This window comes from Arachis ipaensis, chromosome B9 (genome assembly GCF_059453495.1).
Source record: "Arachis ipaensis isolate K30076 ecotype BB chromosome B9, ASM5945349v1, whole genome shotgun sequence".
Lineage (NCBI taxonomy): Eukaryota > Viridiplantae > Streptophyta > Magnoliopsida > Fabales > Fabaceae > Arachis > Arachis ipaensis.
In genome coordinates this window covers 17663569-17734505 of record NC_142444.1, presented here as the reverse complement: position 1 = coordinate 17734505, position 70937 = coordinate 17663569, and the positions used below count along the sequence as shown (strand labels likewise).

The 70937-nt window shown below is 34.0% G+C and overlaps 6 protein-coding genes and 1 pseudogene across 10 annotated transcripts; 6 read left to right on the top strand and 1 right to left on the bottom strand.

The window, feature by feature from the left end:
* Window positions 1-1800: 1800 nt before the first annotated feature.
* Window positions 1801-13369, top strand: LOC107619288 (disease resistance protein RML1A). Of its 2 annotated transcripts, XM_016321544.3 has the most exons (5): window positions 1801-2157; window positions 2778-3345; window positions 7034-8138; window positions 9302-9622; window positions 11907-13369. In XM_016321544.3, exons 2-5 carry the CDS (start codon window positions 2789-2791, stop codon window positions 13218-13220), a joined length of 3297 nt encoding a protein of 1098 aa, XP_016177030.1. In that variant the 5' UTR covers window positions 1801-2157; window positions 2778-2788; the 3' UTR covers window positions 13221-13369. The 2 variants fall into 2 exon arrangements, with proteins under 2 accessions (XP_016177030.1, XP_088354274.1); XM_088498148.1 differs by lacking the exon at window positions 2778-3345 and having other exon boundaries at window positions 1870-2157.
* Window positions 13370-23093: 9724 nt separating this feature from the next.
* Window positions 23094-28739, bottom strand: LOC107619118 (uncharacterized). Of its 4 annotated transcripts, none has more exons than XM_088499979.1 (7): window positions 28575-28732; window positions 27039-27144; window positions 25933-26438; window positions 25373-25478; window positions 23921-24790; window positions 23583-23656; window positions 23094-23508 (listed from the first exon to the last, which is right to left on the bottom strand). In XM_088499979.1, exons 2-6 carry the CDS (start codon window positions 27135-27137, stop codon window positions 23612-23614), a joined length of 1626 nt encoding a protein of 541 aa, XP_088356105.1. In that variant the 5' UTR covers window positions 27138-27144; window positions 28575-28732; the 3' UTR covers window positions 23094-23508; window positions 23583-23611. The 4 variants fall into 4 exon arrangements, with proteins under 4 accessions (XP_088356105.1, XP_088356106.1, XP_020966395.1 ...); XM_088499980.1 differs by having other exon boundaries at window positions 28524-28671; XM_021110736.2 differs by lacking the exon at window positions 23583-23656 and having other exon boundaries at window positions 28575-28739.
* Window positions 28740-32520: 3781 nt separating this feature from the next.
* On the top strand, window positions 32521-48426 carry LOC148543899 (replication protein A 70 kDa DNA-binding subunit C-like). The gene is made up of 7 exons (XM_088498763.1): window positions 32521-32666; window positions 42458-42461; window positions 47341-47608; window positions 47695-47791; window positions 47889-48010; window positions 48100-48184; window positions 48279-48426. The coding sequence occupies exons 1-7, from the start codon at window positions 32521-32523 to the stop codon at window positions 48424-48426; spliced, it is 870 nt and encodes a 289-aa protein (XP_088354889.1).
* A 768-nt stretch (window positions 48427-49194) lies between these two features.
* LOC148543898 (uncharacterized) lies at window positions 49195-49953 on the top strand. Its single transcript, XM_088498356.1, has 4 exons — window positions 49195-49245; window positions 49373-49469; window positions 49581-49678; window positions 49783-49953. The coding sequence occupies exons 1-4, from the start codon at window positions 49195-49197 to the stop codon at window positions 49951-49953; spliced, it is 417 nt and encodes a 138-aa protein (XP_088354482.1).
* Window positions 49954-52474: 2521 nt separating this feature from the next.
* LOC148543897 (uncharacterized) lies at window positions 52475-55118 on the top strand. Its single transcript, XM_088498762.1, has 6 exons — window positions 52475-52580; window positions 52881-52990; window positions 53150-53319; window positions 53557-53806; window positions 53912-54476; window positions 54571-55118. The coding sequence occupies exons 1-6, from the start codon at window positions 52475-52477 to the stop codon at window positions 55116-55118; spliced, it is 1749 nt and encodes a 582-aa protein (XP_088354888.1).
* A 35-nt stretch (window positions 55119-55153) lies between these two features.
* On the top strand, window positions 55154-59753 carry LOC110266773 (uncharacterized). The gene is made up of 10 exons (XM_021111779.2): window positions 55154-55269; window positions 55401-55786; window positions 55900-56612; window positions 56718-56852; window positions 56910-57375; window positions 58228-58283; window positions 58610-58756; window positions 58838-58933; window positions 59050-59105; window positions 59636-59753. Exons 1-10 carry the CDS (start codon window positions 55154-55156, stop codon window positions 59751-59753), a joined length of 2289 nt encoding a protein of 762 aa, XP_020967438.2.
* Window positions 59754-64243: 4490 nt separating this feature from the next.
* On the top strand, window positions 64244-67077 carry LOC107615091 (uncharacterized; annotated as a pseudogene).
* The last annotated feature ends 3860 nt before the right edge of the window (window positions 67078-70937 follow it).

Here is a 70937-nt window from a genome sequence, read left to right as displayed (position 1 = left end):
CTCTCTCTTTCTTTCTCTCTTATTTTCTGAGTCCGTCGCCGCCGTGAAGGTCCGTCAACTCAATCGCGCTTGTTATCGTCACTAAAGACTGCAGCCTTTGATGGTACAGTTTCAATAACGTCTCGAAGAAAGCCGAAACTCAGATCCAAGCATCCCTTCAAACTTGGCCCCTCTCTCTCTCGTCGTTCCCTTCTTCTCAGGTCGACAACGATAACGATGGTCTTGCTCGTCGCCAACATCGTCTTGCTCAACCTCTTCTCCTTCTTCAATTCCTCTCTTTCTCTCTCGCTCTCTCCCCTTCTGTGTTTTGATTCTCTCTATTCTACTTCTTCGAAGGCACATGCATTAGGCATCAAATCCGGTTGTTTCTAGGAGGACTTCAACAAGAGTAAAGTCATTAGCTTTAGTGCTTCATGGGTGAGGGAAAGTGGTTGTTGGGTATTCTGAAGAAGTTTTTTTTAAGGGGAAGTGCTCCATCGGCTTCTAGTGACTTCTATGTTTTGTTGTTGTAGAAAAAAATATTATGTTTTTAGTTTGTCTTGTTATAAAGTACAGAAAAAAATATTGTATTTTGTGGTTTGTTGTTGTTGCAGGCTCTGTATTTTGTTATTTCCTGGATTTCAGCAAAATCTTTGCTCTATTTTTTTCATTTTACTTAATTTTCTGGATTTTAATTTGTTCTTTATTCTTTTATTTTTTCTAGTTTTCTTTTTTATTTTTTGTATCATTTTCCTTTTAATTTACTTTCTTTGTCTCTGTTGTTGTTGTTGATTTTGGATAGAATAAAGGTTAGACTTGTGATAATTTTGTTGCAGTAAGAGAATTAAGGACAAAGACAGCGGTGTGATGGAAGTGAGAGGAGTGTTGAGGGTGGGGAGTAAATGGCAGAGGTAGAAAATGGAAGGTGGGAGGAGTGTTATGGTTAGAGGTTAGTGATGAGGAAGAGTAGGAGTCTGGGAGAAAGAGATATAGAAAGAGGTTCATGATGAAAAAGGGGGGTTGGGGGTTAGTGATGAGGAAAAGGATTTTTTTTAAGGAAAAAATCGTCTAAAAAATATTGTTTATGGATAAAATGATGATTTTATAACATTTTGTAACGTTGAGGATGATTTTAATAAGAAAAAAAAAAGTCGAGAACGATTTTGATTTTGACTCAAGACCTTAAGAACGAAAAAAGTACTTAACTCTATAAATAACAATGATACGAAGTGTATATCAAAATTAGTTATTAATATCAAACATATATTAAAATATAAAATATATATTAAAAATAAATTAAATTATATATAAATATATAATAATTAATTTTAAAAGTTAATTCTAATATATAAATAATATTTAATAATTATAATATTGGTTAATAATAATAATAATAATAATAATAATAATAATAATAATAATAATAATAATAATAATAATAATAAAAGAATTGCTTTTATGCTAGAAATGTTTGTATAGCAGTCTAGCCATGACTACCCTTTTAAACCTAAAAAATGAAAAAGAAGTTTTCCATCAGAGAAAATTAAAAACAGAATATCAAAACTAAAATTAAATATCTTAAGTTGTTGATATAGTTATATTAAAATTTTGCTTAAATGTTATGAACTTTTATTGCTACATGCTAGAAGCATCAAATGACACTTTTATAGTTCTTTTATGTAATATCAAATAAAGAAATATTTATATATTTAATTAAGATAAAATTATTAATATTGTTATTCATCTTTTTTGTCCAATATTGAAGGAGAAAAAATTAAGTGAGTCCCATCCATCTTTTTTCCACCATTTATTTATTCTTTTACAAGCTTTCACCTCAACCAAATAATAAAAAAATAGCCATTTTCCTCTCAAGTCTCAAGTTCCTTCTATTCCCACTCTTTCCTTGCATTTTCTTCTCAAAGGAACAGACCCTTTCTTAAGTTTGGGATGAGAGGCCTACATTAAAAAAAGAAGCGTAGTCGTTAGCATAAATCAAAAAATAAAAATATAAGAAAAGAAGAGGAAGAAGAAGTGTAGTTTGGCGTCTTCCCCATGTGTGAATATATAGAATAACTTCAATTCGGTTGACTTATTTCTTGCAACACTATTTGCAGAGTTCAATCAAGCTTCTATCGTCCACTACAAACCCATCATCAAAAGGGTAAAAGACGATTCCGGGTAAGTAGTAATACTATTGTTCCAAAGTCTTTCAGTTTCATCATTATTCATCTTTGGGTTAAAACTTAAAAGTTAACTACAAGAAGATTTAAATTAAAGAGTGTAGGAAAACGATGGTTATATGAGCAAAAGTTTAATCTGATCTCTATCATCATCAGTCCCTAAGTATCGATGGAATTTGATATATTTCAATGTTTTTTCTAGTGCAGTGATTTCTTCATTACACAATTATTTCAAACCAAAAGCAGTATTTATTTGCCTTAATTTGGATTCGTAGGATATATGATCTATGTTATCTAAGAAATTAAAATTGTTAAAAATAGTATTAAAAAAAAATTGGTGCAAAAGAATTGATCTTGAGAGAAAGATAGACAGTTGATAAAATAGTCAAAGTAGGATATTGCAATTTATAGATGTTTTGAATTTACTCATAAATGAATTATTTTGTCAAGATATTATTTTTTGTTGTTTTTTATGATGTCTAAAAATTAATAATTAATTGCTAAAAATGTTAAATCATATGGCACATGCATAAAATTCAAAATAAAATTAATACTTAATTCACCATAAAATTGATCTTTCTTCTTTTTTTTTTTTTTTTTTTGATACATATACTTCAGAGTTCAATCCTATGGCACATGCATCTTTTTCCCGAGTATCTCAGATGGCATATGTTATATTTGTGTGTCTCTTGCTTATTCTGAAACCGAAGGGTGTGGCTTCTTCTTCCGAAAATGCCCTTAAGATAAAGTATGATGTCTTTGTTAGCTTCAGAGGCCCGGACATCCGACGAGGTTTCCTTAGTCATTTGGTTGACGCGCTTTCTAGAAAGAAAATTAACGGCTTTGTAGATGATAAAATTGAGGTAGGAGATGAAATACCAAAATCACTGATTAGAGCAATCAAGGCATCATTAATTTCACTAGTTATATTTTCACCAAACTATTCTTCTTCACGCTGGTGTTTGGAGGAACTTGCAAAAATAGTTGAGTGCAGAGAAAAAGAAGGCCAGTTTGTGCTACCAGTTTTTCTTGACGTAGATCCCTCAGATGTGCGGCATCAAAGAGGATCCTACGGAGACGCATTTATTAAACATGAGAAGAAATATGACTTGGTCAAGGTTCAACGTTGGAGAACTGCTTTACAAAGAGCTGCTAATTTATCTGGATTACATTCAACAAAATACAGGTATGTCATTTTTTATTTTTCTTGAGGGAAAGATTTCAAATACATTCATTTTTCATTTTTTTTAAATCAAACAAAATAAAAAAAATTCATTTCTAAAGTAAACTACCATTTCTACCCACAAAAGTTGAAAACGCTGACATATTTATCCATAGAAAAAGGAAATTATCATTTGTACCCATGAAATATAGATTTCGCATAACAAAATTATCCAAACACTAAAAAATTACCTAAAATCTTTAAATTACCATTATCTTCACCACCACAACACCTCCTTCACCCAATCACATTTCTAACCCTAACCCTCTTCACCCAGCCACCACCCCTCTTTTCCTTTCTAATCTCAAATCCCACCACTACCCTCTTCATCCAGCCACCGCCCGAAGAGGAGATGCGAGCCAGAACCAAGGAAGGGGGAGCTGTCGCCGCCATCGCCCCTTGCTGTTGTCGGCTCCGTCACATCTGTCGCCGCCATTGATTGAGTCTGTCGCTGGTCTGGAAGGAAGAGAGCGCGCAAGAGATCGGAGAAGGAGGAGAGGGCGACGGCGCCGGTGGGTGTCACTGCCACCATCGTCGTCGACGCTGTTCAGTGAGGGAGGAAGAACCGTTTTTTCTCTTTGTTGTTGTTGCTGCTGCTTTATATGAAGAAGATGATGATGGAGGTTGTTGTCATTGTTGTTGCTGCTGCTTTATGTGAAAAAGATGATCATGGAGGTATAGTGGTGGTGGTGGTGATGGTAGTGATGAAGGAAATGAGATGGTGGTAGAATTTGAGATTAGAAAGGAAAAGAAGGGTGGTGGCTGGATGAAGAGGATTAGGGTTAGAAAGGTGATTGGGTGAAGGAGGTAGTGTGGTGGTGAAGATAAGGGTAATTTAGGGATTTTAGGTAATTTTTTAGTGTTTGAATAATTTTGTTATGCAAAATCCATATTTTATAGGTACAAATGATAATTTCCTTTTTCTATGGGTAGATATGTCAGCATTTTCAACTTTCGTGGGTATAAATAGTAGTTTACTCTTCATTTATAAATTAAATCATTTTACTTTTATTTTTTCCCAACTTGAAACACACTGTGTGATTTATTTTAGACTTTTTATAACAGTTGTTCATAGATTATTAGTTAGAGTTATTATTAGGGATGTCAATGGGGTAGGACGGGGGCGGGAGATGCCTCCCTGCTCCTCATTCCCGCCCTCAGATTTGCTCCACATCCCCGTCCCCATTTCCCGCCGTAGGAGAATATTGCTCCCATCCCCATTCCCTACGGGGCCCCATTCCCCGCGGGGACCCCATTCCCCATCTACATAATAATTCTAACTAATTATTAATTTCCATATGAATAGAGCTACAAGTATCTATCTTATACAAAAACTGCAAGATTTTATACAAAAAGTCTAAATGACACGATGGTGACTTCTTTCGAAATAACGCAATGGGGGGACGCAACGACGAGCCAAAGGAAAAAGCAGTGGACGAGGTGGGAGACGCGGCAACAGAGAGGAGAATAGACACGACGGCAGAGTTACAAAAAGGAACGCCGCAAATAGAAATTACGACGTGGTAAGGGTGATGACACGGTGAGGTGTGACGATGCGGTGAGAAGGGTGACAAGGAGGTGGCTGCAGAGAGGTTGAATGGAGTATGGACAACTTTAGGGATCTCTGAATTGAAGAGGGGTTATGCAAATAAAGATTAGGAGTTTTGGGTTTCTATATATATGTGTGTGTGAGAAATGACTAAAAAACATATATGAGAAATAAACTATTAAGGATAATTCAAGGAATTCATAAATTTCGGGCAATAGCGGGGACGGGGCGGGGATCCCCGCTCGGGTCCCCGCGCCTGCTTCGGGAGAATTTTGTCCCCTACCCCCATCCCCACGAAAAAAATTCTCCACAATCGGATCTCCATTCGGGGCAGTCCCCGCAGGAATCCCCGCGTCTCAGAAAATTTTGCCATCCCTAATTATTATTATTAAAAAAAGATTATTTTTTAATAAATACATTAGCTTTTTTCCTTACCGTATTTCCCAACTTAATAGTTTAAGCACTAAAACGGTCACGGATCGAAATACTATTTAATAATTTGTCACTAATTAATAAATTGCTACATGTACAAGATGCAATTCAAATCCTAAATATTTATGTAAACTGATCAGTAAATTAATCATTAGATTAATCGAAATTGATTAATAAATACACTAGCTAACTTCTACTCTTAGACATAATAAAAATTGAAAATTGTTAGGCGTCTAACCATTTTTTAAACCAAATTTTTAACCAATTTTTTGCGCACTTCTTCTTTTTCGTACACAGGTGAGTACTTCTTCTGCTTCTTCTTTTGTGCCCTTCTTTCTTTAACATTGTTATCATCGTCGCTGCCACCACCGTTGTCTTCTTTTTTATGTTGTTGTTATTTAATTTTTTTTTCTTATTTTTTTCCTCATCCTCTTATATTATCATAATGTTCTACCTCGTTATCATCTTCTTCTTCTCGTATAAAAATTCAAAAAACTATAGCACATATAAATTGTGTTCTATATGCAAAAATTTATATATTGTATTAATAAAATCAGCACAACGCATAAATTTTGGTGTACAAAAATCTTAGTACATAACATAGAAATTTTTGGAAGACTACATACCCAAACCATTGACTCATCCAACTAACAAAATATATTTTTGGCAAAAATTTTTGTATTATGCGCCAAAATTTATATGCTATATGCAAATATTTGTGTTATATTTGTATATTGTACCAATAAAATATGTATAACACATAAATTTTAGTGTGTAACATAAAAATTTTGGTGCATAACATAAAAATTTTAATGTGCAGTACATAAATTTTTTGAGGACTACATACTAGGATTATTGACTCATCCAACTAATAAAATACATTTGCAATAAAAATTTGTGTTATATACAAAAATTTGTATACTACATCGATAATGTTGTATTATGTACAAAATTTTTTGTGCTATACTTTAAAAATTTATGTGTGCCACATTAAAGTGCAAAAAAGTAAAAATAATAACATATGCATGCATTTTTTTAAGGAAAAATATAGGTAGACAATAAAAATACTAAATAATGTGAAGTTGGATGTTCATTTCACTATGTATACAGATGATTATTTTAATATTAAAATTTAGGTAAATAATTTAAAAGTGTAGTGTATTTTTATTTGATTAGTAGTTGTTCATATTGTTCAAAAAAATTATTGTTTACCTAGCACTCTCCTTTTTTTAATTAGTCTTGCACCAACTTATTTGAAGTTAATTACAAAAACAGTTATATATATAACATTACTCATAAAAAATTTATCATACTATTTATTTAAATTCATATATAATATAATCCTAAATGTACACAATAATTAAATAATTACTATCGAGTAAATAGTAAAAATAATCTCTCAAAATTTATCCATTAATTGAGCCGATCCTTTAAATTTTCATGAATTTCATTTTCCCATATGTAAAATCAAAACTATCAATCCCTACTTTGTTGGTCTGATCCTTTGCAATTTTAAGGATTTTACTCTTACATTTAAGTTTTTTATCTGATATAACATATAATTAATAAAGGAAAAAAATATATACTTTATGACATCCCTTTATATCCAAAATTACTAAGGCAAAAAACTCTGAAAATATTGTCATTCAATACATCTTCCTTGTTTTTTAGGAATGACTATGGGCTCCTTGAAGCAATCATCAAACATCTGATAAAGAGATTGAATCATGAGCAGAAATATATCTCAAGAGGGCTTATTGGAATTGGCAAATCAATTGCACTCTTAGAGTCAGAATTGAATCCGGAGTTAGGAGACGTGCGTGCTTTGGGAATTTGGGGAATGGGGGGCTTGGGTAAGACAACTCTTGCATGGGAAGTGTTTAACAGCGTAAACTCACAGTACGAAGGTTCTTGTTTTCTGGGAAATGTAAGGGAAAGTTCAGCCAGGGAAGGAATATTTTCTTTGAAGAGCAAACTTTATTCTGAACTCATAGGTGAACCAGACTTAAAAATTGATAGCTCAAATGGATTGCCCCCTTTTCTTGAGAAAAGACTTGGTCGAATGAAGGTAATCATTGTTCTAGACGATGTCAATGATTTTCGGCAACTGAAAATACTATTTGGAACAAGGGAACAATTTGGACCAGGTAGTAGAATCATTGTAACATCCAGAGATAAGCAAGTGCTCCATACAGAAGTTGATTTTATCTACGAAGTTAAGCCATTACAAGTTGATGAGGCGCTTCGACTTTTCAATTCGATTGCCTTCAAACATGAACATCGTGATCTTGAGATGGAATTTCATGAGCAATCAAAAAAGGTGATCGAGTATGCCAAAGGTGTTCCATTAGTCCTTGAAGTTCTGGGACACCATGTCCATGGAAAAGGGAAAGAAATATGGGAAAGCCTGTTAGAGAAGCTTAAAAATATGCCAGACAAAGAGGTCCATAATGTGATGAAACTCAGTTATGATGATCTTGATCGCCATGAGAAAAAGATATTCTTGGATATTGCTTGTTTTTTTAAATGGTTACATGTGACAGAGGATTATATAAAACTACTTTTGAAGGATGAGATCAATTCTGTGGCTTTTGTGTTAGAAAGGTTAAAAGATAAAGCCCTCATAACTGTTTCTGAAAGAACTATTGTATCGATGCATGACATTATTCAAGAAACAGCATACGAGATTGTTCGTCAAGAATCTATTGAAGACCCTGGAAAACGAAGCCGATTATGGGGTTCTAATGACATTTATCAAGTGCTAAGAGGTGATAAGGTATATGTCATAATTTGGGTCGGATTCTTTATGGTAATGTTTTTTATTTCTAACATTTTTTAAAATTATTTCTAATATTTAATTTACTAAATTTCATTCTCAATATTTAAAATAAATTTCAATTTTCACCTTTAATGTCCTTGTAAAACTAAATTGAGGAGAAAAAAGCTAAATCGAAAGAAAGTTTACATCTTATCTTATTTTATGTTATCTTAAATCAATTTAGCTTTTCCAGTGTCATTTTTAATTTTTCATTGTTTATTTAAGAGGTCAATTTCCTTTGAGAGTAGGGCATATTGTATAAGAGTAATATTAGGAAAAATTTTGATAAGGATTGAATTAAATGTGATAAGGATAGCATTAAAATTTATTTCAAAAGTTAAGAATAAAATTAAGAATTTAATTTTAATGCATTGACAATGTAAAATAATTTTATACGTATATTTAATTACGTAATGTCATATCAATAAAAATAACTACTTTTCACATTAACTACGTAAATAATTATCGAAAAGAACAGATGTGATTATAAAATTGTATAAAATACTTGACATTATAAGTGCATCAAAACTAAACTCTAAAATTAAATTAAATTATATATTAGAAACTAAAGCATACTTTATTTGTCAAATATTTTTCTTTCTTTCAGAAAAAGGTAAAAATTATTTTTATAAAATTCTAAAGATATTTGTGATAACATTTTTTAGAAAATAATTTTGATAAAATTTGAAAACAAATTCTTTAAGTTTAAAAAAGCAATATATAACTTTTAAAAGAAATATAAAAAAATTGACTCTAGAAAATGTGATTTCGATGGGGACCTGACATTTTTGTAACCAGCAATTTGTGAACCAAGCAGTGACCGGACAAAGATTACGGTTTTGGATTACTATTGTAAAGAAGAAAACAATGTTGGTCGATTATTAACCGAAAAAAGTTTATTACCGATTTTTCCTAAGAAGAATAGGTGTGTAAATGTATATATTACCAAAAGGCAAACTTTTTCTTTTCCAATAAAAAGTTTGTTTCGAAAAAATTGTTACTTTTTTTTATGGGAAAAAAATTGTTACTTTTTAAAAAGCCGAATATATTCTAAAGTTAATTTTAAAGAGGATTTTATTTTTTGAATGATATATGGTATAAAATATTTGCAATATTTGTAGGGGAGTGAAGCCATTAGAAGCATCTCCGCCAAGTTGCCATTGCTTAATAAGAAGCTGCAGCTAAGCCCTCAAGTATTTGCAAAGATGAGCAACCTACACTTTTTGGAACTTTTAGCTCCTTACACGTGTCCTTCTTATTTCCCACAAGATCAGATGAGTTTGTATTTTCCTGAAGGGCTTGAGTCTTTGCCTAATGAACTAAGGTTTCTTCTTTGGATGCACTACCCTATGGAAGCCTTGCCAACTCAGTTTTCGGCTGAAAATCTTCAAATACTCTCCTTGCCCGTTAACCGAGTGAAAAAACTTTGGCATCAAGAGCAGGTAACAAGCAAACATGCTAGTCTTTTATAATTTCAAATCCATGGATAGAAACATAGCCAAATAAGGTTTTATTAACATGAATGTCCTTATATTTTCATCCAAATTTACAATGAACTTTTTTGAATTTCAAATTTCTACAGTATATATTCTGTATTTAATCATTCTCACTTTATATTTATACAATGAATTATCAAGTATAAAAATTAAGAATAAATTAAACTTATATTTCTATGATTAAAAGTTTAGAATCTATCATGAATGAACGAAATTAATTTTTTAATTTTAAATAATAAATGATGCTAGATAACCAATAACTTTTTTGAATGAACAACTACCAATTAAATCAAAACACACTACACTTCTAAATTATTTACATAAATCTTAATATTAGAATAACTATACGCACACCTAGTGAAATAAACATCCAATATATTCATTATTCACATTGTTTAGTATTTTCATTATTTACCTATACTTTTTCATAATAAAAATATCAAAACATTAATTTCATTCATTAATGCAACAGTCAATATTCCAAACTTTGAGAAAACTCCAAAATAGCCCTGACAATTACCTCAAAAGACAACAAGGTCCTTGACAAAAAAAAAAAACTTCAATCCGGTCCCTGACAATTACCTCGAAAGGACAACGAGGTTCCTGTGAAAAAAAATCAATGTTGATTTTTTTGGCACAGGGGCTAATCAGTCCCAAAAAAAAATATCAGGGATCGGATTAGATATTTTTTTTTTGGAGGCCTGGTTGTCCTTTCGAGATAATTGTCAGGATCAGATGTGGTATTCACTCTTTAAATTTACATATATATACTAGTTTCTCTATGCATAAAATCTTGTATTTTATGATTCTATCATCACGACAAAGAAAAAGAATAAAACAAAAGTAAAACTCAAATCAATTTAAAAAAAAAAATTAGTTGAATATTTTAGTTTTCAAAAAAAATTTAACTATTAAATTAACTCTCTACTTTTTTTTGTTAAATAAATTAGTCTTCATCATTATTTGATAAAGAATTAAAGACATAAAAGTCTCTAAAAGTTTTTTAAAGTTTCAAATCAGTTCTTATATGTAGACGAGTAATTTAATATGAAGAATGATTTATCTACAAAATAAATTTAAAGATTAACTTTGTAATTAAATTTGTTGGAGTCTAAAATATTTGACAAAATAATTTTAAGAATTAATTTGGAATATTACATAAAACATAAAAGGTAAATTCGGTTTTATTCACTAAAATTTAGAGTAAATCTTAATTTCATATCGGATGTTTAAAATATTATATTTTTTTTCTAACTAAAATAAAAAAAAATTTCTAAAAAATACCATTTTTCTATTATTGTTGTTTACTACTTAATCACTTATTCTTTTATCAAGTTTATTCTTAGATCACTATTGATACTCCTTTGACTATTATAATTATAATAATTGTGATAGTTAAAAAAAATTAATTTTGACAAAAAAATAAAAAAGTATGATAATATAAAGCTTTTAAGACAAAATAAATATTTTAAATATTAAAAATAAAATTAGAACTTTGTTAAATGTTTAAAACTAAATATTTTTGGTAAAAATAAAATATATACACTACTTTTTTCTCATTGTACAAGAGTAAGATGTGACGTGAGTAAAAACATGTGCACTGTTCCACTAACATATTAGCAATATATTAGAATAAAAAAAAATAGCAATACATTATACAGTCAGGACAGTGGATATTCATGAAATATCTCATCCATTGTTAAATATTTCAATAATGTTTGAAAAAAAAGTTTAAAATAATCTAAATTTATTTTAAGAAAAGTATAGATAGACAATAAAAATATTAAATAATGTGAACAATGGATATATCAAATGTTCAATTTACTATATGTGTGGATAGTTATCCTAATATTAAGATTTATGTGGGTAATTTGGAGGTGTATACTTTATTGGGTCAATTTTAGATTCTATTGTTTAATAAAAGTTATTGTCTACCTAGCAAAGGATAATGACTTTTGTGAATAATCTACTTAAATTATCTACTTAAATCTTAATATTAAGATAACTATCTACACATATAATGAATTCAACATCCGATATACTCATTATACATATTGTTTAGTATACTTTTCCATATTTTAACTGTAGTTTAAATTAGAGATTTAGTTGAAAACTTTTTCACAATGAAGGAACTCGATTAGAAATTTTTTAAATACGAGTAACTAAAAAATAGAGTGAAACTATGTATGTAATGATTACTGATGAAATCTTCATTTGTTAAGTGTTACAGAATCTTCGAAGTTTAAAGAGAGTTAGCCTTCTATGTTCCAATCAATTAACAGAGTCACCAGACTTTTCAAATGCAACAAATCTTGAAGTGCTTAATCTCGGTTGGAGTTCAAAGTTGATTCACGTACATCCATCTGTTTTCTCTTTAGAGAAGCTCACGACTTTGTACCTTGCAAACTGCGTTTCCCTTACAAGCCTTATAAGTGATACTCATTTAAGGTCCCTTCGCTCTCTCTATCTCGATGGCTGCACAGCACTGAAGGAATTTTCTGTTATTTCAATGAATATGGTAAAGCTGTATTTAGATCACACAGGGATCAAACAACTGCCTGCATCTATTGGAATTCAAAGCAAACTTGAAGTGCTAAGTGTAGCAAACAGTACTATTGAGTACTTGCCTGAAAGCATTAAGCACCTCTTGAGGCTGAGAAGCTTAAATTTAAGGGATTGCAGGGAGCTTCAAACTCTACCGGAGCTTCCCCCTAACATCGAAGACCTAAATGTTGAAGGTTGCATATCACTGAAGACCGTGTTGTTCCCTGTGACTGTAGCTGAACAAATGAAGGAAGAAAGGAAAAAGGTCGCATTATGGAATTGTGTGGCATTGGATCAACACTCTCTTGAGGCTATTGGCTTGAATGCACAAATCAACATCTTGAAATTTGCACATCAACATTTGTCCAGACTTGAAAGTGACAGTTACCAAGATTATGATGCTGATGGAGCCACCTATGTGTATCCGGGAAGCAGAATTCCGAAGTGGTTGTTGCACAGAACAATTGGCGATCACATAACCATTGATGTCCCATTTGGTCTGCCTTCCAATCAGTTAGGCTTCATTTTTGCTTTCATTGTTCCGAAAGTTGCATCTGAAGGTTTGTTTTTAAACTTTAGCCTCAGTGTGGGTGATGATGAGGATGAAGGGAACAGTATCAAGTTGCGCTTGCCTAGGCCAGGTCAAGAAATTGCATCGGACCACGTGTATCTGATGTATGACGTGGCATGCTCTAACTACCTAAGTAGTAAAGCCAAATCTCAGGCACAGTTTAAAATTAAGGTTAGTGTGGCATCAGAGTACACGCCGTTGCTATTGAAAGGATTGGGGGTCAGCCTTGTCATTGTGGCAGAATATCAGAGTTTCGTTCAACAAATGAAATGGCTTGACACAACTTCAATAACAAGAGAAACGGATTCATATAATTGTGAACTTCGATATCAGAATTGTTCTCTTGAATTTGGGAAATTCTATGGTACCCAGTGCTTATTTCAACAACATGTGCACGCGCTTGGAGCAGGCCAAGGAGGGGTGTATTAGTTAAGTGTTTGAAATAGAGTGAAGTTGGATCAGTGTATTATAAATTTAAATTTTGTAGCAAATAGAAAAGGTAATTTGGATGAAGGAATAATTTAGATGAATAGTTGAAAAAAATTAATAGAATTTATTATTGATAGGTTAAAAAAAGAGTATAAAAATATTTTAATAACTTAATATGTTTTTCACTTATTTAATTACAATGAATTTTATGATAGTCTATCTATAAGCATTATACATCACATGTAACTTAAAATTTTTAGATAATTCTTTCGATATACTTTTTAGATATTATTTTAGTAAATATTTCTAATAATTACTTTATATACTTATTTAATTTTTAAATTTTTACATCATAATATCTAAATACTTATACTTTTTAAACAAAGCCACGAGAATTTTAGAGATTTATGCAAAAGTGAAGCATAATTAATAGCGTGTCACTTATGCAGTGTTCCGGCATAATTAATAGCGTGTCACTTATGCAGTGTTCCGACAACAACCGAATGTTTAGTAAAGGCGCAACTTCTTCTTTCTTTTTTTTTTTTTCTTTTTTTTTTTCAAGCAGTTGTTTCAGCAAAACGGAGCATCTACTTACTTTGTTAGTGAACATCTAAGAGAGCAGAAACTAACTTTCTGAATTTGACATTTGGAGCAATAAAAGGAGCAGAAACTTCTGCAAATAGTCCTTTTATTTTGTGTTTACTTATTCCATTGCCATTGTTTTTACCTTTTGCTGTTGATTGCATAACTGGTTTTACGAAGATAGTCAATGATCACATTTGATAACAAATTCAATAGAGCTTAGCTTACATAAGAAGGTTTTTAAGAACCTTGGGTACAAGCTCCATAATAGTTTACTAAAGGATTTGGATCCTCTAAAGGGATTTGGATCCTCTAAAGTTTGAATTTCACTTTAGAGAGGAAAGTGTGATCTCTCACCATTGACTAAATATTGGTGCTATTTATGTGGAGTGTTAGGCTTGTGTGTTAAAGCCTTAAAGGTGGGTGTCTAAGGACTTGTAATTTAATAATTCTTGGGTAGACTCTATTATTTTTAATATATAATTTTTTTTTTATGGTTGCACCAAACGGTAATATTAGAAAGACAAAAAACAACCAGTCTAATCAATCTAAACAGGTATATTAAATAAAGTTAAAAATAATAAATTTTGACAGTTTTTAGTTAATATTTTTTATTATTAAACATTTTCGATTACCTTTCTAACAACATATTGAACATGATCCTTCATTTAACTAATTAATCCAAAATATTTATTTGCACATGGTAAAAAAAATATGTAGAATTAGTGATTTTGCCCGTAATGTTACGGGAATATAAAATTTGTAAAGTTACATCAATTTTATTCTAATATTATAGATTATGATAGAAAAAATTATAATATTAAACTATTTTTATAAAATAATCATAGGAGGCAAAAATTTCCGTCAACTAAAAAGATCAGGGTCTCTATAAATAAAAAAATCAAATAATAATTTTTTTTAGTTATTATTTTCATGTGAAAGAGTTTAATTTTTTATTAACAATTAATTTTAACATTCACTATCTAAAATTTAAAAGATTTTAATTTGTATATTTTTACATTTGATTAGATGTTAAGTCTGTTATACAAATAAAAATAATTAATTTTCATACTTATTATTTAAAAATATTTTTTTCTCTCTATATATGTAAAAATATAACTAGATATTAGTTTAAAAAAATTTATATTGATAATTATAAGATTGACTCATAATTGAATCTTGATTTTAATTATTAATTACAATATTAGTATTCTTTCTAAATGATATATGATAAATATTTAAAAGAAGAGAAGTAAAAATATAAATTAGAAAGATAAGAGGTCAATATCTAAAACTAAATAAAAAAACTAAAAAAATTACATATAATAATATATTTTTTCATGTGAATAATATTATGGGATTATTTTTAATTATATTTAATTATAAATTTAATATATTTTTTTATAATTTTATGAATTTATTTGAATTATATTATTTTATTAATTTTAGTTTTTCTAGAATAGAAAAGTTGTAACACCATACCATACAGAGCTTTACGCTAAGTCGTAAATCAATAGTGGCGAGGCATTACGACACCTAAAAAAAATACATACATAATATTTAAAGAAATGATATAACTAGGAGCTTGTGAAAAAAAATTTAAACAATTGAAAGTTGTTAAATACACTCGAACCACATTAATGCAAGTGATCACCATATACAAAAGCAAAATATATATATATATATATATATATATATATATATATATATATATATAAGATTTTGAATAATTTACATAATAAGTACTAGCTTCAATCTGCGAAGAAAATGCCAGTTAGAATATTATAAAACTCACAAGTGTACAAAAGAATATCATGTGTTTTTAAATTACAAACTTCTAAGAGGAAATATACAATGACATGTTCAAAAGTGGAGAAAAGTACTAAGTATTGAAGGTTGTAGAAGGCTTAGAGAAGGGAGGTTGAATCTATGACTTTCTTTCGCTTTAATGAAATAATCCTTTTAAAACAAGCTTTCAGTCTGAATTTGTTTGAACTCAGCAGCGAAAATTTATGAGACAATTTCATTTTGTCTCATGAATATCAGAAAATAGAACAAAGAAGAAACGAGAGAAGCTGACACCATCATGTATCCTGGTTCAGTTGCCTTGTGCAATGCAACCTACATCCAGTCTCCACCATAACAGTGATGAAATTTCCACTATAGTTAAAGTATTACATACACCAATTCCACAAAATTGACACAGTCATTCCACTCTCAAGTTCTAACCTAACTTGACTTGGCTATACTAATACCTAACTCTTCACTCTTAGTGCTTACCCAACTAAGAAAGGGATACCTCACTGGTACAAGATACAAGACACAAAACCAACCTAAAGAAATCTGAAATCACTCTAGGCTTTTCACTCAACTGTTTCACTTAGCCTTTTAACTCTCATTGGCTTTTACTTGAGCTCTCTCTTTATGCCTTTTCACACTCAAGAAATTATAGAAAGATAAACATTAAAAAGAAAAATACAATCTGTAAAACATGAAGGAGATTAATGCTTCAACAGCCTTTTTGTTATGTGATGAATCAGATTTGCTTGCCTATGATTTAGTTCCTCATTCTGGCAGAATGCTCCTTTAATTAGGAAATACTGTCCAAGTTGATGAACTTCTTCAGAGAACTCTTCTCAGAACATAAACCTCAAAATGCTGGTTCTTTTTCCTTGTCTTCAGAATAATGAACAAATTTTCTTTTGTATCTCCTTGCATGTTATTGAGTTGCTCTCTCCTAAGTTAACTTCTTGAGCTGTGTGCTACCAACTTACTACATCACTTTTTCAGTTAATCCCTAAATTAGAAATTTAGGTCTGACTTTCTCTTACTTGACCGAAAGCCTCAGAGAAGCATTTAAGAACAGTATTTCAATGGCAATCCCACATCTGAACCCTTGAGATACTACTTTGTCCCCAAGAAACAAATTTGACCATTGATTTACAGCAGTGGTGAACAGAGATCACTTTCTTCATTTATCTCAATTTAGAGTAGCAGAGAATTTGAGAAGAAGAGAAGAAAATTGGATGCATGCAAAGGGAAATAAATCACCTTTAGCTTCAGACTTAGCTTGATATGGTTTAATTTTTGGTGATTAGACTTTTGCTTTTTGGATTGAGCTTTCTCTTTCTTTCTTCTTCGATGAATGGCTTAGGGACAAAGTTCTCTCTATCTTCTCTGAGTTCTGACCGAATGAAAAAGGTGAACGTTGCTTTAGTGGAAGCAATTTGGAGGGATTGGCTTGAGAAATGAATTCGGGCTTGGGTTGGTTCTTTTCTAGTTCGGCCCATTTGAATTCCTTGCTTTGTTTTCTTTAGGCTTCCATTGTTTTGACAGCCCACCAGCAGATTCATTTTATTTCATATTAGGTTGCTGTTATGTTTGCTTATTATGACCTGCATCAGTGAATCAAAAATAATCAACACTAATTAGGTTTTCCCAATAAAATAATGTTTGTCATCATCAATTAATTTAGTTAATTATTTAACTCAACAAGTATCAAAATAAACTCAAAGGAGTCTTCTTCGCTTCACCAACGAGTCCCGCACTCTCAACGAGATGCATCTCGTCTTGTATCTAAAAAACAGAAATTTTCACAAAAGGTGAGAACCCGAATATTCCCAGTAGGGTAATAGTTTCAAATAGAGATTATGAGAAGATACATGAACCGCTAGATAATCCTAATCTCCGCCTTCACAGAAGTTAAAGCCTAGGGTTTTAACTAATCCCAACAGGATTAAATCACTAAGTCTCATTTCTGTCACTACCTCTAGTCGCAATCATTTCCAACATGATCTCAGATTCTCAGCATTACTCCCAGTATCCAATTATTCAATCCAGTATTCAATTTAGTAATTTCAATTACAAATATTAATCAACACGGGGTTAATTTACTAAATTTAACATATTCTAAACCACCACTGATCTCATTCATTCTCATAATCATAATCATTAACAATCCCAAGTCTCATGTCTCAATAGTGGAATCATATACAAACAATAAACAATATAATATAAACACAATTAGAGAACAATTATAGCAAGTATTACAGTTAGTAGTTAAACATAAATATACAGTTAGACAAACCAAACAATATGCACACTCAAACAATAGCAAACAAATGCACATGATGCATGCATGTCCTACTGGCCATGAGCTCACGTATTAATTAAACTACCAGACTCAGCATATCCGGTAGCTAACCCAGACATAATCTCTCTGTCGTGCATCCCCAGGAGGAACAATAAGAAGGGAATCCTCAACCTTCTGGTAGGGAATCCTCAACCATCCACCATCTCACTGGAGGCAGCGCTATTTGAGATATAGTGTCTGCCACACTTCACAATCAGAAAGAGAATGTGATGTAATGATAGGGAATCCTCAACCTAACTCTTTCATACCACAGTCAGAAATTGAATCGAAAGAAATCCTCAACCTTCTATCCGATTTTTCGATGTAACAAGAGAGAGAATTCTCAACCCCGCTTGTCCACCACAACAAGAGAGGGAATCCTCAATCTTAGCTTGTCTATCCATGAACAGGATCAAACCACCGTCCTTACCGTAAGCGTGACGAACCACCATCCCCATAACATCAATCATAATCTCGTTTCAATCATAATCACAATCATATATAATCATTTCTCAATCAAACCTCATTAGGTTCACATGTAGTATAAGGATAATCATTCTCAAACCGTGAGCAGGATAAAACTATCGTCTTTACCATAGTTGGGGGTTAAACCGAAGGGAATTCTAAACCTTCTGTCCAATTCTCCGATACAACAAGAGAGGAAATCATCAACTCAACTTGTCCATCGCAACACAAGAAAAAAAATCCTCAACCTCAACTTGCCTATTCGCGAGCAGGACAAAGTCACCGTCCTTACCGTAGAAAACTAAAACCCGTTCTTGCCAATCAATAATCATTATTGATCAAACCCATTATTATAATCAAACTTATCATTAATCATAAGCGCTATTATATGTCTCAATAACAATTTTCATCCTAATTCCTAAGCCTCATATGAATCCTCACTTTTTGATCTAAGTCTCTAATCAATTCAATTCAATCCTAGTCGTAATCTTAACCAGCCTCATAAAGCATAACTCATCATAATCCCCATTCACTTATATAAATGTGTAACGGGAGAGAATCCTTAACCTCCTCAATTTATGAGCGGGATTAAACCACCATTCTCACATCATTCCGCAACTACGAACAAGCGTTAAATCAATACGGAAGCAGGACAAAACCCACAACCTTGGCTCGCAAGCTGGACAAATCTCCTTCCTTGCCAAAACAGTCATTCAGACCACAATCAATCATAGTCATTGACTTTAATCAATTTCATAATTTTATAATATTCATTAACCCCAGTTCCTCATCAATTTATCCACAGAGTAAGTGGGATCAAACCACAACCATTTCATCTTATCCACTTAACCTGGAGCAAGTGGAACGGAGTCACGATCTTTGCATCTTACCCAGATACATGTTTAAAATCTTAACTCGGAGCAAGTGGAACGGAGTCACGACCCTTGCATCTTACCCAGTCAATTAATTAATTCAAGTTATCATATCACTTTTCAGTGTATTCAAGGCTTAATTATAGTTATTCAACTCCATATGGAGGCTTAAGAGGGTTACAACCTCGCCGGAAAGGCAGAATAGTCAAAAGCAGAGTTTTTCAAGAAAATAGGGAGTGTGTGCAAGCGTGCAATTTTTCTTGCTGTGCGTATGCACCACCCTGTGCATATGCATAGGCATACACAACGCCTCTGTCTAGTACGCACGCACGCTTCTGTGCACGTGCACACCAGCCAATTTTTCTGGTTTTCTGCAGCATCTGAAATTTCAATTTTTAACACCAGTTTTTAAATGTTCATAACTTTTGCTACAAAAATTGTTTTCTCTCTGTTCTTGAACGGTTTTAAAGCTCTCATCACTAGTTTTAATTTAAGATAAGTTTCACTCAATTCCAAACTCCGAGCGCTAAGTTATGATCCGTCAAAATTGGTCAAAAACCACTTTTTACCTAAATTCTACATAAGGTTCATTTTGCTATTTTCTCAATTTATTTCCTTTAAAAACCAACACAAACCGACCTTTACACACCCTCTACACTCAATCATCAATCCTCAATCATATTCTCCTTATTAATACCATCACACCCTCATCAATCAACAATTCAGATGGTTAATTTGGAGGTGTAGTGTACTTTTATTTAATTGGTGGTTGTTCATGTTGTTCAAGATGATCATTGTTTATTTAGCACTCTCCTTTATAAAATTATAGCAGCAATTAAAGAAAACAATTTAATATAAGACCCTTTAGAAAAAGGGCAAAATGAAACATATATATATATACTGTGTTTAACTTGCATATTACAAGATAGATGAAATCAAACATGAAGCACCGTGCTGGTCCCTTGCCTCAAAGAGTGCTGAAACTATAAACTTCAACATTGGTTTTGCATGTCATTTTTATTCGAAGTTAAGTCGCATGCACTGAACAAGAGCCTTAGCTATACTGGACATGTAGCATACTTCTAACTTCTTAGTCTAAGCATCAGCAAGGTATTCTAATATGCTTCAAGGTTCAAGCACACCAACTGCTAAGACCCCATATATGGGCAATTTTATGTTAGAATAAAGAGTAAAGACTTAATTTGACTCTGTTTATTTTTACGAAAAATAATACAATTTTTTACTAAAATGAATAACAGTTTGGCCCCTAACATTATTATTTTGAGACAATATAAATCTTCTATTAAAAAATACGACAAATGTTAACAGAAAATTAGATATTGATTTTGTAGTAGTTTTATGTGTAATCTGTGCAAATTTTAAATACCAATGAAGTTTTTTTAACAATAGAATCAACTAACATCATTTTCATTTTTATCATTATAATTTCTATTGTTATTAATTTTATTGTGTAACTATACTTTATCATCATCATCATTTTCTCTATCACTATCAATATTACCATTCTCTTCTTTTATTTCTTATGCAACGCTGCTATTTTTTCTTTTTAAAAAGATTTCATACTATAATTACTTTTTTAAGCTTTTTTTTATAACATCATTTCTAGCCATAGTCTTTTCTTATTACACTACCTCAGTAAAAGAATTTTCAATAATAAACGATTTAATAATTTTGGGAATCGGGTTTTAAATCCCATATATTACAAACGAAATTATCACAAAATCAATTCTTGTTAATATTTGATAAACAAATTTTTTAAACTGAAAATTTATATTATTTCAAAATAATAATGTTGGGAGGCTAACGTGTCCCTTTTTTTAAGACATCACATTGTCTTTTATAAAAATAGACAAAAACAGAATTGAGTCTTTACTCTAAAATGAATAAGATGATGAGGGAACTAGGTATAAATGGATTGACAAAAAAGGATTTTAATTTAGTCCTAGGTTGAGTGTGCTTGTCTAGTCATTTAATGTAAACTAGATTTAGACTTGTGCATTGCCAAAAAATAAAATAGATATATACCGTATTATTTAATATTATATAATTAAAATTTTATACTTTGACTTTAAATAAAATTATAAAAATACTCCATTCAAATTTATTTATTTGATTTTATATTATTATCTTTATTTTTGTTCTCTAAGTAGTCATTTTTATTATTTATTTTTTTAGATTATATTTAAGTATTATAGTACAAATATAAAATTATTAGATAAAATATAATTTTAAATATAATATTCTATTAGTCAAAAATTCAAAATTAATATTCAATTTTCTAATTTTATTTTTTATGACTCATAGTAATACTATGTATTTTTAATAATATTACAACTAAATGATATTAAAAAGTATAAATGGTTAAAAGAAAAAAGAAGTAATATATGGATGATATAATTAATGAATATAATTAGACTAAAAAAAGAAAAACTAAAAAGAAATTGTAAAAGTACATAATATATAATTGAAATTAATATTCAATTTTTTAATTTTATTTTTCATGATTCACAATAGTACTATATATTTTTAACATATTACAACTAAATGATATTAAAAATATAAATTGTTGAAAAAAAATAATATATAAATAATATAACTAATGAATACAATGAGACTAAACATTAAAAAAAGAAAACTAAAAAATTGTAAAAGTCTAGTGTTTTAGGAATCTATAACAAACTAAAAAAAAAAAAAAAAGTTGTGGTCATGAACCGAATTCTTCAAATACTTGCACAAAATATTAGTAAGAATGGAAGAAAAAAAAAATAAGAGACATGATATTATGTGAAAAAAAAAAAAGATAAAGAGGCATGAAGTGAGTGTTGATTTCTGTAGAAAACATAAGAAGATATAAGTATGATGAATTATGTTTTATTACTCAATTTATATCTATTAAAGAGAAATAACATTACCGCGACGGATTAGTCCTTGACCTGCCGGGTTGGGGGATACCGTGGGAAACCAAAAAAAAAAAAAAGAGAAATAACATTAATATTGAAAGCATATATTATCCTATATAAAAGTAAATAGTAAGAGAATATAGAAAATATAGAGTAACTTAAAGAAAAATAAATGACATAAAAGTAAGAAGGAAAATGAAAAAAATTTTAAGTTGTAATTCTATATAATAATCATAAGAAAGAGCGAGTATAAAAAAAGATGAATTATGTTTATACTTAATAGAGAGAAATAATATTAACATTAAAGATATATAGTATCCTATATAAAAATAAAGAATAGGAGAATATAAAAATTATAGAATAACTTAAAGAAAAATAAATTTGATGAATAAGAATAAAAATGAAAAAAAAAATCCTAAACTATAATAACAAGACATATGAGAAGTAGAAATAAAAATTTAAAAATAATTCAATTAGAAACAAAAGGATTAAAAAATAATTCAATTAGATAAATAGTGAGCAAATTATACTAATTAACTACTTATTCTGACGTAGCATAATCTTAAAAAGTTAGAAGACTAAGAATGCATTAAAACACTACTTTCAGCTCTGTTTTAAATATTAGAGGCTGGGGACTTGCAACTGCCTCAGAGTTTGAGAGTAAAATCGTGAACTGAATCTTGGTCCCATGCCACAGCATTGACAATCCCCATTCTACAAAACAAAAGATTCCTTTGATGTTGAAACCGCTTCTAAAAGAATCCTTCATATTTTTTGCCACAACGCAGGTCTTACTATATTTGTCATAGCAAAGGATGTTTGTGTTAGTCATACAAAGATGCCTATTTTATCTTTTATTAATTGCTCGTCGTCTTGTTCACTGTACTTCATTGGATAAGCATTGACAACGCCTCTTTCGCCGCAGTCTCCAGCCATTAAAGGATCAAAGTTGGGTCTTAACTGTGGATTCAAATAGCCTGCAATTACAACTTCTAATTCCGAGTGCCAAAGCTCATCTCACTTACTAGGTTAAATTAACGAGTTCCTACATATCTTACAGTGTCTACCAACAAGAGTTTGGGGTTACTAAACCAGACTACTCTGCAAAATACACATTCCACATTACGATCCCAAAACATCATCTCCTTAGTGAACAAGTAGGTAGTTCAATAGGTAAGTTGCTTTCCTAAACCATACAAAACATAACAAACGCTTAATTATCAACAACTGCATCAAAGAAACTTGGCAAACGACACCGGAGGAAGAAGGTCAACTGTCCTTTTCCGCTTCACAAATTCTTGCTGACCCATCACTCCCTGCATTGCAATACATCACCAAATATGCAATAATATTAACAGCATACACACACTCAAAGGAAAAAGAAACAAACTCGTGCAATATTCTCCAGGGACAAAGTCTCTAACTGCCACACAAAATCAGTATGTCAAAAAACCCGATACGAACCTGAAGTGTCAGAAATTCAGAATTAGATTAATCATAGAAACAAGGACCAACTAACAAAGTGATTAGTTGTATACTTGTATTAACAAACGAACATTTGTCATCGATGCAAGTTCGGCGGAAATTACAACTTATCCCATAACCGAAGTCGACTTAAAATATCTCAATCGGAACTATAACAATATGTATTTTGCTTAGTCAAAATATTGTTTTCAATTTAAAGGCAACCATGGTAATAACCAAAAACAAAACAGAGATTAAACTTACATTTTGAAGCCTGTGGCCCGTGCGGTCTTGTACAGCATCTTCACCAGGCAATGCAGCTGATGGTGACCCATTCGGGAACCTAGTCCTGCGATGCCCGCGACGGCCCCAGGTGCTGCACTTGCGTTTCTTTGTTCCCTTTGAACCAGATGCTTCGTTGGCACAGCCTGTTCCCTTTGTCCCCACGTGGATTGGATCCTTTGCTACCTCAGCATTGACATTACTTCCTCTCACGACCTCAACACCCAACCCGTTCTTGATTTCTAATAAAATTGTATCTCTCAAAATCCTATCGGTATACAACTTGTAGTCCTCATCCGTCAAGCAAGCTGCCTTTGCTAAACGCTTACACAGATGCACAAATGCATCCACTCTGGTTCTGTACAACGCTGTCATGTCGCCAGTTTGATTGACAACTCTTCCCGGTCCCAACAGGTACCTTGGTGGAACAGCCTCATGGTTATGTTCGTCAACAAACCGCGACACATACCATTTCCCACTCCCAGCTTTTCTCTTAATCCTCATTTCAGCAAGACAGCCGCAACGGGTTACAGCCTTGTGGTCCCTCTTTCGATCACTTTTGTCCAACCACTTCTTGTCTCTAAATCCTTCTCTGTTGCAGAGATAAGTGTACCGAACAAATTCCCCTTTACTGTTTTTTATCTTCTTTCCCTGCCTTATAGCAAAACCCTTAGCTCGCCCGTACTCATTATAGAAGCGACTAGCTTCCTCAGGATTATTGAACTCCATATGTAGTACATCCTCAGCTCGAAGGACTTCAGACTCTATAAAGCCATTGTCCAACCTTACACACTTGTCAACATTGTCCCCATCGAAGCCATCGGCTTCATTCACTGTGTCCAAGGATGTTTCCTGAACAATAACAAACAAAAATTTAGATATCTTTCCTACATTCACTCACACAGTAATTATTAGCAACCACAAGCAATGTGCATGTATTAATAAACAATAATACTCTCTGCATCATTACAAACGTCGAATCCCCAACAAATCGATGTTCTGATTAAATTCCTCAAATTTCGGCTAACAAACTTTGCTTTGTATTTTCATATGCCACAACAACTCCAGTATGCCAAACTGGGAAGAACATGTTGCCATCATGTTATTCAATATTATTCTTAAACCACTCAAAGTGGTGCGGCTTCTAATTTTACGCAAGTATCACTAATGTATCTACCATGGCTCAACATAAATCCTCTTTTGTGGTTTTCATGAATAACATTCTCGTTCCCTGTAGAACATAAATCATATAAATGACAATGACTACCTTAAACATCAATCCAACTGCTTGCGACCAAATTTACTGGATCTCAACATTGTCTTATAATGGAACCTTTGAAATGCTTGAAACATGGTCACTAACCCAAGCTAACGGCTACATGCTACAAACAATATCCTGGAAGGGAGACAAAGATTCATGTAACGAGCCCGTACCTCTTCATCATCAACAAGGTCCTGCCTTTCACTCCCAACTTGGATTGTGTCAGCACTCCTTTTGCAATGATCATGCAGCTTTCTGCTAGAGGAAGCCATTCTCAACCTGAAATAGGAATGGAACCACAAAACTTAGCAATGAAAATCATAAGACAAATAAATCCCTTATTGCACTCTGTTTGAATTCTTCCTATTGCTTTACAAAAATCTACCATCAAGTCTCTTCATTCAAAAGAAACATAATGCGTTCACAACATTCCTTGATCCTTCCCACTGGTCACTTCCATGGCTCTCTGCACCATCTCTACTCCATTTTTTTACTCAATTTCTTATGCAATAGAGGTGCCTAGATTGTCTTTGACATCTTTCAAAATTTTCTAGCACAACATATTGCAGGCTCAAACAAAAAAAGAAGTGCAATTGTCAAATCCATTCCATACTTGAACGCCCAAAGTTTCCATTGCAACCACTTTGACGGAGAAAAACATTTTAATACAGTAATCGCTACCTTCTTTAATTCTAGTTTTAAGTCACAAAATGAATTAAGTAAACAAACCCACAATCTGGTTCTGTACAATGCTGTCATGTCACCAGTTTGATTGACATCAACTCTTTCCGGTCCCAACAGGTACCTTGCTGGAACAGCCTCATGGTTATGTTCGTCCACAAAGCGCGACACATACCATTTCCCACTCTCAGCTTTCCTCTTAATCCTCATTTCGGCAAGACAGCCGCAACGGGTTACAACCTTGTGCTCCCTCTTGCGATCAGTTTTCTCCAACCACTTCTTGTCTCTAAATCCTTCTCTGTTGCAGAGATAGGTGTATCGAACAAATTCCCCTTTACTGTTTTTTATCTTCTTTCCCTGCCTTATAGAGAAACCCCTAGCTTGTCCATACTCATTATAGAAGCGACTAGCTTCCTCCGGATTGTTGAACTCCATATGTAGCACATCCTCAGCTCGAAGTACTTCAGACTCTACAAAGCTGTCGGCCAACCCTACACACTTGTCAACATTGTCCCTGTCGAAGTCATTGGCTTCAATCACCGTGTCCAAGCATGTTTCCTGATCAATAACAAACAAAAATTGAGATATCTTTCCTACATTCACTCATACAGTAACTATTAGCAACCTCAAGCCCTGTGCACGTATTAATAAACAATAATACTCTCTGCATCATTACAAACGTTGAATCCCCAACAAATTGGTGTTCTGATTAAATCCCTCAAATTTCGGTTACTAACAAACTTTGCTTTGTATTTTCAATTTTCATATGCCACAACAACTCTAGTATGTCAAACTGAGATGAACATGTTGCCATCATGTTATTCAATATTATTCTTAAACCACTCAAAGTGGTGCAGCTTCTAATCTTAGGCAAATATCACTAATGTCTCTATCATGGCTCAACATAAATCCTCTCTTTTGGTTTTCATGAACAACATTCTGAATCCCTGTAGAACATAAATTATGTAAATTTCAATGACTACATTAAGCATCAATCCAACTGTTAGGACTTGCGACTAAATTTACTGGATCTCAACATTGTCTTCATTAATAGAACCTTTGAAATGCTTGAAACATGGTCACTAACCCAAACTAACGGCTACATGCTAGATACAATATCCTGAAAGGAAGACAAAGATTCATGTAACGAGCTCGTACCTCTTCATCATGAACAAGCTCCTGCCTTTCACTCCCAACTTGGGCTGTGTCAGCACTCCCTTTGCAATGATCATGCGGCTTTCTGCTGGAGGAAGCCATTCTCAACCTGAAATAGGAATGGAACCATAAAACTTAGCAATTTAAAACATGAAACAAATAAATCAAACATGAAACAAATAAATCCCTTATCTCCACCATATCTACTCCATTTTTTATTCAATTTCTTATGCAATAAGGTGCCTCGGTTGTCTTTAACATCTTTCAAAATTTTCTGGCACAACATAATTCCAGGCTCAAACCAATTCAAACATTGGTTGGTACATTACATTTAATCTATCAAACAAAAAAGGGAGTGAAATTGTCAAATCCATTCCATACTTGAACGCCCAAGTTTCCATTGCAACAACTTTGATGGAGAAGAACACTTTAATACAGTAATCGCTACCTTCTTTAATTAGGTAGCGTTTGTTTTTGGAGACAGGACACAGAGACATGGACAGTACATATTTAGAATGTGTTTGGAAGTAGAGACATGGACACGGAACACATTGTCTCCGGGACAGTTTTTTATATTTTTGTGTCCACTCTTCTACGAAGGACAATGATGGACACGGGATTTGGAAGAGTGGACACGGACTCTTTTATAAATTTTGTTTTCCTTTTTGTCCATAGATATTTTTTATTATTCCACTATTATCCCTTCTTATTTTTCCTATAATTAGTCTTGAAACTTTTGAAAGATAAATATTATTAAAGGTAAAATTGATCTTTTTAAAATGCTAAAAAATAATTTATAAGTTGTAATTGATTTTATATAATTTAAAAAAAATCAGTTTTTAGATAAAAAAAATTGGTTTTCTAAATAAAAATAAATTTTTATGTGCAAAAACTTTTTTTTTTTCATGTAAAAATAGATTTTTTTTTAAAACTGATTTTTTATTTAAAATTAATTTGGCTTATTAACCTAAACAAAATTTTTTATTAATCAAACTCAAATCTATTTTTTTATTAATCTTAACCATATGTATTCCTACATATTAATAATAAATTTAAAAATAAAATAAATATATTTATAATTTTTATTTTAATATAAATACTATTATATATTTTTTTATTAAAATTTTTTGTCTCTTCAAATATTTTTTCAAGTTTCGTCTGTACTCCTACGTACTCTCATTCTCTATTAAATTACTTTGTACTTGATGTAGAAAATTTGGAATCATATGGTTATTTTAGTGATTTCATATAATATTTTAATCTTGTCCACATGTATCCAAACATAATACTGGACATTACATTAGTGTCTTGTACATCGTATCCAAACACAATACACAAACAATAATTTTTAGTGTCTCCGTCCTATTGTCTCTGTCTCAGTGTCGTGTTCTGTCCTGTCTTTGAAAACAAACGCAGCCTTACAGTTGAAGTCACAAAAATGAAGTAACTAAACAAACCTACAATTGGTGTTGGTAGCAAAAAGAAAACCTTGATTGGAACAACAGAAAAGCAGATTAAATTTGGAATTGTTAAACGCACTGATCTCTTTAAGCAAGAAACAATGCGCCTCCGCCGGAAGTGGTCGAAACTCTGTCTCCGGCAGCCGTGACTGCAGCAATGAGCTTTGAAGCCGTTGACACGTGGCAAAACCCTGCCTGTTGGTGTGCTCTATTATTCGGGCTATTTTTGTCTTTTACGAATATGACTCGCTCCAACTTTTTTTTTCCCTTTTACATACATGAAATGAAATGTTAGAATAAATTCGATAATTAAAAATTATCATACGATGATTTAATTAAATCTCTTCGTCCTTTTTCTTTTCCTTCATTCAGTTCGTTGTACATCTTGTGATCAATTTTGGTATTTATTCTACGGTTAATTCAAATTTTATTGTCTAAGATTTGTGAAATTTTTAATCGTGCAAATTATGATAATTTTTTATATTTGTTCGACGGTTAAGTTAGATTTTATTGTCTAGGATTTGTAAAATTTTTAATTTGTAAATTGTCTATCTGACTTGATTTATTTCTGGGTTCATATTCTTGGTTACATTATTTGAAAATTACTGTTAATTTTAAGTATGGTCTATGAATCTGTTTCCTCTTCTTCATTTCATTATTTAGATTTTGTTGGTATGATTATCATTTTTCCTTTTCCTACCAGTTGAATTGTTTGTTGCATGTGGTTTGTGTATTTCATCCATTTTTAGGATTTTTTAATGATTATAAAGATTGTCTTCTTACTTACCTTTTCTTATATTTATGGATGATGGGTTTGGTTTTGTGAATCATTGTTTAGGTATGTGGTTTCTACCTAATCTACTTTCTCCATGGTGATGTGATTGACAGAATTTTTTCAACAAAGTCAGTTTATAGACCCAGCTTCTCCTATTTAATTTTTGCATTTCCAATTTCATTCTCTGCTATTCAAGTTTTGCATTCCAATTTCCATTCTCATTCACTAATCCCTTTAAATTGTTTGGGCTGAATGTAGCAATTTATAATTTTTTCTGCATTCAGAATCATGTTCTCTTATCTGACTTGGTTTGTTTCTGGGTTCATGTTCTTGGTTACATTCTTTGGAAGTTTCTGTTACATTATTTGAAAACTGATGAATCTATTTTTAATTTTTTACTTTGTGTATATTCAACAAATCCATTGAAGTTTTATACTGTTTTCTGCATTCAGAATCATATTCTGTTATTTATGTTTGATGTCAAATTTTATGAAGCACTCAAATAATTATATTAAAAGCAGACCCATTCAATACAATATTAACATTCCATGAATCTATTTTTCTTTTTTATTTTGTGTATATTCAACAAATCCATTAAATTTATATAAAGTGAATTGGTGGTTGCATGTGGGTTGTGTGAATCATTATGAGGGAATGAGTTTTGTACCTAATTTGTTCTATCAGTAGTGATGTGATTCACAGAAATTGATGTATAGCTTTCTGATTGTTTATTTATATTTTGATTTCAGGTCAATTTCTTTATGTATTTTTTATTGTTTATATAAAGGAATTTTTTGTCTAACTAGGAATTCCCTCCTACAAAGAGAGATACATGGAGTAGGTTATCTTCCCTTGAAGATGTCTTCTCCATAGATAATGATGTTCTACCATACATTCTTCACTGAAAATGTGGGAATCCCTATCAAGGTATAGGCTTTCTATTTAATCTATTTGGTTAGTGGTGATGTGATTGATAGGAATTGATTCATAGCTTCTTGGTCATTAAATGAAAGATTTGGTTATTCAACTCAATTGCGTTCTCATTTTTTTATTATTTATGTAAAAATTATTTTATATTTCAGCTCTTGAAAAGACATGGAGTCTTTGTCCTGAATTTAAGATGCCATTCAGAAAGGAAGTGACTTTTTCACAATAAGATGGCATCACTCCACTGTTTGTGTTACTAGGGAATTCTCTTTTATCTAATCTATTTGATGAGTGGTGATGTGATTGATAGGAATTGATTGATAGCTTCTTGGTGATTTATTTGCATTTTGATGAAACCTTTTGTTAGTCAACTCAGTTGCATTTCAATCCTTTATTGGTTATGCAAAAATTGCTGTATATTTCACCTCTTGCAAAGAAGTAGAGCTGATTGTCATGAATTTGTTTGCTTCTTTGATAAAGGAATATGCTTGTGCCACTCCCATTCAAGTTTTGCATTTCCAATTCCATTGACTCCTGTTCAAGTCTTGCATTCTGATTTCAGTTCTGATTCAATAATCCCATTGATGAATCTTTGTTTTTTTTTTTAGGTATGTTCAACAAATCCATTAAGTTTACCTAAAGTGAATTGCTGGTTGCATGTGGGTTGTGTGAATCATTATCATGGAATGAATTTTGTACCTAATCTATTTAGTCAGTGGTGATGTGATTAATAGGAATTGATTCATAGCTTCTTGGTCATTAAATGAAAGAATTGGTTATTCAACTCAATTGCATTCTCATTTTTTTTTATTATTTATGTAAAAATTATTTTATATTTCAGCTCTTGAAAAGACATGGGGTCTTTGTCCTGAATTTAAGATGTCATTCAGAAAGGAAGTGGCTTTCTCACAATAAGATGGCATCACTCCACTGTTTGTGTTACTAGGGAATTCTCTTCTATCTAATCTATTTGATGAGTGGTGATGTGATTGATAGGAATTGATTGATAGCTTTTTGGCAATTTATTTGCATTTTGATGAAACCTTTTGTTAGTCAACTCAGTTGCATTTCAATCCTTTATTGATTATGCAAAAATTGTTGTATATTTCACCTCTTGCAACGAAGTAGAGGTGATTGTAATGAATTTGTTTGCTTCTTTGATAAAGGAATATACTTGTGCCACTCCCATTCAAGTTTTGCATTCTTAATTCCATTCGCTCCTGTTCAAGTCTTGCATTCTGATTTCAGTTCTGATTCAATAATCCCATTGATGAATCTTTGTTTTTTTAGGTATGTTCAACAAATCCATTAAGTTTACCTAAAGTGAATTGTTGGTTGCATGTGGGTTGTGTGAATCATTATCATGGAATGGGTTTTGTACCTAATCTATTCTATCAGTGGTGATGTGATTGACAAAAATTGATGTATAGCCTATTGGTCATTTATTTATTTTTTAAGTTCAACCGAATTGCATTACATTTTTGTTGTTTGTGGAAAAATTATTTTATATTTCAGCTGTTGGATGGACATACAGCTCTTCGCCCTGAACTTAAGAGGTTCATTGAGAAAAGAATGGCTTTGTGCCAGTAAAATGGCTTCATGGTATTATTTGTCTAACTAGCACATCTCTTTATCCAAAGAAAAATCTATCCAACAGCTGGTCTTCCCATGAAAATATGTTCTAGACACATAATAAGGTTGTGCTATATATTCTTCATTGGAAATTTGGGAATCATTATCAAGGTATGAGGTTTCAATCTCATCCGTTTCATGAATGTTGATGTGATTGACAGATTTTTATTGATGTTTGTCTATACTTTTTTTCCATTCATCTGCTGTTTCGAATGTATCCCTACTTAACACATTTACCAACTCTCATTGCCATGAATAGAATCATTGTTTGGGGTAGTTGATGACTGCCTTCCCTATGGTCTAATGACATGTAGGTGCATTGTAGTAGGTATGGCGTGATATCTCAATTTTTGGTCCCTATTTCTTGATTTCTTGAAAGTTTCACCTGTTTTTCCTGTTTTTGTGTTGATTCAGATTTTGCTCCTATGATTAGTTGTCTCTATGCCATTGAATGGAGATGCATATGGACTGAGATTTTGTTTCCCCTCCATTTCTATCCTCAATTTGAATTCTAAAAGGTGAGCCATGTGTCCTAGATTTTTTCTATAAAAGGATGGTTGGTGAACCACATTCAATGCATAAACATTTTGTTGTGTTCTATTTTCTCCTAAGCTCTGTCTATTTCAGAATTTTTTTGTTTACATTTTGATCTATTTCATCAACTCTGTTTATCTCTTTTCTTTTTTCTGCAATGCCTCCTCCTTTTGTTATGATTTCTAAGATGCATCCTCCTAGAGAGGCTTGGAGGCTGAAAGTTAGGGTTCTAAGGCTTTGGGTTGTACCCTCTTTTGGTAACCATGAGGTTCCTAACTCAATGGAGATGATTCTCCTTGATGAGTGATAAACCCATATTTCATGAGTTCTTTTGTGCTTAATTAGAGTGATTTATTCAACTCTTCACCTACTTATTCACATTAATTGCATGGTTTTACTTTCCCTTCCTTATTATGTCATATTGTGAAAAACATGTTTTCTAAGCTTTAAAATCAATTAATTTAATTACCTTTATTTCCATTCGATGCCGTGATTAGTGTGTTGAGTAGTTTCAGATTTTCTAAGGCAGAATGACTTAAAGGATGAAAAAGGAAACATACTAAAATGGAAGGAGGAGGCAAAACGGAGCTTTAAGGAAACTGGTATCCACGCGATCGCATGGATGACGCGATCGCGTGCCAAGCACGAATCAGAAGCGACGCGGCCGCATAACTGACGCGACCGCGCGCCTTAAGCAAAACGCACATGACGCGGTCGCATGACTGACGCGACCGCGTGACAAGGAAAAGCTCCAAATGACGCGACCGCGTGACCCACGCGGACGCGTGACAGAGGCCACGTATCAGAATTTATAGAATACGCCCCCAGCAAATTCTGAAGCCCTTTTTGGCCCAGATCCAAGTACAGACAGCATAGACCAGAGGTTATAAAGTGTGGGAATGCACCCATTCAAAGAGAGCTCGCATATTTTTACCTTTCAATGATTTAGATTTAGTTGAGAGGGAGATTTTCTCTCTCTCTCTTTTAGGATTTAGGATTTCTTCTTATTTTAAGAGTAACTCTGGATCCCAGGTTTAATGTTCTTTTATTTTAAGTTTTATTTCTTCCAACATTTGAATTGATTATTATAATTTGATTTATGAATTATTCCATGTCACAGATTGTTCTTTGAATTAATGATATTTGAGGTATTTTCAGTTTATGATTGTTCTCTTTGATTTAAGTTACCATTGCTTCCCATCTAAGGATATTTTTATTATTCCAGCAATTTTACTTTTTTCCCTTTTGGTTCTGGTTAAGAATTTAGTAACTCAACAGTTATTAAACTCAACATAATTGATAATCATTATCTTGCTAATTGAGCTGAACCTAAATAATCCCAACCTTTTCTTAGGAAATAAATAGGATTCAAAGGTCAATTCAATTAGTCCCTTGACTTTCCTTGCCCTGGTACAGGTTGACCAAGTGGAATTAAGATACAACTTTCATTATAGTTGAGAGGGATAGCCAAGTTGGACTTCTAATTTCCCTTATCTTTCCAAAAATTATTTTACAGTTATTATTTATTTTTTATTGCCATTTAATTCACTCGTCATTTAAATTACATGCTTCTCACCTTCTAAACCCCGATTACAACCTTTATAACCAATAATAAGAACATACTTCCTCGCAGTTCCTTGAGAAGACGACCCGAGGTTTGAATACTCGGTTAACAATTTTTAAGGGGTTTGTTACTTGTGACACCCAAAACGTTTGTATGAAAGGATTTTTGAAAGTTTAGAAACTATACTTGCAACGAGGATTTATCCGCAATTTTCTTGACCACGCAAAAGTTCTCTCATCAAAATGGCGCCGTTGCCGGGGAACTGCTAACGTGTGCCTTATTATTGGTTATTGTAAATATTTTTCTTTTGCTTGTTTATTTTTTTTGTTTTTCCTTTTTATCTTTATTTGCTACTATGAACTCTCACCCCTCTCGCTTTGAGTTTGGTTCTAATATTGTTAAAGGAAATAGAAGTTACAGCAGGAATGTGCATCAAGGTCAGACCAATCAAGGATGGATGGAACCAAGAGGATCTAATCAACCCTTTTGGCAGCAACACCCTCCGAGATATCCTGGACAAAGACCATTCTACCGTGCATACCCAGCTGAAAGACATGGTGGACAACCTTGTAACTACCAACAAGCCCCACCCCGTGCATATGAACCATCCTTTCAACATAACCTCGAACCACCACACTCACAAGCTTCTCTTCACCATTCGCCATATATCATATGATCCTTCCTTACTCCAATACCAATCCAATCGTTCCCAATCATCACCACTTTCCTTTGTATCATGTCCAAGTCTAGCAAACCGCGAAGCAGAGGATCGCCTAAAAGAAACAGTAATTAAATTTCAAACAACCATTCAACAACTGGAGCAAGCACTAATTCAATGGGCCACTAGACGCTCAAATATACAAGGATCAACCACAGCTCCATGTGGACAGCCCGAAGAAGAGCGTAGCATGAAAGAAATACTAGAGACTCCAGTGGACAAGACAGAGAATGAATTCGTACTAGAACAAGTGGAAGAAGCTGTCATTGTTCAAGAAGAAGAGTTGGTTGAAGATCTAGGAGATGCTGAACTTCCTTGGGAATCCAGAATTGAGGAAAACTTCATCCAAGATGCTACAGTTGATGCTAAGGAGGATACCGTACAATCTCCAAGGCAAGTCGTTTACGAAGAATCAGACGGAATAGTCCAAGAAGAAAAATTCCTTGATGATGATAGTCACAAGTCTAGTTCTCCTAGTGATGAACTTGCGTCCGCAAGTGAATTCTCTGAGATCGACGAATTTTCCCCAAGTGAATATGAAGATGATGCGGAGGTAGATTTCTCTCAACCTCCAATCTATGACTCGAGTGATGAGGAAGACATAGAAGACTTTGACCAGGATACAGATACAATTGAAGATCTTTGCAAGGAAATGGAAGAATTCACAGAAGAGCACAAGGAAACGGAACTTGCAGAACCACCAAAAACACCTACCGCAAGGCCATTACCACCTAATACAAGCTTCAAGTGGGTACAATCCTTAACTTATAATTTTACTTATTCACTTGAGTATGGTTTGCTCGAAACAGATGGCCAACTTAGAGCTCTCTGCGGCTTTAAGAGTAAGAGGGAATTGGCTCGTACTCAGAGTTGGTGCACCAGGTTCAATAAGGTTCCACGCTTCACCTCGAAGTACACGAATTGGTATAATGCTCAATTGCATGGATCACGGAGAATGTTTGGTCACCACGGTGAGATTCTACTTTTTAACCCGCCCGAATGGAAACTTACAAATCAAAACGGAGGCGGATCTAAAAACACAGCTTGGGATCATGGATTATATTCTGACATTCGTCATCCCGGGAGGCTGAATATCTGTTTGAAGCTGCTCAGAAGCTTTACATGCCTAGTTTGGGACCCCGGAGGCTATTGGCATTCCAAGCACTGGTGGAAATTTTTGGACGAATTTAAACATAAGCCACCATAACAGGATACTCTTCCAATGTCCAACTTAAGGACTTTAACTAAAGTTGCTAGGTGGGAGACAACCCACCATGGTATGGTCGCTTCTTTCTCAATCTATTTCTTGTTTATTGTTTTCAATTTACCCTTTTTTTTTATTTTAACATTAACCTGGAATCATGCATAGCATTCATGTTAATCACTGCATCCTACATTTTTCAGTTAAAAAAAAAAAGGGTTGCACGACGCGACCGCATGCCCCATGCGATCGCGTCATATAGCGAAAAACACCACCCATGCGACCGCGTGACCCACGCGGTCGCGTGATATATATATCAGCGTAAGGATCCAACGAACAGAAAGTTAGGCTGGAATCGTGTGGCCCCTGTGCGTTTCGCACAAATTGGCCCACGCGATCGCATGCCCCATGCGACCGCGTCACTTGCACAATACCAATCCCACGCGACCGCGTGAGCGACGCGATCGCGTCGCATGGATTGCACATCACCCCAAAAGGAGACAGAGAGTTGCGCTAAAACGGCGCTGGAGTCGTGCGTTTAGCACAAATTCCAGCGACGCGATCGCGCGACCCACGCGATCGCGTCACCCTTCTTTCCCCCCCTCTCATGCGATCGCGCACTCCACGCGGTCGCGTCACTCCCATTTTCGCCCCAAACACGTGACCGCGTGCCCCACGCGGCCGCGTGGATTCGAAAATATAACCCCCCAGCCCCCGAACCCTATCAGTCGCGAGCCCCCCTCCACCCCCAACCCTCTTCTCCCTCTCTGCTCCCTCTCCCTCCAACCACCACCCAGCACTACTCAGCCGCCACCGCCGGCCACCCAGACGCCGCCGCCACCCCGTACGCCGCCGCCCGAACCCCCTCCCCTCCCTTCTTCTCCCTTCCTCCTCTCTCCTCCCCTCTCCACCACTGCCTCCGCGACCACCGCCCCCCACCGCCGGCCACCCAGCCGCGCCCCCCTCTCTCTCCGCCACCCAACCGCACCCCCTTCTTCTATCACCAACCCAAAACCCTCGCCGCCACTGCCCCCATCAGCAGCCACCGCGACACTGTGCCCCGCCACCGCACCGGACGCCGCCGCAGCCACCTTCTTCCCTGTCCCACCCCTTCCGCTTACCAGGTTCTGCAACACGCAACCCTTTCTATCCGTTTGTCACTTTTCTGTATATTTTTTATTCCGTTTATGTTCATGATTAGGATAGCTAGACTTGCATGTTGTAGTGGATTTTTAGGATGTTAGGTAGTTTAGGCTGTGGTTAGTGGATCTAGGACTGTTTACTTGCACTGTTCTTACTTCTGTTTTATCCTATGTGCAAAATCTGTTGCTGCTATAATCATGATTCATATGCTGCTTTCTAGTATGTTGCTGCTGTTTACATTGAGTTTTTATGTTTATTTTATATCTATGTACATGCAGCTTGATTTTTTTTAATTCATATGAACTAATATGATTGCTGTTTATCTTCCGGGACAATCCAATTTTAGCCGGAATGCTGCCCAAATTTTTTTAAAATTGTTTTCATTCATGTTTTGGTTTGGCATTTCTGAAATCTGTTTTACTCTGCTTTACCCAAACCATTACATGAATGCTATGGCAAACTTTCTTATCCTCTTTGATTTCCTGGTTCATAACCTGCATTTGTGATTCACTGATTCCAATTTCTGATTTCTTTATTTCTATTCGAATCAGCATCACCCTGTTTTCTTTATTCGATTATGAGTACTTCTATTCTTACCTGTGAATCCTTGTTATATGGAATTCTTTCTATGCCACTTACTTTCCTAACTCACTAATTTTAATTTACTAATTTCTTTTTACCATACTAACCCTCTTGATCTCTTTTCTGATTACTTTTACTTCCTCTAACTTTCTCACTATGGCATATTGATTTTTTCTTTCCATTTAACATTAATTCAATCACATTTCAATTACTCATTTTCCTTATTCTATTTCTCCCTTACCGCTTTGAGTCTCCTTTGTTTAAATTGCCTATTTGCTTTCCTATTTTATCCATTTCCTGGTTTTCTGTTTTTCAGGATGTTTGCCTCACAGAGGAAAGGCAAAGGCAAGGCTACTGGCAAGCGCAAGAGAGGAGATTCCTCCCAGTCCATCATTGCTCTAATGCACGATTCCTCATGGCGGGAGAAGAACTTTACACAGCAGGAAAAAGCTGATCAGCTGCTCCCTTCGACTGATCCTATAAAATTTGCAAACCAGTACTGTGAGCTGAAGTACCCGACTTTTGCAAACTCCAGAAATCTATACCTGGAACGTACCTTGAAGATTCCAGAAGCCCTCCAGCAATACACTACTGAGCAAATCAAGCAACGGGGCTAGTTCTTTCGGAGAGACCACTGACAGAGGTCAATGCATCTTGGGTACGGGAATTCTATTGCAACTACTACCTTACTATCCTAGATGCAGTGAACCTGAGGGGAAAGCAAATTCTGGTCACTGAGGAGGCCATAGAGACCATTCTCCAGCTCCCAGCCAAGTCCGATCAGCCAGATGGTTTTGCACAGGCTGAGGAGGACATGGGCCAGATGCAGTTTGACTGGGACGCCGTGAAGGCACGGATAGCTCTCGACCCTGCTGTTCCTTGGGAGATGGGTCAGAACACCACTATGCCTAGAGGGATCAAGAGAGTGTACTTGAATGATGAGGCTTGGCTATGGCATCAGATCTTGAGTAATTTTGTGATGCCGAGTACTCACGAGACGGAGATCCCGGCTACCATGATCACCCTCCTTTGGTGTGTGCTAGAGGGTAAGGACCTTTATCTGCCACGTTTCATTCGGCACTATATGGCCAGGGTCCACGTCCGCGGCACTCTCCCCTTTCCTTATCTGGTTACACGGCTAGGCCGTCAGGCTGATGTACCTTGGGAGGATGCCGATGAGAGACCACCAGTGGCGGATTGCAGGAAGATCATTCCTCACAGCAGGAACTTCCTTGCTTTGGGCTACAGACCACCACCTGCCACTGCTACTGATGAGACAGCCCCTCCGTCTGCTGGACCCTCTTCATCCACAGCTGCCACAGCTACCCCTGCTGCCACCACTGCACCTCCACCCGCCTCTGAGCCGGTTTACCGCCTCGTGCACCGTCTATTCCGCCAGCTTGATCAGATGGAGCGCCGTAACAGGCGCCGGTATGAGAGATTGGAGCGCCGCAGCAGGCGACGCTATTCCCATCTGAAGCTGATGATCAGACAGGGCGCCGACATCCCCTCCGAGCCCGACACACCATCAGAGCCATCAGAGGAGGAGGAGGATGAGCACGAGGAGGAGCCTCATTCCCAGGCGGAGACTCATCAGCAGGCAGGCACAGAGCACGCCACACCACAGCAGGAGGCCCCACATCAGCTTAAGGCTGCAGATCCGGAGATCCCGCTCCAGTCAGTCCCTCCTCTACAGCAGCCAGACTCTCAGCCCACCACCGCCACAGAGACCCCATCTACCATCCCTCCCAGTGATGACACTCCTTCACATCCGGCTTGATTGAGCATCGAGGACGATGCTTCATTTTACGTGTGGGGAGGTCGCCATCTCTGGCGTTTATTTTGGTGAACTACTACATACCTTTTCTTTTATTTTGGATATTTTTCTGTATTTTTCTCTTTTTCTTTTATTGTTATTTTCTGAGTACTTATACATTGCTACTTGTGTATTTTACTCTATTTTCTGCATTTTGCATTTTTTTTGTTCATATTTTAGTTATTTAGTTCATTTTAGTTATTTAGTTTAGTTTGCAATTCTAACTTATTAGTGGATTAATTAGCATAGATTACCCTTTTTAGCATAAGATAGTATAGTTTAAATTGAAAAATATAAAAAGAGTAAGCTAGGAACTTGAACATATCAGATTTAAATCCACAAAACTTGTATATAGCATTACATGATGTAGTTAAGCTGACAACATTTCATCAAGGAGGAACATTAAAACTTTAAAAGCCACCCTAAATAATTTTTTTATGAGAATAATGGGAATTTTTAACTAAACCTGCATACAATATATAAATGATATATGATGCTTGAGTTAGAGAACACACAGCCTGTGAGTCTTGAGCTTAAACTGTATGGTTGCATTCAAACCATAATTTCATTTCTGTGTGTTACATTTCTTTTTATTCTGATGTTCTTTCCTTTGCTTTAATCTATATGTCCAATTATAGAATATAGAATAGATACATACCAAGAGAATGATTGAGGCCATCATTTGATTTTAGCTCACTCACCCCAAATTAGCCTACCTTTTACATCACCCTTGTTAGCCCCCTTGAGCCTTTTAAAACCCCTTTATTCTATTTAGCCAAATTACTAGCCTTAAGCAGAAAAACAAAAGAAAATCCCAAGTGAATCCTTGGTTAGCTTAAGATAGAAAATTATAAATAGAGTAGAATGTGGGAAACCTTTTGGGAACATGGATGATAGAAATAAAAGGTAGAAAAGTTAAAAGGAATAAAATAAAATTTGGGAAGCATGCTCATGAGAAAATCTAAGTGATTCAATTACCATGTGCATTAAAAAAAAAGAGAGAAAGAAAGTTATTTTTTTTCAGCATTTGAATAAAAGGGGATACAAAAGAAATTCCCCAATGCAAAATAAAAACAATGCACCTGGGATAAAAATAAAAGAGTGAAACATGAGCATGTAACAATAAGTGGGATAATATGGGAGAATAGGTAAAGAAGTTTTATCTTGCTAGAAATGTATGTTAGGTGAAATCTTAGTGTAACACCCTAACTACCAAAGCTCACGCTTCCGGCTGCGCGCCTTTGATAGCTCGGACATTACGACGACTTTTACCTTATTTAATACTAAAATATGAGCCTGTTTAAAACTTTAAACCGCAATACCGCTCCCAAAAATTCTTTCGTTCGATAACGTACATCCATAAATACCATACAACGTACAAAAACTCATAAAGAGTACATCCATATATATACATACATATATATAAGTAATACTACAAACATAATCCAATACAATTCCTATCCCTCTTACAGATTATATCAAGATAAAGGCGAGGGTACAATAAACCATAACTAAAACAATACAGAGCATTACAACAACAATTAAATAAGCTCTTCATAACTTCTGCGCCCATATCCTGAAAGGGGAAAAATGTAGGGGGGGGTGAGAACATCATCCTCGAAAGGGTTCTCAGTAGAGGGTTTTTAGGAATTACTGTAATAGGATACATGAAGATAAACCGTACCAGTGATTCATAACCGTCTTATGCCTCTTTTCAAAAACAACGGTTTACAATAAAAGTAAAGTCGGAAATCTTTTCGGAAAGAAGAACCGTTCAATTTTCAAAAACTCAAAAGCCTTTCAAAGCGGTTTATCTAAGCGAAACCAAAATAGCCTTTCATATTTTATTCCAAACCAGAAACACAAAACCGAAATCAACCATCAGTCCATCTCATTCCAACCACGGCCCTAGGCCCAAACAATCCAACCAACAACCAATCACCACAATCCAACAGAGTCCCAGATGCAAACACAAATAGGAAGTTCAAGCACAAACAAACAGTTATTACAAGTAAAACAGTTAGCAATTAATCACATAGGCAAACCAAGTATAATATGCACACCCAACCAATGTCACACAAATGCATATGATGCATGCCTGTCCCTAGTGGCTGATGATATCATCTGTCGGTTATAGAGCCAACCCGACAAGTCCTGGTAGCTAACCATTGGACTGTCCCTCTGTCGTGCATTCCCAACTCGAGTTATACTCATCATAAACTTGATCATAATCATGATCCATATCCATCACCCTCGCTGGTGAATATTTATCCATCACCATCACTGGTGAATATTTATGGGGGCGAGCTCATCCGGGCCTTTCACAGTGCCCGGCCACACTTACGACATTGGGTTAACAGAGCTTCGAGTCTCAACCTGGAGCACATGGTGGCTAGCCATTGCTACTACCCAGGGAAACCCTCATCTCCAATAGTGGAAGTGCAAAAATCACAATTATCAATAATTCAGCATATACATGCATTCATTCTCATCCATGGATCAACATCCATCTCAGCCATCCGGCTTACGATTCAGTCCAGAACCAGCCAATATTGATAATCACACACAGCCATTCTGGCTCACGGTTCAATCCAGAACCACTCAATATTCATAATCATACATAGCGATTCCGGCTCATAATAAAACAGCACTTCCACATTCAAAATCATCAAATTCATAAAATCGGCATTTAAGCCATAAATCATTTTCTCAATTCATTTCACTTTGAAATCAAGTTTCAACTCTTTTCAGCCTTGGCTTTTAGAAATCTCGTTTCTCAAATCATCTCAGGCTCATAAGCCAAATTTACTCAAAGTGAGTTCCCTTTTTAAAACAAAGCCGCTCTCGGCATCCTCTTTCCGAAACTTCCAAAACTATGGAAAGTTAAAGATTCATTTTGGGAACATTCAAAATCACCCATCCCACAATGGGATTTTATAACAAAGTTTCTCGGCAGAGTCCCAAGTCTTTAGGGGAGAATAGCATAACTTATTTCGCCGAATTCATTTAAAATCATTAAAACCTTGGCTTTCCGATTTGAGTAATAAAATAGGATCTAAGCCAAACCGAGTCACGTAATCATTTACTTCTTTCAAAGCCGATTCCTTTACTTAGGCAAAACCAGCTTCAACCCCCATGATAAATTCTAAAGCGTTTCAACTGTTCAAAATTGTTTTAGTCTTGCAAAAGTTCAGAGTTCAAAGAGTACTTAAAACCTTTCTCAAAACATTTCAAAATAAAACTTGTCAATAGACAGGTTCTTTCAAAGTCATTGAAACTTCTTTAATTGAAACCCCCAAGTCAAATTCAAAGGCATAAACCCTTTTCACATTCAAACAGCTTTAAAACACAAGTTTCATCTAAATAACTTTCTCTTGAAAGAGATACAATGCATTTCTTAAGAAGCAAGACTAAATCACAATTTCCTCTTTACTAACTCATTTCGAAAGCATGAATCATCCTTTTCTTGATAATTCAAATAAAATAGCAGAAGTCTTTAACTCATCATTTTCCAGACAACATTTCAATAAAGACTCAGATTTTATAGAAATTTTGGCAGCACCTCCCCTAAAACTTGGACTTTTGCCACCCGGTTCGGGTCCCAACTAAACCGTTTCTCATTCCTTTTCAACAGCTCAAATCCAGAAATCAATTCAAAAGCAAGCTAAATCCAACAGTCGCCTCAATGGCATATCTCAAGAAAACCATTTCAAAGTCAACTCAATATCAACCGATTTAACTCATTTCCAAAGCTTTAAAGAAACGGTTCAGTAACAAATCATTTATCCAAGATCAAGTCAATTAAAATAAACCAGGCTGAATTCAAAAGTGCATTCGACTCTTCACATCATCAAATAATTGACTCAAATCAAATCAATCCTCAACGGATTAAACTCAGATTTCAAATCTTTAAAGAATCACTTCAAAACATTACATTTCACAAAGCCGCACAACAATTCAGCCAAACAAACATCCATAATCATTCGACTCAATCAAATAATACATAAGGCAGATATAATCACTAAATACACAATATCTCATATCAGTATCCATATGTAATAATTCCAATAATAAACTATAGTTTTCGGAAAGCGCCCCTACCTCAAAACGTAATTCCATAACCCAAACGCCTCACAGAGTCATTTCCGCCTCAACCCGAACTGACGGCAACCAAAACCTCAGCTCTACTTGTTACCCTCTAAAATCAGAAACAGCTACAAGCGGCATAAGCAAACCGGATTCTAACTCCTAACACATTAATACCGCAAGACCTTAATATACATAACAAGACATTAACGTGGAGGTTTCGAAACGTAAAATACTCACTGAATTAACAAAACAGCCGCAGCCCCATATCAACCTGGCAGCGGCTCCGTCAGCCACCTCAAGCGGCAGCGGCAATGAAAGACTCCGACAACCGCGACTGCACAACAACGTCATGACGATAAAGACCCATGAATAGAAAGGAATGAAGACCAAATGCAAGGACCCTTACCGGCAGTGGTTTTCCAGTGACGGCGGCGAGGTTTTTCTTGCGGCAGAAGCAACTAGAAGCTTCGACGTTGGTTCCAATGGCCACAGAACTCCGGCAACAGTAGCAGGAGCTTCAGTTAAGCACCGCAGAGCAGTAGATCGGCAGTGGCGGAGCCGGCTTTTCCTCCATCGCGTTCTGTTCCTTTCGCACTGCTCTCTCTCTCTCCCTCTCGTCAGCGACAGTGACGGAGGCAACCCCCAGCAGCGGAGGCAGCAAGGCTAGCTCAACTGTAGCAGAGCGCGACACGCCTCTCTCTTGGTCTCTCGCTCCCCCTCTGGCCGCGATTCACGGCGGCAATAGCAACGCCGTTGCAATACACGGAAGCAGTGGCGGCAACAAGGCTAGCCGCAAGCTTCTCTCCCTCGTGCGCCTCTGTTCTGGGTTCCTTCCTCCGCGACGGAAATGGCGGCGCAAGGATGGCAGCGACGCATGGCTCGATGGCCGGGCACGGTGGCGGCACGAGCTCCCTTAAACCCTCCTCTGCGCGAACAGTGGCGACACAGGAAGCTTCGGCGGCGATGCGACGGCGAGGAGGCTTGGCGACGGTGACCCTGGCGGCATGGACTGTTGCGGCGGCGTGACGCGGTGAGCTTCCCTCCTCTCCTCAGCCTCTCTCTCTCTCTCTTTGCTTTTGTTTCGTTGGTTCATAGAAGGGGGGAAAAACGGCGTGTTCTTCTTGCAGCTGGGCTATTGGGGGGAGGGTTTCAGTGGCGGCTGCTAGGGTTAGAGGGATTAGGGTTTCATTATTTTGAAAATTAGGGTTAGGGGTAATTTTGTAATTTCAAATGAAATTGGGGAAAATATAGTAATTGAAACCCAATTTAAATCCAACACTAATTATATATAGAAAAATACTATTTGCTCATCAATTTTACAATTTATTTTCAATAAAATGTCCAAATCAAATAATTAGGAGTAATATACTGAATTTCTTCAATTTTCAAAATAGCAGTGATAATATTTAAAATATTACTTATCTAATCCAAATCATGTAAAATCCCTCATATTTCATAACTGCCAAATTCATAATCTGAATATAGAAAATAACCCAATAATTATAAAAATTGGATAAAAATCATAACTCGTCTCAAATTCAATAAATAAAACTTGCCTTAATTATCTTTAATAAAAATGATTTCCGAAATTAAGGCTATAATTAACAATATGATTTGAGACTTGATCATAATAAGACTTTTCAAAAGTTATGGGTCTTACACTTAGTCTAATTAAGGATTCGCTTATTAGCTCATTTAACCCTATACATAAATCCTTACCTTTACCTTGGCCCCATTACAACCTTAATTAAAGACCTCATGACTTTTTGGTATAACTATATTCTATAATTGTTGATTGGTTAGACGAAGAACAAAGCTATAGAAATTAAGAATAAAAAGAAAGATGGAGTGAATAAACCCAATAAACACTGAGTGACTAGAGAGTAAACACAAAATCCAGTGAGGGTTCAATAACTCATCAACATATATCTGTACTTAATTTACTAATTGTTTTGCAAGTTTGTACAATGTTTTCTTTCCCATCTCATTTGCTAAAGTGCTTTATTATTTAAGGGTTGGCTATATATATATATATATATACATGACTCCTTGAGAATGTGGATTAACTTGACTACATGTAAGCTTTATATATGAGTGAATAATTAGAGTTGCATGATGCATCATTCATTTAGGTAGTTGCATTTAAATTAGGTTGCATTGCATGACATTCCATCACTTTAACCTTAATTATTTACCTTGGATTTAGCATGAGGACATGCTAGTGTTTAAGTGTGGGGAGGTTGATAAACCCATATTTCATGAGTTCTTTTGTGCTTAATTAGAGTGATTTATTCAACTCTTCACCTACTTATTCACATTAATTGCATGGTTTTACTTTCCCTTCCTTATTATGTCATATTGTGAAAAACATGTTTCCTAAGCTTTAAAATCAATTAATTTAATTACCTTTATTTCCATTCGATGCCGTGATTAGTGTGTTGAGTAGTTTCAGATTTTCTAAGGCAGAATGACTTAAAGGATGAAAAAGGAAATATACTAAAATGGAAGGAGGAGGCAAAACAGAGCTTTAAGGAAACTGGTATCCACGCGATCGCATGGATGACGCGATCGCGTGCCAAGCACGAATCAGAAGCGACGCGACCGCATGACTGACGCGACCGCGCGCCTTAAGCAGAACGCACATGACGCGGTCGCATGACTGACGCGACCGCGTGACAAGGAAAAGCTCCAAATGACGCAACCGCGTGACCCACGCGGACGCGTGACAGAGGCCACGTATCAGAATTTACAGAATACGCCCCAACGAATTCTGAAGCCCTTTTTGGCCCAGATCCAAGTACAGACAGCATAGACCAGAGGTTATAAAGTGTGGGAATGCACCCATTCAAAGAGAGCTCGCATATTTTTACCTTTCAATGATTTAGATTTAGTTGAGAGGGAGATTTTCTCTCTCTCTCTCTTTTAGGATTTAGGATTTCTTCTTGTTTTAAGAGTAACTCTGGATTCCAGGTTTAATGTTCTTTTATTTTAAGTTTTATTTATTCCAACATTTGAATTGATTATTATAATTTGATTTATGAATTATTCCATGTCACAGCTTGTTCTTTGAGTTAATGATATTTGAGGTATTTTCAGTTTATGATTGTTCTCTTTGATTTAAGTTACCATTGCTTCCCATCTAAGGATATTTTTATTATTCCAACAATTTTACTTTTTCCCCTTTTGGTTCTGGTTACGAATTTAGTAACTCAACAATTATTAAACTCAACATAATTGATAATCGTTATCTTGCTAATTGAGCTGAACCTAAATAATCCCAACCTTTTCTTAGGAAATAAATAGGATTCAAAGGTCAATTCAATTAGTCCCTTGACTTTCCTTGCCCTGGTACAGGTTGACCAAGTGGAATTAAGATACAACTTTCATTATAGTTGAGAGGGATAGCCAAGTTGGACTTCTAATTTCCCTTATCTTGCCAAAAGTTGTTTTACAGTTATTATTTATTTTTTATTGCCATTTAATTCACTCGTCATTTAAATTACTTGCTTCTCACCTTCTAAACCCCGATTACAACCTTTATAACCAATAATAAGAACATACTTCCTCGCAGTTCCTTGAGAAGATGACCCGAGGTTTGAATACTCGGTTAACAATTTTTAAGGGGTTTGTTACTTGTGACACCCAAAACGTTTGTATGAAAGGACTTTTGAAGGTTTAGAAACTATACTTGCAACGAGGATTTATCCGCAATTTTCTAGACCACGCAAAAGTTCTCTCATCAATGAGCATGTTAGCTCCTATTAGCTTCTCTTTTAAATTTGGTGTTAGTTGTTATTTTTTAAGTTTTCAACTTTAAATTATGTGTTTCACTAATCTGATTTTGTTCTTTTATTGGATTTCCAGTGTGGAAAAATTCAAGCTACAGTTAAGAAACCACTCCTTAATAGCTTTAGGGATCATATAGTTGAAGGTCAAATTTATAGAATGGCATACTTTACTGTTGTGTCAAATCATGGTAGTTATAGAGCAACTTCTCATGAATTCAAATTGGTTTTCCTTCACCGAACTACTATTGTAGCTGTTGATGAAGATGTTATCCCTAAGACTTGTTTCAACATGTTTTCTTTGTCTAAGCTGCTGAACATGACCCAAGATTATGATTTTTTAGTTGGTGTGTATCTCTTCTTACTATTCTGTTATTCAAGTTTTTTTAACAAATTCTTTGAATATTTAATAGGTTGTGTTTATTTGGAATAGATGTCATTGGTCTTTTAACTTCAGTGGGAGAAGAGAAAGAATATGCAAAAAAGGGGAAAATTGTGAAAATGATTGTGCTGGAATTAACTTCAAAAGAATATGTTAATTGAGTCATTTCTCGTGGTTTCTCTTTATCTTTTAATAATTTTTTTCCTTATTTTCTGTTTTATTCTTTGTCATGTTTTGAGTTTTAGTCTTACAGTGCGATGTGCATTGTTTGGGGACTATGTTAATCAAGTAAATCATTTCTTTGCCTCTGGCTATGTGGAGCAGTCTGTTGTTGTCATTCAACTTGCAAAAGTCAAGTTCTTTAGGGGTACATTGTTTGTTTTCTATACATCTCATTGCTACTCTAGGTGTTGTCTCCAATAAACTTTGCTAAACTCTTTCTGTATTGCTGTGTAGGTCAAGTAGGTCTTCAAAATGTGATATATGCCACTCAAATGTTATTTAATCCTGATCTTCCTGAAGTTGTTGAATTCAGGCAGAGGTTAGCATGGTTTATTTTCTTGATTTTTATTGTATTCTTTATTTACAACCAATCTGGAGTAACAAGTACAAGTGTCTGCCATCATTTTTTTCAGTATGATTGAGCAAGGTGTCAATGGTACCCAGCCACTGTTTATTGCAAATGAGGGTAAAGTTGTCTCCTTGGAAGATGATCTCATACGTTTAACTAGAAAATGTACTATTGAAGAGCTTCAAGATAACAATGAGGTTGTCTTCTTTTGAGTTAGTTGTGTTTATGTTTATTTTATACACAAATGAACTGAAAAAGAAAATCAAAGAACAATTTCCAAATCTTTTTTTTCATTCATATTGTTAACAAATTTTGAAATGCCCATTGCATAGGAGGGTTCTTTTATCATTTTTGTTACAATCTGAGGTATTGTTGAGGATGGAGGTTGGTGGTATTCTGCGTGTGTGTGTGGAAAGGGTATCTATCCTTAAAATGGTGCATATTACTGTGATTTTTGTTTGAAGCACATAACTAATGTGACTCCAAAGTCAGAAATTTTGTTCAAAATGTCTTTTCATTTTGTCTTGTGGATTGTTTATAAAAATAATGTTTCTTGGTATTATTTATTTCGAATCATTGTGTTCCTTTTTTTTTCTCTCCGCAGATTTAAAATTAAAATAACACTTGAAGATCATAGTGGGAAGAGTATTTTCCTTCTCTTTGATCGTGAGGCATCTTATTTGCTTAAGAAATTATGTGCTGACTTGTTTACTGAGGTTCAAAGAGATGCAAGTGTATGTTCTTAGTTTTCTTTTGTGTGTTGTTCACTTTATGGGATGTGATATGTTTTATTCAAATTGTGTATTTCTTATGTATTACTTTAAAAATAGCTTATATGTGGGGATACTTATCCTCCCATATTCCAAGGGCTCATTGGAAAGAAGTTACTGCTGAAGGTTGATACCAAAGGTGCAGCACATGATACATTTTATGGCACTTTCCGAGTTAGGAGAATATGTGATAATCCCAACATTATTGCCATGTTTGAACTTCCCGATTATGATGCTGATGACGAGTCTACTCCAAAAAAGGTTACATATACATATAATTATTTTTAGATTGTGTAAATTCATGATTCATTTCTTATTTTTTTATTGTGCTGTGGTGAATTTTTGTTATGGTCTTATCTATTTTTAAACTCTTTTGGCATATGAATAGGAGCTTGATTTAGACAAATCTGTTCCCTGTGGAAAAGGGGATATTGGTATTAAGAAGGAGTCATCAAAAACTTTTATCAAAAGTGACAAAGTTGCTGGTGAGTGTTTTGGGATTTTATCTAAATCCCCAGTTCTTATAGATTTTCTGGCTGAAAAATAGCCTGCTGTTTTCGGATGGACTGAATTTGCTACATTAATTAATGGTGAAGATGTAAAATATGAGAAAATACCTAGCAATGATACTGTTAGTGATGATCTTTCTGCTGAAATGGATATATTACTTAGCTCACCAGAAAAAGAAACTCAAGTACTGTTATATAATATTTTTTTTCCTTCCTATGTGTGCTGTTTCTAAATGGATTTTGCATTCTTGAGTGAGTTTCATAGCTTTTGTTAATTTCTTTGTCATAGGAGGTGTTGTCCCACGTTCTCGATGCACCTTCCCAATATGGAGAGAAGCTTATTCATGAAAATCATGTTGTCACCTCGAATGGCAAGAGGAATTTGAATCCCCAATTTGAAGAGGCGGCTGCTGATGCAGATGGGCGTGGGTTCAAGATTCCCAAGGTTAATGGAGTTTGATTTAAGGTGTGGAATTGAGCTGATGTGTCTAGGTGTAGGTGTTTTATATAGTATATCTATAAGTATTTAGGAAGGCTTGTGATTCCAAATAGATGGAAATGTAATCATGCTGGCTGGATGCTATTTTGATTTGACTTTTTTGGATTGTGTCCAACAAATAGAATTGTTAGATATAGGGGTTTTCCTTTTGTGTTGGCTCGGGTCATGTGCCAACTAGGTCTATTCTCAACTCCTTCTTTTGTAATAGTGACTTTGCTAGGGATTGGACACATTTTCAATGTTGTAGCTTGTTTAGGTTACATACTAGGATATGTAGTCAGTTGTTGGAATCCTCCTTATCATAGGAGAGATAGCCATATGTAATTGTGTATATCACTATCAATATTTTAATAAAATGTAGCAGTTCTTATTTGTATTTGTTTATTGTTGTACAACTTTATCTTTTCATGTCAATTAGTTATTGGTGTTGATTATAATACTTTATTTTTTTCATTTTCTGCGTTATCAAAGGTATGCATGGTTATATACATTCTTTGTTGGTGTGTTTCACAAGTTCTGCTCCTAGCCACCCCCCTTTTTTTCACCTGTTGCTTATAGGAACTTAACAATGTGGATGTCTTTTTGGCAATGAATTAGGGGTAGTTCTTGCGATTTATGTTTCAACCTCTTGTTTTGTTTAGTACGAGTAACAAAGATGTCTCATAATTCTATTCGTGCTAGAGAATATAGGCGAAATTCTTTGAAAAGAAAGCGAATAGAAAGTCACCATCGAAATGTAAGAGGTCAGTTTTGAATTGACCTTCGTGATATTTTTAGTGTTTTATGCTCCAATTTTCAGTGATTTGATATCTATCGGAGTCTTTGTAATTTATTTTTGTTTTGTAATGTTTTAGAGGTCCTCGATTCCTCGATGCCTGCTCTCTCTTTGAATGATTATATGGGTAATTTTTATTGCTCTACCTATATTTTTGTAGTTAATCTTTGTGTTTCTAATAATTTATCTGTTTATTTTATATGTTTTCAATGTTTTTGTTTTTTTATTTTTTAGAAAATTTAGTTGAGGTGTCACAGAATGTTAATTAGAGTTCAAATCTTATTTTGTCAGGTATAATAATATCTTTAAGTATTTTATCCCTGTCCAATTTTATTTTTGTTAAATTATATTTTAAGTTCTTTTGATTTATATCTAATAACAGATTGGTTTATTGATTTATTATTGTTTTTTTACGTTGTTACACCTAAAAGGTTTACTTTAACTATTAGTAACGTAGAGAATTCCTAATTAAACATATGACCAGACTTCTGTACTTGGTCTCTTTTTAATTTGACAACTCAATTAATATTTGTAAAATCAAACATGATATAATAATTCTAAATATCATTTAAAATAATTATAATAATCCTAAATTGTGATAAGTTGTTATTAAATTAGCTAACATAATCGTGAAATTGTTTAGTTGTTGTTGTTTATATGGCTGAAAGTGATTAAAATAGTTAATAATTGATTCAAAGTGCACAGTTACCGAAGGTAATTAGATTAGCTAGCGTAAGCCTAACCAGTTGTCGCATATGGTTGAAATAATTAATGCCATTATAAAATTCTTTATGGAATCATTTAGATCAGCAGATAGGTTTAATTTATATAGTTTTTTCAAACGTACACAAGTACTAAATGTTATTAAATTGTTTAATTAGTGTTTATTCTTGTCTTGGACAATATGAAAAGTTTTTTGGTTATACGATTGGAATAATGTAATTAGTTAATTAATTAACTTTTCTAGCTAAATAATAGACGAGGGGTATTTGTTAAAACTTTCTTAATTTGATGTCATATTCAATAGTTGTATATTAAAAAAAAGTTTAATTATTATGTCCGTTCCTCTAATTTTTAGAAATCTTCTATGAGTTCCATATAAATATTTTTTCTTTTAGTTCTGTTTGTCAAAAAAAAAAATTTTTTTTTTAGTTTTTTCAATTATGCCTCTCTTGATAGTGATTCGGTCAATTGTATAAGGAGATGTTTACAACAAAGAATATGGTGCATGGATTCAATTAAAAGAAAAAGAAAGCCTTGACAGCCAATTAAGAAAAAATATTGTGCAATGACTCAATTAAAGTTTAAAAAAAATATAGGCACTTGGTTAAAAATTTTACAAAATTCTAAGGACCAATTGAGTCATTAACGTCTAAAAAAAATACAAAATGATTCTAATAGTAATTTAGATTATTTAATTTGAACCTTGATAGTTAGTATGAGTGATTAAAATAATGAAACAAAGTCTATTCTAATGTTAACAAAAATCAAAATGTTCTTGAATGTGCATTTAGCTTTATTTATATTTAATTAGTTGATAAATCAATGTTTAATTTTAATTGGTTTTCATAGTTTATTACATTTTTAGTGTTCAGTTTGCATGCTGATTATTAGATAAATAATTGATTTCTTATTTCATCATTAATTTTTTTTTATTTTTGGTTGTCGAATATATATTTACATAAGCTTGTGTTATTTTAAATCAAAATGGATGATATAGACCAATCAGAAATATATGATCATTCGATAAATTCATTCAGTCAAGTTGGTTCTGTTATTAATCATCCTCTGTTCTTGCAAAGTGAGATACAAGGTACGCTCTCTTTCTTAAATCATACATTATTCAAGAATAGTAAAATAGAATTCTTATTTATTTAGTGCTAAAATATTCCATTGTGCTTCTGTGATAAGATATTATTCAGTCAGTGTAAAATAGAAATAGTGTTTTGTGATATATTTTTCTGACAAAATTTAAAGGAGTCAAGTATTTAGTCTATATTATATCTGTATGCTAATGGTTTATTCATTTTATGTTGAATCTATTTCGTGTCATATAATTGAGATAAAATTCTTTTATTGTTGTGCATATTTTTTTTGACTTTATCTTTACCAGGTTGTCTTGATGTTGGTGATCCTAACTATGAATGTTCAATTTGTGGCGCATGTTTCTGGTTATTAGAACGTGTTGAAAGAGACTCTACAGTTAATCGTCCTGTTTTTACTGTTTGTTGCTCAAAAGAAAAAATTCAGTTACCTTATCTCCGAAAGCCCCGATATCTGTTATATAATTTGATTAACGGACATGATAGCAAGAGTTTGTACTTCCAAAAAAATATTTGATCTTATAACAGTATGTTTGCCTTCACGTCTCTTGGCGGTAAGGTATTGGATTCAGTGAATGATGGGAGGGGTCCACCGCAGTTTATAATAAGTGGTCAAAATTATCATCGGATTGAAAGTTTGCTCCCAGATGCTGGTCAGAAGCCTAAATTTGCGCAGTTATATATATACGACACTCAGCATGAGATAATGCATAGGCAGCGAATCTTTGGGTATGTGTGTTTGAAATTTTGTTTTTCAGTCTTTTTATTGTATTTTCCTGATGTTTTAGTGTTATTTGTATTGGAAAATAGGTTTATAGCTATGATTTGATAGTTATACTGTGTTTTGTTCCAGTTATAATGTGTTATTAGTCATTTTTTGCTAATAATGATATATCAAAATATATTACAATTGTATTCTGTGTGGTTTTTTAATATATTTTTGTGGTTAATGTATATTTGTTTTAGGCAAACATCTGAGATAGATAAAGAATTGATAACTGAGTTGTTGCAAATGATCGATACTCATAATGTTATAGCACAGTCATTTCGAAGAGTCAGAGAATTCTATCAGTGTCATCCATATGAGATTTTCTCTTTGAAGTTGTATTCGCAAAGGAAGGTTGATCAAAGAATTTACAGTGCTCCCTCTTGCGATGAAGTTGCTGCTTTGATTGTTGGAGATTTTGATTCGTCGGATCATGGTCGTGACATTATTGTTTGATCTACTGGTGGTCGGTTGCAACGTATTTATGAAACTCATGCTCTGTATTGGCCCTTACAGTATCCTCTGTTGTTTCCATATGGCAAGGATGGTTACTAGCTGAACATTGGTTATCGAGGTGAACAGCCTGGATATGTTCCTGGAAGGAGAACAAGGGTTTCCCTTAGGGAATTCATATGTTTTCGTCTCCAGATTAGGGAGCACGAAGATGGAATTATTCACAAGTGTAGGTGGTTATTTCAACAATTTGTTGTTGATTGTTTCACCATGATTAAGTCCCAGAGGTTGTATGAGATTAGAATGAAGCAAAGTACAATTAGAGGAGAAGTCCTTCAAGGAATAGAGGAGGCTATGCGTCATGGCGATGGTGAAGCTTCTTCAATTGGGCAACGAATCATTTTGCCTTCTTCATTCACTGGTGGTAAACGTTATATGTTTAACCGTTGTCAGGATGCCATGCCAATTTATAAACATTGTGGCTATCCAGATTTATTCCTCACTATTACGTGTAATCCAAATTGGCCTGAATTTCAGCGATTCACAGAGCGAGAGCGAATTCCCATCACTGATCATCCTAATATCTCTTGTCATGTGTTTCATGCCAAGTTGAAGTGCCTGCTTAGTGATCTCAAGGAAGGTGTGTTTTTTGGTCCACTTAATGCGGGTATGTTCTTTTCTCGCTTAGCATTTCAATTTTTGTCTGTTGTCTTCGGACATGTAGTTGTCTGGCTTCTTTAGGATGTTTTTATATTTTTTAGGTATGTATACTATTGAGTTCCAAAAAAGAGGTCTACCGCATGCACACATGTTACTTTGGCTTAACGGGGAAAACAACTTACAAAGTGTTGAAATTGTTGATGAATTCATCTGTGCCGAGCTACCCAATTCCCAGAAATTTCCATCTCTTTATAATGTCGTCACCAAGTACATGATCCATGGTCCCTGCGGTCAACTTAGACCGAGTTCTCCTTGCATGAAAGATGGTAAGTGCTCAAAATTTTATCCGAAAAGATTCGTTGACCAAATGAGCTTTGATGAAGATGGCTATCTAATATATAGACGTCGTAATATGGGTGTGACAGTGAAGATCAACGATGTTGATATTGATAACAGATTTGTTGTGCCCTATAATCCACTTCTGTTAATGAAATATCACGCTCACATAAATCTTGAGTTCTGTAACAAGTCAAACGTCATTAAGTATTTTTTTAAGTATGTCAATAAGGGTCCGGATCGGGTAACTGCAACTGTTGGAGAAACATATGATGTTGGTGAATCTTCTCAGGTGGTTGATGAGATCAAATAGTATTACGATTGTCGTTTTTATCACCGTCTGAATCCATGTGGAGAATTTTTGCTTATGATATTCATCATAGATGGCCGTCGGTACAGAGGTTGACTTTTCACTTGCCGAACCAGCAACATGTTGTATTCGATGATGCTGATACACTACTCATGTTTATTTGCGCAACAAAGATTTGCTGACGATGTTTACGAGTTGGATGATGGCCAATAGGCAGTTCCCGGAAGGGCGGTCTTAAACATATGTTGAATATCCAGGCAAATTTGTCTATTGTTTGAATTGCAGGGAGTGGAAGCCAAGACAGAGGGGATTCTCAATTGGAAGATTGAGTTTCACTCATCCCTCATCTGGTGAACTTTTCTACATGCGGATGCTTTTGAATGTGCAGAGAGGTTGTAATAGTTTTCGAAGTATAAGAACTGTGAATGGTGTTACTTATGATACATTTCAAGAGGCATGTTCCACCATGGGATTCTTGATAGATGATAAGGAGTATGTTTCTGCTATTAAGGAAGTCGCTGAGTTAGCGTCAGCTGCACAGCTAAGGAGGCTTTTTGTGATGTTGTTGCTATCTGGTTCCATGGGAAGACCTCTGTCAGTTTGGGATCAAACTTGGGCTTATTTGTCTGATGATATTCTTTATCGCAGAAGACATGAGCTGCAATATCCTGGTAGGAATTTTGTTCATGATGAATTTATTATATGACAGGCAAGCACACACGCACGCACACAGTATAGAAATGATATTATGGTACTAATATTTATTAATTATCGTTAAACGTAGATCTAACGATGAGTAAGGATGAGTTGCAAACATTTTGTTTGTTGGAGATTGAGAAACTATTGCAGAGTAATGGAAAATCATTGAGAAATTATGCTGGCATGCCGGTTCCTAATAACTCTTTAGTCTCTCAATTTAGCAATTTGATGCTGTTGCGTGAGTTGCAGTATGATATTGTTTTTTTGACTCATGAGCACGATGCAAATATCTTAAAGTTAAATGAAGAACAGAGGGTGGTCTACGATAAAATTATTGATTGTGTTTCGAATAAGAGGCACGGATTCTTTTTTGTGTACGGGTTTGGTGGCACTGGAAAAACTTTTTTACACAGAGTTTTGCCAGCTAGATTGCGATCTGAGAAAAAGATTGTTATAAACGTTACTTCTAGTGGTATTGCTTCTCTGTTGTTACCTGGTGGTAAGACGGCGCATTCTATGTTCAATATTCCTGTTGAGTTGACTGAAGACACTATTTGTCGGATTAAGAAAGATAGTCCAAAAGCTAAGGTATTCCGATTGGCCGATTTGATTATTTGGGATGAGGCACCGATGACTAACAAATTAGCATTTGAAGCGCTCGATAGGACGTTGCGTGATATAATGGTTTCGGTCTCTGATAGGAATAAAGATTTACCTTTTGGTGGGAAGGTGGTCGTTCTTGGTGGTGATTTCAGGCAGGTCTTGCCAGTTATTCCAGAAGGTTCTCGTGCTGAGATTGTGATGGCTTCCATAAATTCTTCTGTCCTCTGGAAATACTGCGAAGTTTTATGACTGACAAAAAATATGAGGTTAGCAAGTGGATTGGAACAATCAACTGCTTAGGAGTTAAGGTCGTTTTCAGATTGGATACTTCAAATTGGTGAAGGTCGATGTGGAACTCTTGTCAATGATAAACTTTTTGTTGATATTCCTTCTGATCTAATCATTCCTGTTTTGGAAAATCTAGTGGAAGATATTGTAAATACAATCTATCCGAATTTGGTTTAGAATTTTCGTGTTCCAAGCTTTTTCCAGGATAGGGCAATATTGGCTCCGACTGTTGAGAATGTTGAAGAGATAAACAATTATATAGTTGACTTGTTGCCTGGTGAGGAGAAAAATTATCTCAGTGCTGATTCGATATGTGGTAGTGATGCCTATTCTGATGTTGATATTGATTGGATAAATGTTAAATTCTTGAATCATATTAGGTGTTCTGGTCTACCTAATTATTCGTTGAAGTTGAAAATAGGCGTGCCTATTATTTTGTTGAGGAATATTGATCCAGCTGGGGGTTTGTGTAATGGGACTCGACTTGTTGTGCGAGATCTAGGGACAAATGTGATCGGTGCGGATATTACTTCTGGTAGCAATGTTGGGGATAAAGTTTTTATCACCAGAATGAATTTGATTCCCAATGATACGGTTATACCGTTTAAATTCCAACGCCGTCAATTCCCAGTTTCTTTGTCGTTTGCAATGACAATCAACAAAAGCCAAGGTCAGACATTATCAACAGTCGGTTTGTTCTTGCGTCGTCCTGTGTTTTGTCACGGTCAACTTTATGTAGCTCTTTCCCGAGTTAGGAATAGAAATAGTCTTACGATTTTACTTTGTGATGAAGGATTAGTTGATCCTACCAGGACTGAAAACGTTGTATTTAAGGAAGTTTTTAATAAGATATAATGTATTTTTTTTCTATATTTTCCAATCTTATCTGTGTAATTTATATTTTTATTTTGGTCTACGTTTTCTTTAGAGAGGGACATCTTCTTTGGGGTATGTCTAGAATCGTCTCAACCATTTTGTGTGCACTAGATGCACCATTTTTTATGAACCATTAGATTCTATTAAATGAAAATTAAAGGATGTTATGAAAGAAGAGTATTCATACACTTTATAAATATAGAATATATTAGTATATATATACATTAACACCATTTTAATACATAATATTTTTAAAATGGCGAGTATAATCTTTTACTTTAAAATGAATATAAAACATATCAATACATATAAAAATATTTTTCATAAATTAATTATTATACTATACTATTTTTAATAACATAATGTAAGAAATTAAATTATTTTACATTATTTTACATTATTAAATTATATTTCTCATGGCCACTGTCACTCTTCGAGGCCTCATTCTCGCTTCTTTGATTCTCCGATGACGTACCATAACTCTTGTCTGAGCCCTATGCACTTTCGCTCTGGCGGCCGGGGCTTCCAAAGCCCGCCACGTCGCTCTCCCAATAGGACTGTAGGTTTCAACCCAGTCGGCCCCGGCGACGGGTTTGGACCGATGAATGGTGACGGTTATGGAGAATACTGGTTCAACACTTACCAGGCTTCTCCTCTGTAGCTGTCTGGTCAAAAAGCGACGATTTCGAGGAGTTTCGCCCGGTGAGGTGCTATACTTTTCACTGTGATTTGGATCTTGGTTGCCCCTCTCCTATTTTGATTTTTATCCTTTCTTACATTTTTTCGGTTCTTTTGAGCATAAGCGGTCATGCTGAAATATATATTTTTGTTATTTCTAAAATATATATTTAAGTAATATATATTATTAGTAGTAACTTTTTTATAATTTCATATATCAATTTTCCTTGGCACCTATTTACATAATTTGTAAGAAATAAGAAAATACAAGTTAGAATATACTTCTCTAATCATTAACAATAGCATACACGTGTTTTCATCTCCGATGTGGAGAGCTCTCTGCGTTTCAGGCCCGCACACATCCAAGGTGGACGTTCTCCTCCAGCGTGGCTTCTCCTCAGGAAGGGTGCATGTGCTCCTCTCTGCTTTCGCCGTCAACTATCTTTTCTCGCGATTCCTTCACGCAAGCTCCCTTTTTCACGGATTTGGTTGATCAGGTAATCATCAAATCGAACCCTAGCCCCTTTGTCTTCATCTCCTAATTTCCTTTCCTCTGCCCTACCAAACGTTGTCTACAGCCTCTGTTTCTTGGGACTTTGCTTCCCCGTCGTTCATCACAGGTTAGGGATTTTCCCATAGAGTCTCAAATTGAAGATCTGCAATCAATCAATCAGGTACACTCTTCTGGTCCCTTTAGTTCCAAACTTGTTTTCCTCTTTGTCATTTTTCTTTTCCTTCATTGTGTATATCCTTGTGATCAAATTTCGTATCTCTTACACTGTTAATCCAGGTTTTACTGTCTAGGGTTTGTGAATCTGCTAATTTACGAATTATCTATCTGGCTTCGTATGTTTCTGGGTTCGTGTTCTCTTTTACATTCTTTGGAAGTTGCTGTTAATTTGAATATGGTCTACGAATTGGATTCATCTTCTTCATTTCATTGTTTGCAATTTGGTGTTAATTTGATTATCATTTCTCTTTTTGCTAGCGTTTGAATTTTTTGTTGCATGTGGTTTGTCTATTTTATCAATTTTTTGGATTTTATAATGATTATAAAGATGAAATTTATACTTATGTTTTCTTATATTTATGGATCATGGGTTTGGTTTTGTGAATCATTGTCTAGGTATGGGATTTCTACCTAATCTACTTCCTCAGTGGTGATGTGATTGCCAGAGTTTTCTAGTAAAGTGAGTTTATAGATCCACCCTCTCCTATTCGAGTTTTGCATTCCCATTTCCATTCTCATTCAATAATCCATTTGAATTGTTTGTTATATTGTTTAATTTTATTTTTATATTTTTTTAATAAAAACTATTTTATATTTTATCTCTTGTATTTCATAGACATAAAGTTGTTTGTGCTGAATTTAATAGCTTCATTGAGAAAAGAATGGGTGTTGTGACACCAAGATGGCATCACGGTCCTGTGTTATCTTCCCTTGAAAATGTCTTCTGCACACATAATGATGTTCTGTCATATATTCTTCACTGAAAATTTGGAAATCCTTATCAACATATGGGGTTTCTATCTAATCTATTTCATGAGTGGTGATGTGATTGACAGGAATTGATTGATAGTTTTTTGGTCATTTATTTGCATTTTGATGAAACCTTTGGTTAGTCAACTCAATTGCATTTCATTTTTTATTGGTTATGAATCCAATTTTTTTTGTTCATATTCAAGAAATCCCTTAACTTCACATAAAGTGAATTGCCGGTTGCATGTGGCTTATGTGAATCATTATCAAAGTATGGGGTTTGTACCTAATCTATTGTATGAGTGGTGATGTGATTGAAAGAAATTGATTGATAGTTTCTTGGTCATTTATTTAATTTTTCATTTGATGAAATCTTCAGTTATTCACTCAATTGCATTTCATTTTTTTCTTGCTTATGTGAAAATTATTTTATATTTCAGCTGTTGCATAGACATAAAGCTGTTTGCCCTGCGTTTAATAGCTTCATTGAGAAAAGAATGGGCTTTGTGACACTAAGATGGCATCATGGTACTGTTTGTCTAACTAGCAAATCCCCTCCTTCAAAGAGAAATCCATGGAGCAGGTTATCTTCCCTTGAAAATGTCTTCTGCACACCTAATCATGTTCTACCATATATTCTTCATTGAAAATGTGGGAGTCCTTATCAAGGTATGGAGTTTCTATCTAATCTATTTCATGAGTGGTGATGTGATTGACAGAAATTGACCGATAGGTTCTTGGTCATTTCTTTGCATTTTGATGAAACCTTTGGTTAGTCAACTTAATTGCATTATTTTTTAATTGGTTATGCAAAAACTATTGTATATTTCACCTCTTGCATAAAACTACAGCTGTTGGCCTGAATTTAAGAGCTTCATTGAGAAAGGAATAGGCTTGTGCCACTAAAATGGCATCATGGTACTGTTTGTCTAACTAGCAAATTCCTTCTTCCTAAGAGAAATCCATCCAACAGGTTATCTTCCCTTGAAAATGTCCTCTGGACGCATAATCATGTTGTGCCATATATTCTTCATTGTAAATGTGGGAATCATTATCAAGGTATGGGGTTTCTATCTAATCTATTTTATGAGTGTTGATGTGATTGACAGGATTTTATTGATGTGTGCCTATAATTTTTTTCACATTCATTTGCTGTTTAGAACCTATGTTTACCTAATACATTTACCAACTCTCATTGCCATGAGTAGAATCAGTATTTGGGGTAGTTGATGACTGTCTTCCTTATGGTCTAATGATATGTAGGTGCACTGTATTAGGCATTGTGTGATATCTTCTTTTTTGGTCCCTATTCCTTGAATTCTTCAAACTTTGACTGGTTTTTTTTGTTTTTTTTTATTTTTTATCAGATTTTCATCGTGCGATTAGTTCTCCCTATGCCATTGAATGGAGATGCATATGGACTGGGGTTTTCTTTTCCCTCCATTTCCATGTTCAATTTAAATTAAAAAAGATGAGTCTTATGCCCTGAATTTTTTCTATAAAAGGATGGTTGGTGAACCACATTCAATGCACAGGCATTCTGTTGTCTTTTATTTTCTCCTAGGCTGTGTTTATTCCACATATTCTGTGTTTATATCTTCATCTATTTGATATGATTTCTAAGATGCATCCTCCTAGAGAGGCTTGGAGGCTGAAAGTTAGGGTTCTAAGGCTTTGGGTTGTGCCCTCTTTTGGTAACTATGAGGTTCCTAACTCAATAGAGATGATTCTCCTGATGAGCATGTTAGTCCCTATTAGCTACTGTTTTAAATATGGTGTTAGTTGTTCTTTTTAAGTTTTCAACTTAAAATTATGTTTTTCACTAATCTGATTTTGTTTTTTTGTTGCATTTTCAGTGTGAAAAAATTCAAGCTACAGTTAAGAAATAACTTCTTAATAGGTTTAGGGATCATATAGTTGAAGGTCAAGTTTATAGAATGGCATACTTTACTATTGTGTCAAATTATGGTAGTTATAGAGCAACTTCTCATGAATTCAAATTGGTTTTCCTTCATCGGACCACTGTTGTAGCTGTTGATGAAGATGTTATCCCAAAGACTTGTTTCAACCTATTTCCTTTTTCTAACCTGCTGAACATGACCCAAGATTATGATTTTTTGGTTGGTATATATATCATTGTGCTATTCTTTTATTCAAGTTTTTTTAATGAATTGTTTGAATATTTAATAGGTTGTGTTTATTTAGAACAAATGTCATTGGTCTTTTAACTTTGGTGGGAGAAGAAAAAGAATATGCAAAAGAGGGGAAATCGTGATGTCTAATATTTTATTTTTGTTATTTTAATATTTAGGCCAAATTCTAATTTGATGTCTAATATTTTAAATATTTTATTTTAGTCAAAATAATTTTGGATGACTTAATATTATTTCACTCTTAAATTTGATACAAATTCTTTGTATTAGAAAAGCATAATAAGCAAAAGTTTTTTGTAATGCTTTTTTTTTTTCTGTACAAGATATCTCAAACAAGTAACCATCAATCATCAGTACTCCAAAATCAACTAAATTGTGAGTACTCTGGGCAACTTGATAGTTCCTGGAATATGATGTGGTTTCATATTCGGTGTGGAGAGCTCTCCGCATTTCTGGCTCGCACACATCCAAGGTGGACGTTCTCCTCCAGCGTGGCTTCTCCTCAGGAAGGGTATAGCTACTCCTTTCTGCTTTCGCCCTCTGCTGTCTTTTCTTACGATTCCTTCACGCAAGCTCCCTTTTTCATATATTTTGTTTTTATGTATTTCATATTTAATTGTTTCAAAATAAAAGATTCTATTACTATTTAAAAGATTTTGTATTATAGAATTATTATTTAAAGTACTTAATTATGCACTAAAATGTTATGTATTTATTAGAGTCTATCAATGTTCTTCTTTTATATTAACCTTTGATTTCTATGTAATATAATCTAATGGTCTATACAAATATGGCATATTCTATAAGTACATATTGTTGTGCTCATTTAAGACATACCCTCTTCTTTAGTGAATAGAATTGATGGTTCATATTTTCATATTTTACTTTGATTTCTTTTCTTCGTTTAAAAAGTCATTTTTTAAATACAATTATTTTATCTAATATCAAAAAGTTACTTGACTATGTCTTTTCGAAAATATTAAATTTTATTAAAAAACTTGATTATTTACTTTTTTAAATTTAATATTGTTTTTTTTAAAAAAAATATATTGTTAATATTTTAAATTTAGTTTTTGTGAATTTATCCAGATCTCAATTGATTTTGTTTTTTTTTTTTTGTTACTTAAAACGTATCTCTTTTAACAGATGAACTAGATTTTTGTTTCTTAAAAAAATCAATTCAAATTGTTTTTTTTAATACATTGAATTTGCATAAAATTAAAAAATTAAATATCTAAAAGTATTGATAATTTTTTTTACTATGAGTCTAAAAACACTTGGTTGCAGGATTTTGTTTTTATTAATATAATCATCTCAATTGAACCATAAGCGTAATTAAATTGACATAATCTGAGTTATTCTAATTTTTTTTTACCAAATTCATCAGTTTCACTTGATTAGGGAACCCTAAAACACGTTACTATCTCACCCCATCTCCTCCATCCCTAACCCAATCTCCATCCCACGCACCATGTCCGCACCCCCATCCTCAGTTGAGGGTTCGGCTTCTCTCCTCGACTTTGGCCACATGCACAGAAGCTATAGGTATCTCTGCGATTCCATTCGATCCCACCATGAGGGTCTTGTTCTATTTGTCGCGTCTGTCCCTTCTCCCCAACGTGCCTCTATCTCTCTGTCTCTATCATACCTCATTCTCCATCTCGATTTCTCCGTTTTGGATAGCACAGGTTGCCACCGGTGTTCAGGAGGTATATGTGGGCTATTGTTCCATTCTCCTACTTTTCAATCTCTTCCTCGATTCCTTCTCCAGTTTCATTTTTTGTGTGTGTAAATTGTTATTTTTCTCTGGATTCATCCTTTAATTTTGAATTGTTTGGTTTCTGATTTAATCATCGTGATTGTTACTTGTTTTTGTAAATCAATGGTTCTCTTCTATGCTTGTGCTCTTGGTGTTTGTGTGAAATAATTTTCTTGTTCGGGGGTTTGCTCATTATAAATTATATAATTTTCTTTGTGCTATTGGACTGAAGTTAACTGTAGTGGTAGGTATAGTTGACTGATCAAATTTTGTTTTGCTTTATTGTGAATTGTCAAATCAACTATATGTGTTAGGTATTTGGTAATTTGGAAGAGGGCTCTTCTCATACTGTTTTTGCTCTTTTCCCATGAGTATTTGGTTACTTGTGATATCTTCCTAAATGATGTGTGTAGCCATATCAATCTATATATGCCTATTAGTCTATCTCTGTCCCATATGTGAAGCTTACATTGTAAGCTTTAGTGTCTGTTAACTTCAGGAATTTATAACTCCAACTCATCTGTTTATCTTCTCATCTTAGTTCTGAATTTTTCTCTCTATATTTTCTGCTTTTGGTGTTCTTATTCTATATATGTTGGGAATGAATAACCGTGTTGATCTGGTGGAGAAAATCACTCCGTGGAGAGAATCATGGAAAGTGCATGTTAAAGTTGTGAAGTTGTGGTACCACAAGAATCCTGCTTTGGATCCTTCTCAAAATCTGTTGCATATGGTGTTAATGGATGAGAAGGTCAGTTTTATTTGATGTTAGGATTTCTTTAAGTTGTTGCAACTTTTTTTTTTAAATATGCAGAAGGAATTTTTTATTTTGTTGCAAAGTGATATATTTTTGTTGTTTTATTTTTTTAATCAAATGTTTTTATGGTGTTTGGATACCTAAATAAGTTAAATAACTTGAAATATGAAGCATATTTTTTTTTTCAACTACAGTTACACAAGATCCAAGCAACCATTAGAGATAAGCTTATACCAAATTTTGCTGTGTCTCTAACTGAGGGAGAGGTGTACTTGATGACCCATTTTACGGTTGTACCAAACACTGGTTTGAACAGAGCGGTGAAACATCGGTTCAGACTTTTGTTCCAATACAAGACCTCTGTTGTTTCTGTGGTATCTATAAGGATACCTCATTCGGGTTTGTGTTTTACATCAATAGATGAAATTGATCAAAGGACAAAGGACGACGATTTCCTCATTGGTTCGTACAACTTTCTTGCTCTTCCCTCTTAGAAACATAGTATTTTGTTTTAAAAAATGTGGTTTCTGATTCAAATTTGTATATGTTTCAATCTAATTATTAGATTTTGTTGGGATCATTACTGGTGTTCGAAAAGAAAGAGATGTAGCATCATATGGCAAGATGATCAAAGCAGTTGTGCTCGAAGTTTTTTCTGATGGGTATTGTCTCTCTCATTTTCTCCCATATCATTAGTTATCTTCTATTAATTCTATTTTTTGTTGCAGTTTTTTGTAACGCTAAATATATAGTTAGATTCTTTTGATCTGTTGAAACTTATTTGTTCAGCAAAAAGGTACAATGCAATGTGTTTGGAAATGCTTGTGATCTGTTGGAATATGATAACTTACAAAAATATCCAAGATCTCTGCTGATTGTTCTCGAGTCTTTTAAAATCAAAGCAATTGAAGGTTAGTTTGAGACATATTCAGTGAATTTTTAATCTAATAGTTGCTTTTCTGTTTTTTGCCCTTTTAATTTAGATATGGTTTAAGTTTAATAGAATAGAATTCTTGCATGCAGGTGGGGTAATGCTGCAGAATGTGATGAATGTCTCTAGGTTATTCATTAATCCTGACATTCCTGAGTCTGTTGAGTTCCTGAGTAGGTTAGTTGTGATAAAAAAAAGTGTTAAGGTAGAACCTGGTATGCTTATTTTGGTTGTATTCGTGTATATGTTTTGTATTATGAGGATTAGTTATTGTATCTTGTATGTAGATTTAGTGTTGCCAGTTATGGGTTCTCAAGACTTGTGACCAATGAGCTTGGATACTTAGTTTCTAAAGTTGATGGTGATTTTTTCAATCCCAAGGAGATCAGTAATATTCAAGATCTTTGTGCAGATAACGGGGTACTATTTAAGATTCACAAGCTCTCCATTTAATATTTAAACTTCAATTTATTAAACATGTGTGTCGATTTTCGAAATCTGGTTTGTTAAATCATTTCTATAGTATATCATTGTTTTTAAAATTTTATAGGATGGTCATTACTTCGTTATTGGGACAATTAAGGAAGTTATGGATGAACCAGATTGGTGGTACTACTCATGTGTATGTGGTCATGTTGTTGTCGAGCATGAGGATCTCTACCTTTTTGATGCTTGTGGTTCATGTATTGAACATGTTATGGTCAAGTAAGGTTCATATGTAACTCTATTATGGAATAGATTAAGTATGAATCTTTTGGATTTTTTGTTAGTTCTTTGTTATGCACATCTCTGTCTATTGTTAAACAGATTTCTTGGTTTTAGTTCTTATTCTTGGTTGTTAATTATGTTAGATATGGGATTCGGGTAAAGATTCACCATGGTGGGTGTGCTGTTTTGTTTGTTCTGCTTGATAATGCGGCAACAAAACTATTTGGAAAAACCTGTTCTGAAGCATTTCTCAGGATAGAAGAAGAATTTCCTGTTGATCCTAATGTGTTTGCAGTGTGAACTCTTTCATAGCGAACCTCATTTAATCTTTACTAATTTTTTTTTGGTTTTCAAGTTTCTTGATATTTTTATATTGATCTTCGAAGGTCCGTCAGTCATATTCTCCACATATGTTTGATGATATTGTTGGAGAGGAGAAAATTTTCAAGGTTGAAATTAATTCTGCAGTTGATCGAGATTACTCCGGGTGCTTTAAAATTGTAAATGTCTTTAGTCATAATCCGGAACTAGCTACAACTAATGATTATATCAATGTATGATTCCTCACCCTATGTTATAACATGTTCATGCAATTTTTTTTCCTTTTTTTCTGAATCTATGCATCGGATACTTATTCTAACCAACTTATCCCAAGCAAGGCTTCACGGTCCCATTTTTCCACCAATCTATGACACCTATTTGAAGTATGCAACTGGGGAAGATTACAAGACTCAAGTAGTGTATGATAATTGTATTCAATATGAAACTATTGAAGATATTATTACTGATCTTATTTCACCCAATCACTGCTATTCTGATGCTGAGAACGTATATTTTTTTCCTCATTTGCAATAAAATCTCTTAGATCATTCATTTTTGTTATTCTTGTTATATCATACGCTGAAAAGTTAGTAAATGATAGTTTTGTAAATTATTTGAAATTTGAAATGCTGTAATAATTTTTTCTTTGCTGGCAGAGTGGTTTCGTTTTTATTTTGGGAATTATATCATCTGTTTTGAAGAATCATAAGTGGTGGTTCTCAACTTGTTTATATGGTTCTCTTGTGTCAGCTAATAAAAATATTTTATCGTGTGATCTATGTCAGTTTCAATGCATTGATGCTGTCCCAATGTGTTTTGTTCTTTAATTTTATTCTGTTTTGGTAACTAATTATTATTTCAATGTTAACTAAAATTTTCCTTGTTTTCTCATGGTTTTCAAGATTCTTCTTGAAGATTGTAGTGTCTCATGCAAATGGCAACAATATATTTGTTCTTAAAGATCGTGAGGTCGTGCAAATAATAAAGACAAGATGCTCGAGTTTTTTGGATAATCACCCAGAGTTGAATCAGGTTATCATCCAATTGTGGTTTTAATTAGTATATAGATATAGATATAGTTAGTTTGTATCTTTTGACATTCCTAACGAAAACATAAATTATTATTATTCTATTTGTTAACTATTTTGTTTTTTTTTTTTTTGTTTTTTAGGGATCTTATTGCAAAGTTGTTCCATTGAAACTCATATCAAGTCTTTTGCACAAAAAAGTTGTATTCATGGTTGATGCTAGGCCTGTGGGTTATGAGATGAATCGATCTGTGTATATTGTTCAACAAATTTGGGATGATGCCTCTGTTATTAATGTTTTTGAGGTTGCTGCTGAGATGAATGAGCATAAGGTCTAGTGTATAGCTTTTATAATTTGTTCAATTATTAGTATTTAAAAATATCAATAACTGAGAGGATTTGAATTTTGTTCAGATTCATGTTCTGGTTGATTCTATTCCTGAAGTTGAAGATGCTTTCAGCTAATGTGGAAGCGATCATGAGGCTGTGGAGGATCTGCATGCTTTTTAGTTTAATATGTTCAGATACTACTTTAAATTGTTGTTTGATTTGTAATACTTAGTGTGTTTTGAATTCTAATGTGGATATAACTATGATATTTATGTATTTAATGAAATTTCTTTTTAATTACAGCAAAAGAAAATATGCGTTTATTTTACTAATTTCAAATGAACCGGTGCAATAATTAATTAATTATTAATTAGTATCCAAAAAAAAAGAAAAAATGATAATCGGCCAAAAAGATATAGATGCTGGTTAATAAAATGGTTTTCATTTACATTTTTAAATGTATTCAAGCTAAGGTTAAATTTAATTGTTATTAAAAAATATATATCTTGTCTTCATTTAAAAATTTATAACATTTGAAATTGAAATTTAAATATGAACTTAACCTTCATTGTTGGCGAAAGCTAGTGCACTCTAAGTAAAGTAGAGAATGCAGTACTCTTTAAAAGTTAACCTATTATCAAAAGTTATCAGGTAAATTAAATTTACTTATTATTGTTATTATTTTTTTCTTTTTTTATGGGCTGAATAAACAAATTGACACTGACAAAAAAAACTAATTCCCTCTTTTAACACAGGACGACCTTTACACCACAAAAGTACTCAGGAAAACTTGATCGAATTCTTCCATTACTCTGTTATTGTCGATTTAATGTCTTCAAGCATCTTCACTGTTTTTTTTGCTGGCGGTGCTTCCACTATCGTTCTGGCTAGCCACAGATTTTGATGCTCTTGAACCCATTCCCCTTCCACTTGTGCCATGAATAACCTTCAAAACCCAAAAATTATTATATGTTTGTTTGCTTCTTACGTTGTATATATGTTTTTTAAATTAAATTTATATAATACAAAATCTTTTATCATTCACTTCATATTTAATGTTATAATTTTGTTTCATTATTGCTGGTTTTATTTCCTTTTAATTACAATAATATTGAATTAATCTTATCCACTATAATAATGTTGGAATGTTTAGTATTGGTTTATTTTGGTTTAATTACCTTGTTCGGTGCTCAATGGGTTGAAATATCAGAACTCATGTTCCTCATAACTTTCTCCTTCTTTACCTGAGACCTCAGCCCTACCTTTCTCTTTTCTCCTTTTGCTAACTGTTGCCACTCTCACCTTCCTGCCTCGATCTTCTCTGTGGGTGTTGTGATCCCGATTCTTCCGTCACCACTGTCAACCCAGTTTTCTTTATCCCCATCCGGTTCGTGTTTCTGGATCCTTTCTTGGATTATCCTAGTTTTCTCTCTCTCAGAAAATTGTGCATCAAGGTTACCAACTTCGATCAACGTTTTCTGTCTCAAACGACCCCTCAGAACAGTATTGGTATCATCATCGTGTTTTTTATGATTTGTTTGCTTTTGTTTCAAATAGAATTCTAATTTACTAATTTTTATACTGTAATCTGTTGGTAGATGAAGATGTATAAGAGATCAATTGAGAATGCAGCTGGTTTTGAATTTGAAATTGCATCCCAGTTCTACTGAAAATGGAAATGGGGTCAGAAAATTTGCAAGAAAGTTAAGTTAAATAATTTTTCTTCTGACCTATTTGTATATAAACTATGTTCAATTATGATCAGTTTTTTCATTTTCCTCACCAACTGTTTGGGTGATTTGATTTCTTTGTGAGTGTGTTCAGGTAGTGAATGAGACAAAGGATTCAAGTGGAAAGCATGCAAGGGACTATACCCTTTACACAGGGGCTCTTGGGACAGCATACTTGTTTCTCCTTTGTAGATTTTTTTTTCCTGTTTGGTCTCAAGAAAATGGTGTTATTAAAATCTATGCTGATAAGAATCAAACTAGGATGTCAAGATTTCTTCAATTGAAATATCTCCAAAGCCTGTTGTTATTGGGAGCTCTACTATCTTTAAAAGCGAATTATTTGAAAAAGGGATACCGCTTTTTATGTTCATTTCTGTGTCAGGTTAAAAAGAAAATTATTGATGAGAAAAAAAGTGATTAGTTGATTTTGAATTAGTGTGGGTTGGTCTCAAATTTATCTTTTTTTGGGTGTAGTTTTAACTTTGTTTTTCAGCTCTATTGGAGTTTCAGCTGAGTTCTTCTACATGATTGATAAAAATTTGTAGCTTTTGTTTTATTTTTATTTGGGTCAATGTTGATCATGTGTTCTATTTCACTACTCATACTGATCCGGAACAGTATAATTATGTAGTTAAAGATAGCATGAATCAATAGGTATGGTTTATTTATAGATAGATAGATAGATGTATATAGATTCATAGATAGGTTGATATGACATAGCTATATATAGAGGTATGAGTATATGTAATTTAATTAGCTATGGACACATTGAATGTCATATGTCAATCAATCAATCAATCTATCCAATGACTTCAAGAGAAACGTATTCTACAAGCTTTGCCTTACAAACTTGCTCATTTCTCTGCTATAAGTAGTGATGAGGTGATGGAGTATTGTGCTGATCTTTCAAAAGCTATCAGTTGTTCCTTACTTGCCTTTCTTCTTTTGCATTCCCTTCCATTGAGATAAGACTCAGATCCGACACAGTTTTCTCTTGCCAAGATTTTGCTTTTTGTTTTTTTCATCTACATTCTTTCATCTCTACTATTTATAAGATGAGTCTTACTATTGATGCTCTTGGGAAAATCTCTCCATGGAAGGAAGCTTGGAGTATTGAGGCTAAGATCTTGACCATTTGGGAAGATGCTAGCATTGTTAATGAAAATATGCAGAAACTCTTACATATGGTCTTGATGGATAAGCAGGTGAATGTGTGTGTGTGTGTGTGTGTGTGTGTGTGTGTGTGTGTGTGTGTGTGTGTGTGTTCTATCAAAAACTCACTCTTTAGTCAACTAAATTCTGTTTTTTAAAATTGTGTATGTGATAATTTTTACCATGTAATATATATGTCATGGTATAATATTTATAAAGGCTGAGATGATTTTTTTCTCTTTTGTATTTTTCAGCACCACAAGATCCAAACAACTGTTGAGGATGATTTGATCACAACTTTTATTCATCAGTTAAAAGAAGGAGATGTA

Excerpts from the sequence above, each read along its gene's own strand:
- LOC107619288 (XM_016321544.3), top strand. The coding sequence starts at position 2,789 with ATGGCACATGCATCTTTTTCCCGAGTATCTCAGATGGCATATGTTATA. Across the intron at positions 3,346-7,033 it reads TTACATTCAACAAAATACAG|GAATGACTATGGGCTCCTTG; the intron begins GTATGTCATTTT and ends CTTGTTTTTTAG. Across the intron at positions 9,623-11,906 it reads AACTTTGGCATCAAGAGCAG|AATCTTCGAAGTTTAAAGAG; the intron begins GTAACAAGCAAA and ends TAAGTGTTACAG.
- LOC107619118 (XM_021110736.2), bottom strand. The coding sequence starts at position 27,137 with ATGGCTTCCTCCAGCAGAAAGCCGCATGATCATTGCAAAGGGAGTGCT. Across the intron at positions 25,479-25,932 it reads GCATTGTACAGAACCAGATT|GTTGAGAATGGCTTCCTCTA; the intron begins GTGGGTTTGTTT and ends TTCCTATTTCAG. Across the intron at positions 23,509-23,920 it reads CGGGCCACAGGCTTCAAAAT|GGAGTGATGGGTCAGCAAGA; the intron begins GTAAGTTTAATC and ends ATTGCAATGCAG.
- LOC148543899 (XM_088498763.1), top strand. The coding sequence starts at position 32,521 with ATGCCTCCTCCTTTTGTTATGATTTCTAAGATGCATCCTCCTAGAGAG. Across the intron at positions 47,609-47,694 it reads AGATTATGATTTTTTAGTTG|ATGTCATTGGTCTTTTAACT; the intron begins GTGTGTATCTCT and ends TATTTGGAATAG. Across the intron at positions 48,011-48,099 it reads AAAAGTCAAGTTCTTTAGGG|GTCAAGTAGGTCTTCAAAAT; the intron begins GTACATTGTTTG and ends ATTGCTGTGTAG.
- LOC148543898 (XM_088498356.1), top strand. The coding sequence starts at position 49,195 with ATGTTTGAACTTCCCGATTATGATGCTGATGACGAGTCTACTCCAAAA. Across the intron at positions 49,246-49,372 it reads ACGAGTCTACTCCAAAAAAG|GAGCTTGATTTAGACAAATC; the intron begins GTTACATATACA and ends GCATATGAATAG. Across the intron at positions 49,470-49,580 it reads CAAAAGTGACAAAGTTGCTG|ATGTAAAATATGAGAAAATA; the intron begins GTGAGTGTTTTG and ends TTAATGGTGAAG.
- LOC148543897 (XM_088498762.1), top strand. The coding sequence starts at position 52,475 with ATGGATGATATAGACCAATCAGAAATATATGATCATTCGATAAATTCA. Across the intron at positions 53,807-53,911 it reads ATCATGGTCGTGACATTATT|CTGAACATTGGTTATCGAGG; the intron begins GTTTGATCTACT and ends GATGGTTACTAG. Across the intron at positions 54,477-54,570 it reads TTTTGGTCCACTTAATGCGG|GTATGTATACTATTGAGTTC; the intron begins GTATGTTCTTTT and ends TATATTTTTTAG.
- LOC110266773 (XM_021111779.2), top strand. The coding sequence starts at position 55,154 with ATGTGGAGAATTTTTGCTTATGATATTCATCATAGATGGCCGTCGGTA. Across the intron at positions 55,270-55,400 it reads GATGCTGATACACTACTCAT|GGAGTGGAAGCCAAGACAGA; the intron begins GTTTATTTGCGC and ends TTTGAATTGCAG. Across the intron at positions 56,613-56,717 it reads AAGGTTCTCGTGCTGAGATT|GAGTTAAGGTCGTTTTCAGA; the intron begins GTGATGGCTTCC and ends TCAACTGCTTAG.